We start from the raw sequence: 72,089 nt of genomic DNA, 5'->3' as shown, positions 1-72,089 counted from the left end.
TGTGGGTGCTGCGAAGAGCACTTTTGGCTAACATCAAAGAGTGAAACAATACTTAGGTTCATAGGTTGGTACTAGGCTATCAGCCCTAGGGCCTATGCAAGCCTAGCCATAACAATTCCTTGGATATTTCTTCCCACAATATTTAATTCTCTGGGCCCCTATCTAGCAGGGTGACTGACATGATCCCCAGGGTGAATTTCCTATCTCCCATCTAATCGTCAAGGTTCCTTTTGAAGAGGGCCAATGAGGCACTCTGCTTGACATGTATGGGCAGTCTATTCCAGAGTATGGGGAGTCTCTCTGGGTCAGGAACCTATCCCTCCAGCATGTTTTCTTCATTGTGATGACAAGGTTTAGATTCCTGGAGTGTGTGGCTCTGAGGGATTGGGATTTCTTTAAGTGGAGCATGTCCAACAGCTCAGGGTTTGACATGGCCTTGTATGTTAAGCAGAGATCACCTCTGAGTAGACAATATGCCACAGAGTATAGCTGGAGTTTTTTTAGACGGTCAGCATATGGCATCTGCTTTAGGCCTGTGATTCTTTTAGTGAGGTATTTCTGTGGCCTTTCCAACTTTTGCAGATGTCTTGTGAGGTACATACCAAACGGGGCATTATACTCTATAATGGGTCTAATGAGAGATGAGTACAGTGAGACAATGACCTCCTTTTTTCTGGATGAAAAGCCCTTAGTGATGAGGTGTGCCACATAGAAGGATTTCCTGACTGTTGTGGCAATGTGGTTATCGAAAGTGAGACCACTGTCCACCTGTGTCCCTAAGTCTCTCATCACACTTTTGATGTTTAACATCCTGCCACCTATGTGGTAATACATGGGTACATGTTTTTTTCCAAAGGGGATAACTATACATTTCTTGGCATTAAGCTTGAGCCCATGGCTCTGGCACCAGGCATCTGTTTCCGTAAGGCCTTTTTGTAGAATATCCACATCATTTGGGGATTCAATAATGGCTCACAGTTTGCAGTCATCTGCAAACTTTGTTAGCCAGAGTCCCTTAGTGTTGGCCTGTATTTCAGAGAAGTAGATGCCAAACAAGAGTGGTCCCAAGACTGAACCCTGAGGTACTCCACTTGTCACTTGTCTGGAGCTAGATTTGGAGTAGGCTACGTTTACAGTCTGGGTTCTGTCAGTAAGCCAGTTGGCAACCCATCAAGTGACATAGGGATTTATGCCCAGCTTAGTAAGTTTACCCATGATTCCAGAGTGGGGGATGGTGTTGAAGGCCTTGGCGAGGTCCAGATAGGCTGTGTGGACCACCTTACCCTCGTCCACAGCTCTGGAGACTGATTCAAAGAAGTCAATCAGATTCAGGAGACAAGATCGGCCCTTCACAAACCCAAACTGGGTGGGGTCCAGTGTTTGAAGGTTGCCAATGTCTTTGTTTATAAGTTCCATGATAATGCGTTCCATGCTCTTGCAGATCAGGCTTGTCAGACTGATGGGACGGTAGTTCCCGGGATCCAAGGCGGATCCTCCCTTGTGGAGCGGGATAACTGTAGCTGTGCGCCACTCAGTGGGCACGAAGCCTGAGGTGAGGCTATGATTAAACATGACACTTAGGTGAGGTGCCAGTTCATTTGTAGTTCATGTAGTACACAGCCTGGGATTTCATGAACTTTCATTGTACTTTGACTTAGTAATGGGGTCCATTCCTGTCATGTTATTAGAAACCCAAAAGACTTGGAGAAATTAAAAACAACATAGCTACAACATGCATCATCTCTGGCCCTTCACCATATCTGTCAACTGTCCAGATTTTCAAAGAAAGTCCAGATTTTTGCATTGTATGTTTAGACATTTACTCATAAAAATGTTGGTTTTCTGGCAAATCACTGAGCATTGCAGTCACTTAGTAATGACACACATTTGAGTTTCAGACTTCATTTCTTTCAGAAAAAATGCATGCTACTCACATTATGTTATTCAAGCAACTTTATAAGTTTATAAGAGCAATATTTAAAATATGTCCCTATTTTAGGGACTTTATCCCACCATTATTTAAGACGTTGTCCAGATTTCTTGTGTAAGAAGTTGAGAGGTATGCCCTTCACTTTTTTTAGTTTCACAGAATGTGATAGAATATGTAATCTAGGATTAATATCTGTTAAACTATGTGAATTATGCCATTTGTGTGAATGCTTGTGTATTACAATTTAAAAAATCCATTGAATTAATAACAAAACAACACCAAAGAAGATGAAACCCTAAATTTACAGGAAATAAAATAATTGAACATCTGTGATAGTACATCATGGGATTCCAACAAAGATGAACACTCTCTAATTATCTCACACCATTCCTGGTCATCACAGTGCAGTTAAAACAGTGTTAACTTTCAAAGAGAGACTAACAATGCATAATGCATATGGCACTGAAAGATAAACATTCACTGTCCTGATGTATTAAAGATCAAACAACTTTAAAAACATCAATGTAAATCTAGATGGGCAAGTACTTCCAAGTGTACACTGAATTAGAGGGTCTATATTATAACATCGAAGTTTTAAAATTTTGAATGTTATAATATTGAACCCTTTAGAGCGAAAGCTGACAATAGCGAAGCCTCGGAACATCAAAATTTTACCTAGGGTAAGATTTCTGTGGTCCGTTCCATGGCTTCACTATTTACAGCACTGTAGTGCAATGGTTACGGACTGGGTTTAGGGAAGTGAGCGAACGGAGGTTATGGATTGGGTTTAGGTAAGTGAGCAAATAGACTGGGGTAAGGTGAGTGTGTGGTAGATACGGACTTTAGGGTTAGGGCGCGGGTGAGGTGAGTGTGCAGTAGTGACAGACTTTAGGTTTAGGGGAGGGTTAAGTGAGTTAGGGTTAGAGCGCGGGTGAGTTGAGTGTGTGATAGTGACAAACTGTAGGGTTAGGGGCGGGTTAAGTGAATTACGGTAAGGGCGCGGGTGAGGTGAGTGTGTGAGAGTTACAGACCTTAGGGTTAGGCTTTGGGTTAAGGTAAGTGGATAGATAGTAGTGTATGTATAGTTTAGTGTAGGGTTAGATGTAGGATTTTAAGTGTATGTTTGTGGATTGCAGTTGTTTTGGTGTGCTTGTTTTGTGTGTGTATATGTTTCTTGGAACAGCAAATTTTTTCCCTGGGAAAAAGTCGCTGTTCTGAGTGTTCGATGTTATGATTGTTCGACTGAAGTGGGACGATATTATAACATTCGAAATTTTGAGTGTTCGATGTTATAATATAGACCCGAATTAGAGGCTGACTATCTGTACATATGGACTAGCAAATATGTGTTCTTGTTTGAGTGTGGCCAATGCCTGAAGTTATGCTTTTTTCCTGTCCATTTTTCTTGTCAGTCACTGCGGTCAGCAAAACCTACTACAATACATGTATGATAGCCCTAACTATACCTGGTGATTACATTATTTCTTAAACCTTAATAACCATATTAATAACTTGCATAATTGTGCAACCAGTCTACACATTCTTGTGACCTTAAGTGATTAATTATGTATCTCTTTATTCCTATTTATTTATTAATCAAACCATATGTTTACCTTTTCGGGAAACACTGGCTAGAACAAGAGCTATTTCCAATGACATTATAGCTAAAAAAGCTGTAGCAAGAAAGGAAATAAAACAGTATCCTAGTAACACTGCATCTATGCCATGTAATTAATTATTCCCTCACTGCTGACTTTGAATTGCTTTGTTACTGCCTTGATGTTTTCTTCAAACTGGCATGTTGCTCATTGTACCATTTCTGTTGTAAAACTTTAATTTATTACTGCATATACTGTTTATCCAATCCAGGGCCTTGTTATAATTACTCATCGAACATCATAGCTTTCTTCTTGTAAAACAATCATAATGTAAAATACAGATCAGTGTATATTCTGCACTCCAGAACTAAAAACCCAACAGTCATTTGCTGCAATGGGGAGATAAAATCAGTTAGTGAATTACCATTTTATTAACTCAGTCATCTAGGCTGTTGTTACGAAAGCACAGCAGTGTTGTTTTTCATGTAATGGGAGAACAGATGTGCTACAGTAATATTTTAAAACATACTTTAGAGATAATTAGTTATACGATGCAGTGATATATTGTTCCCACAGACTCTCACAAAACATAGTGCATTTGAGATAGAAAAAGTTGGAAAACAAACCAAGCGCTCTCCTTCTCCCATTTTAACTGTGCCAGTGAAGAAATTATATCATCAATGCAGTTCATTTCATTTCATTTCATTTACCATGTTTGCAGATTAAGTAAGATACATTGAAACTAATGTAAGAGACATGGGAGTGCAAAAACCTCTGAATGGAGCTGAACAGAAGCACTCTTTTGCATATATGTTGTTTGCACCTAGACTAGGACCACTGATTATTACAAGACAAGATCTTCTCAGATGTTGTCTGATACCCTTCCTGTCTAGATGGTCTTCGCTGGTGGAAAAATTCACTCCTAGTACCCTTCAATCTGACTAGAAGGGCTCCACTTTAGGGGAGCACAAATAGACCTGGTATAATACAGATAAAGCAGGCACTTCCTGCCCAAGGTACTGACGGCAAACAAGGACCACTTATGATGCTAAGTCACTCAATTCCAGTTTTTGCCATTCAATTTACCTGCCAACCTTATGTAAAAAATGCATCTGAGGCACAGTTACTGTTTTCAAACTAAACTGTTTTGTTTATTCCTTTAACTAATTCACAACAGTACAGCCCTCTTGGACATTCTGGACCATTATGAGCTTGAATGGTTTTACCATACTTTCATCTCCCTTGGTTGGTCACATTAAACTGTAGTAGCTCTGATCATGACAGCATTTTTGGCTCGATTCTAACCCAATGCCCTATGCAACATTATGCTGGTCAGAGTTAGGGCAGAATCGATAAGTGATTACCTGCTAATATTTATACTATGGACTCATTTTCTCAAGGCATATGAAAACATAGCTCCCTTCTTCCATTATCCATACTACAGGGCTACTGCCCATTTTAATTCTGTCTTCATTGGTGAATAAAACACCATAGCTTGCATACAGAAAAGAGGTATTAGGACAGTCACTGTGTTCTGGATTACTCGTGATACAAAAATGCTAATTGCCAATACAGATAATTTCTGGGCAGAAATTTATCAAAAAATGAGGATGGCTTCTGAAAATGTAATATCCAGGGAGGTGTGTCACAGAGTCAAAACAATTACTATGTTAAGAAAAAAAAAATATTATGTTAAATAAATATGTATGCTATGTCAAACCATAACACCTACACCTCAGAGACTCCCAAACATTTTGCATTAGTGGTGACCAGTTACATTATACTGGTCATAATTCAATAACTTCCCTTATCTCAGTGATGATAAGGTTGCTGACTTGTTTGAACAGCATTTTCATGACTTTATACAGACATCTCTCTACACTATAGTTGCTGCAGCCACCTATAAGAAGAAATCAGGAGAAGCGAATATTAAGAAGTTGGCTTATCTTAACAATACTAAGCCCGATTCCAAAAGACTTGCTCTCACACTGAGAGCAGGTCATTTAGAATCTGGCCCCCCAATGTAATCCTGTTTATAGATAGGCCTAACATCAAAGTAAGTCTTCATTAGCAGTGGGCATGCCATTGTGATATTATTTAAACCATGATATAGTGTAAATACATGTTTTCCTGTATGATATTCCACTGTTGTAGTATTTATGTCTCCTGTACTAGTGTAGTATTTACATCTCATTTGAAAAAAAAAACTGAAAAAAAAGTCTCCTCTTATGTAGGACAGTGATGCCCTTAAAATGCCATGTAAATAATTTTTAGGATGATTCTTTTAGAAGGCAACTATGAAATGCAGCAAATATAGTATAATTAAGCAATAACCGATGACGTCGGTGTGGTATATTGAAGATTTACCCATGGTCAGCATGTTCGGTAGTGCTGGGACAGACAAAATAAAAGGATAATCGGGTAAGTTTCTTTAGTTTTGCAGAACATACCTGATTATCCTCCTATTTCTGTCTGTGCCATCTCCCTCGTTCATTTGAGGTCTTCCGTTTTCTCTTTTTGTTAAAAAAAGAAAGAAAAGTAAAAAAAATATGAGATATACTAATGGAAAAACGTCAGGGTGACCAGACCTTTTTCCATTGGTATATTCTCTGATTTACAATTGGCATGCTGGTTGGGCTGACCAATCAGTGTGCTCGTTTTTGAATATTAATGGCCAGTCATTGTATAATAGTTGTTATTCAGTCAGTAAATGAAAAATGTAACAACTGTAAGAAAACACCTAATACAGTTTAAATATAAAATCAGCATGATGAGAACCTACTATCGCAGACCCAGTGCAGGTGGATCCCAAACATCACATGCCACATTGGAGTTCTTAAAGAAAATATCAGATGTAATTTAACATATAGCATTACAATGAGAGCAAGTTTTTTGGATCAGGGCAGACTTACACTGACAGCAGCTCTTTTGGAATCTGGCCCGGTCTGTGAACTTTGACTAAGTTGGCTGTTACTTTTATCAGATCTTCAGATCTACTCTTCTAGATAGGCCTGATCTATTGCTATTTATCTATACTCACTGCTTGGGTCAAACCATCTTTTTTGAATCTATTCTTTTTTTGAATAACTTTACAAACTACAATGTAATTATAGCAGGGAAATGGACTACTGTTATTAAGCAATATGAAGACAGAACATCTCAAGCTAAATTTTATAACATTAATCCATCCAAGATAATCCTTGCTATTACTTAAACTTTTAATCTACAAGATACTTCTAGCCTTGTCCATCCTTATAGATCTCAATTCTCTTTTGATTCCCCACCCCCCCACATAAATCTTGATCCATATCAGTTTTCTTAATATGTTTTTTACAGCACTTGTAAATGGCACTACCTCTCCAAAATTGATTGACTGAGTGATTTATACTTGTCATACAGTAATGCCCAGCTGATAAGTGCCATTTTCAGTAAATACTCGGAGAGATATTTCTAGAATGGGCATAAGTAAGAGCATATTTCAACAAAGTAACATAAATGCAATAAGGTGAACTATAACAATTCAGCAAAAATGCTACAAATGTACATGCATGACAGAAACCATTGCATTTACAGTGAAAAAGAAAACAAGTAATAATAATATAATAATTAAAGTACAGTAAACATTGTTCATTTGTGTAAAATAAGATATTAAATCTATTGTGAGAGTGAATTATGCAGTGAAAAATATGTGTTTGTTATATCAAGCTTCAAGGAACACAGTTTAGTCTTATTGGGCATGTATTTAGAATGTGAGCTGAAACAACGCAGAGTATCAAAGTGAGGGTTAGGTTTATAAATAAGTATTAGAATGTGAGCATAGACAATCAGGTGTAGTCAATAAACCCTACACGGTAGCATAGAATTTTAAATTCAGTAAGTACTATTTAGAGGCGTGCACCACTGCACAAACAAGATAAACATTGTAGCATGCTAATTACAGCATAAGCAGCTGAATTGTATGCCAGTCAACCAATCCACCATGGTGGAGCTATGCAACAAGCTATAAAGCATTCATCTAGACTGAGTGCTGGTTCTCTCTATGAATTCCAAAACCTACTGGAATATAGCCACGGGAAGGAGTCTACAACAGAAAGAATGTTAGGAGTTGCTGCTACTTTAATTCATTTGTAGCTGAAGTCTATGCTGCTGCTGCTAATAGACCTAGGCCAAGAAGGAGAAGAATTTTCAGGCCCTGTTTAACTTTTCACAACCTACATGATGTGGAAATTGTAAAGTGCTACAAGGTGGATAAGAGCATACTACAGGATCTCTAGAACCTCTATCCTTCTTCAACTCAGAGCCTGGGCCAACAGAGGGGAACCCATCCCAGTGGAGACAAACGTGTGTGTAGCACATAAAATCTTATCTACAAATACCTTTCAGAGACCAACAGGGGACATGCTGGAGGTGTCACATGCATCAGCATCCAGGATCCTCCATCAATTCCTGAATGCTATGCTTTAACATGACAGTGACCACATCTATTTTCCCTGTACACCCTAAGGAAAGGGCCAGAAATATGCAGGAGTTCTACCGTGTAGCACACTAACCTAAAGTACTGGGTGCCATAGATTGCACAAATATAGAAATTAAGCCCCCACCCAGGGATTAGGGTAGGCTCTACATAAACAGAAATGGCTACCAGTTTAAACAGAAATGGCTACCAGTTTATTAACTGCCAAGTTGTAAGCAATGCCAAGGGAATCGACTTGAATGTGTGTGCTGGCAACCCTTGCGGTTTCCACACCTCACATATCTGGCACACCTCCCAACTGTACCAGATGTTCAGTAGGAGATATCCTACAGGATCATTTACTGAAAGATGCAGGTTATGCATTGGAACTGTGGCTGACGACACCCATCAGAAATGCACACACAACCACTGAAGAAAGCCATAATGAGACACATGCTCAAACCAGAAATATCATAGAGCATGTGTTTGGGCTGCTGAATTCATGGTTCTAGTGCCTAGATACATCTGGGGGAGGCCTGCAGTACAATCCACATACACGTACTGAAATATTCACAGTATGTGCCATGCTACACAACATCATCCTGTGAAAACAACTTCAGCAGGATCAGCAAGGGGAAGGAACACACATTCCACCACCAATGCCAAGGTTACCACAGCCACAGGCAGATGAGGAGTCAGAGGGGGAACCACCAGCTGCTGTGGGTGTAGGCAGATGTTGGTGTGCTCAATATGCCCTTGCAATGGCTAAGAGACAATGCATAGCACTGTCATGGTACTTACTGAATTTAAAACTCTATGCTACCATGTAGGGTTTATTGAATTTGTCTGATTATCTATGCTCACAGCAGCCCCTAACATTATTTCCTATGCACATACATATAGTTGTAATATTGATGCCAGGCAGCTCTCACAACCTTTACCTCCCCATGTATTGGCTGTGTACTGCTTGCATCAGACAGAGGAAGCCATGAACTAAAACTGTGGCAACTGCTGCATTTACAAGGTAGGTTTAGAACCTGGAGTGTATTGTGTAATAATATGAATGAGTGGCATATCCTTGCATGTTCTTACTTGGTAGTGTATGCAAGTAAAAGGTGGGAGATTTGTACAGAAATGACCTTAACATGTGACAGCAAAGACATATTTCACTTATATGTGTAGGCAGGATACAAAAAAGGACAGCTACAATAGCAAGATATACTTGTTTGTGTCATAACAGAAATGCAGCTTTGCTACCCCAATCCCAAAAGAACAGGCAAATGACACATTTGGCTAACAAAGCATCTTTGAAATGCTAAAAATGCTATCAAATAATCTGTCCCTGAAACATGTCTACAGATTTAATACAGAATGTTCCATGTGAAGGTACTGCCAATTATGTATACCTGTGAAATGCCCTGAAAACATGCCCATGCCATCAGTACATGTATAAATAATGCATACAAATAAAAGTGTAAAAGCCTTTGCTAATCAATATATATATATATATATATATATATATATATATATATATATATATATCTGTGGGTCTACTTTCTTTGGTCGAATTTCACTTAGTTGAAAATGATTTCAGGCAGCCCACTTCACTGAAAGCCATTTGACTGAAAGCACATTTGGTCAAAAATGAAATATAGCCCCTGCCCCACTGCAGTTTTTACCGAACATATATATATCAATATATTTTTAATGGGTACACCTTTATATAACAGTAAATACACTACAATTATGTGGGGGGCTGTGCCTCCCACCCCCTTACTCAAAATTCTCACTCCAGGGTCACACTGCAGTGGGGCAGGGGCTATATTTCATTTTTGACCAAATGAAATTCAACCAAATGAGCTTTCAGTCAAATGAGCTTTCAGTGAAGTGGGCTGCCTGAAATCATTTTCGACCAAATGTAATTCGACCAAACACAGTAGATCCATATATATATATATATATATATATATATATATATATATATATATATATATATATAAAACTATTAAACAGATTATTCATAATTCCATGTGAGCATATGCAGTTTGTAGTTGACATAATGCAGACATACCTTCTCAAAATCAGTAATCCTCTGTACAGATATATCCCAAAGTAATAGCTTCTGTTCTGTGTTCACACATAAACAAATCCTCTCACCTTCAGTTTCCCTAGCTACACAGTTGCCTTCTTTGTTGTAGATTTAGGGCTGTTAGCATGGTGAAGATGCAAATAAGGTGTGACTTCATTAAAATTGCTAAATCCCAAACCCTTGGCTCCATGTGGCTATGTCTAAATTAGAACCCTGAATGCTACCACACAAGCTAACTGCCCTAGGCCTTTGTGCCGCACAACCTACTTTTGTAGCAGATGTAAACATAGTGGAGGCACTTCCTCAGTGTTTGTGTTTAATGGATCCCAACTGTGAATGATTACTGGTTGGGAGAAGGTAAACACAACAGCAATGCAGATTGCCCTACAGCCACTGGTTGTGTCAGGTTAGACTTACAAAGTGTTAGCTGTACTATTGTCAAGGTTGGAAATGTAAGTAAGCAGCACACAGTTCACAGGTTATGTTCATTAGCAACCATGCTCCCATTCATTTCCTGGCAACTGAATATGACATTATTACCATTCAATATCCTCACACATTTTAAGGCCAATTATATATAATGGCTTACAGACTGAATGTCTCAGATTTCTGGTCAGATAAGAGAAGAATGACCAACAAACACAGAGAGGTAACACAGAGCTGTATATTTGCAAGCAATAATCATAATTGGTTGTGTGATCACTCAGTGCACTACATCCAAAAATAATAAGTGTACAAATAATAATTGTATGGTGCCATATTACTGTACATGATGTTGTAGTTGGTTGTATGCAGAATGATTTAATTTCCTTGCTGCAAAGTTGTTTGTGTAGCAAAGAGGGATAAGTCACCCTTACTGGGTTCTGAAGGCTCAGTGGAGTGAGGAATCAAATCCAGACCTCTGTAGAAATACCTCATGTGTACTAACATTTTGTAGCATGCCTGTCATACATTGCTTTTCCTCATGTCAGCTACTTTTCCCTTGTTTTTCTTTTTTTATCTTTAATTATTTTTGGGGGGCAGTGTTTGTGGGGTGCGGTGCTTAGTGCAATCACAGGAATGAATGGTGTGTTTAGCTGTGCTTTTCTCATTTGCATGAAGAATGGCAGTGCACAGACTGGACAACTGGACCACCCTGGAAGCAGACAGGAATCCAGACAACCAAAAATAGAAACTGGATACAGTTCTATTGGGCACTGCACAAACCCACTAAGTGGCATTGTGTGATGGTTAACAGAGAGACCTTAAGAATGATTATTAAATTACAGAATATCATGTAGCTAGTCCTGTGGTAGCAGATGTAAGTGTAGGGCTGGAGTACAGATGGTTCTGGGTTCTAGTAGAGGGTGTGCAAATGTTTTTTTCACTGTGACATTACAGTTGATAGCAATGAACTGAAATATGAACAGATGTTATTTCAGCTTTCTTGTGGCATCAGGTGTAAGTGTAGGACTACCATACACATGCGTTCTAATACAGGATATTCCATACATTTTACTGTTGTTCCACTTTCCATTATATTCACTCTCACTTATAACACTTTAGATAGTGAAACTGATATTAATTATATGTATGAGGAATGATACACTGTCATCATGTTATCAGATTAACCTTCCAGTTGCAATTATTTAATTCCTCACTGCTTGACACTGCTGCTCTTCATTTACCATTGGGTAAATGTATTGCTCAGATGTGTGCACTCCAGTAAACATGAAAAGTGGGATTGGTGGGAAAGCATCAGTCTCCATTACTCTAGGTCTACTTGTAGACATGGCTGGTGTTAGTGGGGAAGGTGCCATGTTTAGGGCACAGAGATGGGGTGTCCATGAGTCCAGGATACTTATTGGACTCCTAGTAAAGCACCACAGCTTCAGGCTTCTGCAGGGGAGACTATTCTGGCTCCCAGTACAAGTGTGAGATGTGGAAAAGCTTATCCCAGGGTGTATCCAGTACCACTGGTATCCTGTGCACTGGGCAGCAATGTAGGCATCATTTAATTACCTACAGAGGAGGAAGAGGGATACTCTTGTCTGTTGATTGGAGGAATTTAGGACTGTAGACATCACACAGCTCAATTAAGCAAGACTGGTATGCATAATGCTCTTCTGTTCTTTTCTGTTCTTTCACCAGCTGTTGGAGAACAGGAATTCAATGTACAGGCCTATGAAACTCCATTGGAGAGACTGTGGGAAGCAAGTGGTATGTGTGCAACAGAGCAGAAGTGTTATTCTAGCATCATTGCATAAAAATACATAACAAAACTTCTGTACAAACTCAAATGCTCTTCCACTGGTGCTGACCAACTTCCCAATAAATACCTTAAACTGGCTGCAGGTGCTATTGCATACCCTATATCCATCCTTATAAACTGATCTGTTACTGAGAAGTATATGATTTTTCTAGCTATAGGCCTATAGCCATGCTCTCCCCTCTAGCAAAAATATTGGTAAAATGCATTCACTCACAACTTCTCACTTACCTCCTGAAAAACAACTTTTTATCCCCCACCCAACATGGCTTCTGTCCTAAACATAGCACAACAACTGCCCTAATTAGCTTCATAAATACAGTAAACTAACATAGGAACAATGGATTACTTACCTCCTCTATATTTCTTGATCTATCAAAGGCCTTCAATACGGTATCCCACAAAAAATCTTAACCTCTCTCATTTTACCCTTACCTGGTTTATTATTTAAATAACCAACCATCAACAAGCAGTTAAATGTCAAAAGCAATTATAGTTTTCACTCCCTATCTGTCGGTGTACCCCAAGGTTCCATTCTTGGTCCTCTCCTTTTCACCATATTTACAAATAGACTGAGCTCAGCCATCCAACATGCTACACTGGTTCAATATGCGGATGACTCTTCCCTCATATGCTCTGCTCCATCACTACCTGCTCTACTCAACACCACCCAACAAGTCTTTCTGGACATAGAAAAATACCTTAATAACTCACAACTAATTACCAATGCTTCAAAAACAAAACTTATGCTTTTATCTAGTAGTAAATAATTCATAGACACCACTACTTTCACCATTTACTCATCTAATAATACCCTTATTGAACCCATTGATTATACAAAGCTATTAAGAGTCACCATTGACAAAGACCTCAAATTTGATAAACACCTATCCCTAACTATCAAGAAAGTGCACTTTAAATTAGGCTCCCTGTACAGAGTAAAGTCATTCCTAACCAACTCCATCAGACAGGCAATCTGCAGAACTCATCTTCTATCCACTCTCTTGTATGCCTTACTGATTTTCACTAACTTAAGAAAATGCAACTTAAACAAAGTAGAATCCTGCTACTAGCCAGATTTGCTTCAAACCAACCTGCAAAAACCCATCACTGTAAGGTACTATACCAACTCAGCTGGTTAGAACTCCCAAACCTTCTAAACTTTAACCAGCTAGTTCTAACTCATTCTACCATTTACTACCTGGACAACTGCCTATCTTTAAGCACTTTAAGCAACCTAGTTCAATTTTACTCCAGTAGTAGAACACTGAGGTCTTCCAATTTGCTATATTCATATAAACTTCCCAAAACTTGGAATGATATATTTCAAAATATACTTAAAACAAATAATACTCTCAAGTTCAACTACTTAAAGAACACCTTAATAACACTTGGCTTTGCTCGTGCACTAAACCTGATTAGCAGTTCTAAACATAACCATTACCTTGTTTTCTCCCCTTTAGTTAATGTATCCTCTTCTTGGATCTCTCCCCTAACTTTCTCTATCCCCTAACCTCCTACTTCTATCTTTCAGTTACCTGGTGACTTTCTTTTCACCTACCAGTTGACTGCATGGTTCACAATATAAAATGAGTAATACTTGTGTATATTTATGTAATAATGGATCAAAATGTTTTTCTGTTTGGTCAAAAAGCTTATTAATGCTCACTGTGCTAATTTTGGGTTTTTTTTGTGATTTTTTACCATTATAATGTCATATTAATTTCTTTTTTATATATTTTGTTCTGCATACACTATGTTTATGTAAAGACTGTTTTGCTATGTTTACGTGCTATTTTGTGCAGCTTTTCTCCCAGAGCCTCCTCTGAAAATGGGCCTTCATAGACCCTGTTGGACTCTCCTGGTAAACAAATGAAAATAAATAAATATATAAAAGTTAAAGATAGCTTTGTTGGTATTTTATAGAGTTGTATCAAATTGAGCATGCATATCCCAAGTGTAAAAGCAAGTATGCATGCATTAGTCTGTAGCACAAACCAGTTGTAAGAGTCCAATATTACACTTTAGTCAGAGGTTGTGGGTTCAAATACCACAATTCACAACTTTACAATACTGTTATTTCTTCAATAATATTTATATTAAATTAAAATGTCTATACCAGTGGCACAAATGCCCTGCTGTAAAATGTAATCTGTATAATTGGAACACGCATATGTGCAATATATGCACATTTTAAGGATTACTTGCAGCAATCTGTAGTTTAGTGTGTATCTGTTAGGACGTATACTTAAATGTAAATCTTAAGATAATAAAGTAGTGTAATGGTATTAATGCATTGTGTATCACATATGATGGTACTAATATTATCCCTTTTTTCTCTCACCCCAACCTTTATCTGTCTTTTTTATTTTAGTTTTATTTTATTTTTAAAATTTATTTTTATTTTTATTTTATTTTTTAAACTATTTTTTATTTTATTTTTATTTTATTTTATGTTAAATTTATTTTATTTTTTATGTGCCGCCAAATGTATTCATGTCATCCATGTGCAACATCACTAAATGCTCCACATCACAGTGAGGTAGGCCAGTCCCATTAGATCAGCTTGCCCCTGCTTCAATGGCTCCAGCACCAATGCCCAGAACATCTGGGAGCCAACATGGCAGCACTGCCTCTGTTGGCCCTACATTACCTGCACCCTCAGGTAGACCTGCTCAAGAGTCTTGTCCAGTGGTACCCTCTGGAGCAGTGGCAGAGGTGGTGATTTCATCACCTGCAGCAAGTTGCCAGGAATGGTGAATAAAGTGGTGCACCACACCATTGCTGCACATCTACACCAGATGGAGATGCTGCTTTCTCACATACTTCAGAGGAGGAGGAGACATCAAACACTCCAGCATGTTGTGGAGTAAGGTGACAGTGATGACAGTCCAGTGGGTAAGGACTCAATTCTCACTGTTACCAAGCTTGACAGCCATGGGCCCATGTTGTCCCCACCCTCACCCCAATCATGGTGTCCCCCAACCTTTTGTATCCATCACCATCCCTGTCTTTTGTCTTGGTTGTCTTGTCTGTCTGCAATTGCTTCCTCATCTACTGAACTTAGCTGACCCAGACATAGCTACATCCCTTCCCCAACATTCCTCTCTCTCTCAAATAAAAAATAAATGGGTACTTGTCCCACAGAAAAAAATTGTTACATACATAGCTCTCCATTCTGCACATGTGTTGTCTTGACGTACTTGATTTGGTCCAATTGGTTATAGAACATGACTGCATTGTAATCACTCTTCTGTGTGAAGGTGACAGTCCAAATTCAGTTAATTTTCAGTTTACACTGTTAAAGAAATGGATAGCTATGGTTCTTTCCTACCTCCCTCCTACACATTCTTGTACTGCTTTTCCTTTGTTATTCCCCCTGCTTGCTTCCCATTTCACTACTTTTCTATCTACCCGATTTTAACCCTTTAATCTGATCAAAAATAAAATCACACACAACATGCATAAGTAGAAGAAAAAGAAATGGATCCCTTTACTCTTTGGGCTGCATGTTTGTGCAGAGGTGCACATCATGCACCAATGCACAGCAATGGTGAGTGGTGACAAACTGCTGATGTTACCTTATGCAATGCTGTTTAATCATGCTGCACTATGCCAACAAAGAGCTACACACCTACTATAAAGAATTCATGTCATTGCATCATCAGTGTTTATTAAAAAGTATTTAAAAGTATTAGAAACACACAAATTCAAGCCCAGTATCATCTGGGCTCAAAAAGACATGTATGAATGCATTAACACATGCCACAGAGTCAGTTAAGCAGCAGGTTGATTTCATAGAGTCAATACTAACTGTCAGATTTTAGCAATGCGGCTCTTATTTGCGCACTGCTTAGCTGCTTGCAAACATAAATAGTATTGGGAATGTGCATGTCGCATGTGCATACACTTTCCAACCATCGCGCAAACCCGATGTTCACCACACCATGGAAAAATATTATTATGTATTACTGCTATTTACTGTCCATTTCCTGTCTATGGTATGAAATTACACATGAAAACAGACTGAAGGCCCTATCTAAGAATATGTCACATATTTACATTTTTACATCTGTTGCCGCCCCCAAGCACTGTAACCCTGGTGTCTCATTACTTTTTCCACACATATATTACCTACACTACAGAAGGTGATATCTAGTGTTGTGTGATATGCAATGTGCAGCAATCTATTAACATGCAGAACTACAACTATTGACCCATAAGGCTAAAAAGTCTTATCTGTAAGGCTAGGAAAGGAATTAGCATGGACCTTATGCAGAGGCACATAGGTGACATTCAGCACACTTGACCCAATCCATTTTGTTTTTGTCAAGGGTAGATCTTGCTTACTGAATTTACTGGACTTTTTTGGTACTGACCCCAAAGATTTGGATGAGGGATAACAGGACCTGCTTAAAACAACCACTGTAGCAAGCCAGAAGAAACAACAAGCAGGATCCACCAAAAACACGATTTATTGAAAATTCTCTGACGTCTCGGCCTCAGCCTTCAAGGAGTACAAATCATACAAAGCCCTAAGCACATATATACTGCAATAATTCATCAATTAGTACAATTAAACAATTAACTGTTATAAAATAATTAGATTCAATTTAACAACATTTTCCACTTAAAATCCTCATTTAGTCCACATGGAAATAAAGTTTTAAATTTTAAAATATATACAGCTTCCTTGTGTAGCAGCAGTTGTTTAATATTCAAATTACTATATTTATAATCATATATCTGTTCTAAAACAGTTGCTTGTAGTCCCTTGCTATCACTATTGTGAAAATTTAAAAAATGCATAGCTACAGGACTTTCTTCTTTTTTGTTATTAATGTCCCTAATATGTTCCAAGAGCCTTACTTTGAAGGCTCTCTTGGTTTCCCCTATATAAAACTTGTTACAAGGACATCGAAGTGCATAAATTACTCTTTCAGAGTTACAATAAAAAATGTTGTTAGTCTTAAAAGAAAAATTATTAATATTTTCAAAACAAGGAACAACGTATCGACATGCTTTACATTTACCACATTGGTGAGTCCCCATGTTTTCCATATTATATACTATAGTGTCTACTGGAAACCCGAATCTACTTTTTACTAAAATATCTTTCATGCTTCTCCCCTTGCGATAAGAAAATTTTAGTTCCATATTCAACCAAGGTTTAACATTACTCAAAGAACATAAATACTTCCAAAATTGTAGAATTCTTTTAATAAATTCTGTAGTAAAACAACCATATGTAGTAACAAAATAAATTATCTCTTTTTCTTTTTGAATCATATTAATAGTGGATGTATAATCATAATTCCCCAAGATGTCAAAATGAGGGGTTCTTTTTTTATTATTTCCACAAAATCTATTTTAACTATCTTCTAATATTGTATTATTATAACCTCTCTTAGAAAATGATTCTAACAATAAATTTAATTCTTCATAAAATGATTCCTTATTATTACATAATCGAGAAATTCGAAGAATTTCTCCATAAGGCAACGATCTGATAGTATGTGGGGGATGTCCACTAGAACCATGGACATACTGCGTACCCCCAACAAACTTTCTATTGACAGAAGTCACCAGGTTATAACCATTAGAAATATCAAGTACTGTGTCCAGGAAAGGCATACAAGTACCTATCCTAAGAGCATCAAATTCTAAAGAAAACCTATTTGTGTTTAAATCTGCAATAAATTGTTGTACCTGTGACTTACCCCCCTCAACTAAGAAAATTAAATCATCCACGTATCTGAAATATTTAATGACATATTTATGGAAAAACTCATGTCTCTATATAATTTCCAGTTCAAATAAGCCCATGGCCAAATTTGCATACATGGGGGCGAAGGCAGCCCCCATGGCTGTACCCTGTTTTTTTTTGATGATACACCATGTTGTTAAACTCAAAAAAATTATTAGTTAAGGAAAAATACATCAACTCCACTATAAACTCTGTTACTGGAGAATCTCCCAGGAAGAATCTAATAGCTTCTATGCCAAAATGATGGCTGATGTTGGTATATGGACTTTTAATGTCAATAGTTACCCAATACATATTTTCATTCCATTTAATATCCCTGATTTTATTTAGCAAATCAAAAACATCAATAAGGAAAGAGGGTAATTGTTTGACATAAGGTAAAAGAAAATTATGTAAAAAGATGCCCAAATTATGTAAAAAATAATTCCGCCCAGAAACAATGGGTCTTCCTGGAGGTCTTCGCAGATTTTTATGTATCTTGGGCAAGCAATAGAAATAGGCCATAGTACATCCATCTGTCTGGAATTTATTCTTAATATCTTTAATACAAAAATAGCCTAACCTTAGGCCTTTGTGTATAAGTTCCTTGTATGCTAAAATAGCTGCATTATAACACTCAATATCCACTCTTTCATACGTTTTTGTGTCATTAAGATGTTCCATACACATATTCAGATAATCTATGGAGTTCAAAACCACTAATTTATTGCCTTTGTCTGCTGGCTTAAAGATGATTTCTTTCTTATTACTTAATGCCATCAAAATCTGCCATTCCCTAAACTGTATATTATACTTTATGTTCTTTTTATTGCACAAGAAAGCATTATATGTGACTTCAGTAGAATGATTAATCATTTTAATAAAATTAGAAACTTCACTATGCAGTACATTCGGAATAAAATGACTTATGGAAGGAACATGCTCAGTATCTAATTTAGAATAAGCATTCACAACATTTTCAGATGTACAAGAATAGTAACTATCAGATGAAGCAGATGTACTATCATCAGAAGCATCTTGTTCTCCATTACTTGCTTGACTAAAGAAGTATTTTAAATACAGTTTTCTACCAAATTTATAGACATCTGTTTGTAAGTCATGAAGTCTGGATACTACTGTGGGTATGAATTTAAGTCCCAGGTTCAAAACAGAAAGTTCGGAATCATCAAATAAATATCTAGATAAATTAATAACATAATCACATGTATCTTTTTGAAAAGGGTCACCATTTACCTCATTTATGACCCCCTTGTCCCTGTTGTTCATGTGCTGAATTATAGAAATGTTCACGCTGGCGTTTCTGTCCTTGCACGCCCTTATAGAAGGAATGTTGTTCTGGACGAAAAACCTGATGAAAATTCTCCGACTGTTGTGCCGCTGGTAGTGTAGGATATTCAAACTCCCCATGTTCATCTTCTAGTGATGTATAACCACCTTCCGACGCTGACGCTGATGAACTAGGATGATGGGTAGTACTAGCTTCCTGTTGAAACCTAACGCGTTTACGAGCTCTATTGCGATTGGTTCTAGATAGGAAAGCCTTGTTCAATTCATAATCCCATAAATCTCTTATTAATTTACCCTTCTTTCTTTCAATTAAAGCCAGTTCATATTCTTTGAGTTTATCATTGGTTTATAGAAGAAATTCATCCAAAGTTGAGGATGGAACGCTATTAGATATATCGCAACACAATTTCTTAATATCAGCACATAGTTCTTTCTGTTTTAATTGATCTCTCTCGACTAAAATATGTAGCCATTCAGTAACACATTGATGCGCTGCAGCTACCCAACGTTTGTGAAACACAATGTCAGTGTCTACAGATAAATTGAAAGGAATAGTAGGGTCTTTAAAGACTCTTAGTCCTCCCGGTGTAGTTTCAGTGTCTATATATTTTTGCAGATCACATATATTAAAGAATGTTGCTGTTTCCTTCCACATTTTTTCCTCTAAATTTTCAAATAGTAATTTACTTTCAGCATTAACTGATAAAGGTGTCTTTCTGCCCACGTTAGAAAATGGGTTTGGAAAACGCTTCTTTCTGTCATCTTCCCATTTTTCCCACATAGGCACATTTTTATCAGTGGCATTTCTATTTAATGGTTGGCGCTCACCACGTTCTGAAGAATTACTCAAGAAATTGTCCAAGGACAGCTGACTGCCATCCATAGTGTCACGAAAAACACGAGGAAGATGTAAATGTGGATCAGTCGATAACAGGACCTGCTGCCTATGCTGAGTTATCTAAGGCCTTTGACACTATACCCCCATTCATATATCATGGTGAAAATCTCCCATCTGGGAATTAAGCCATACATTACTAGATGGGTAGCCAACTGGCTCACCAACAGAACACACACTGTTGAAGTTGGGGGATTTTACTTCCACCACTAGCATATTTACCACTCAAATACCACAAGGATCTGTGCTGGGGGCTCAACTGTTTGAAAACTATTTATCTGAAGCCCAAGCAATGGTAGATGGCCTATGCTTTACCAAGTTTGCAGATGACTGCTAAATGGACGCACTCATATAGATTCCCCAAATTATGTTAACATATAACAGAAGGGGTTGACACAGACAAATGCTTGGTGCCAAACTCATGGACTGAATCTTAAAGCAAACAATGCTTCATTGTCCCCTTTGGCAATGAAGTACTGCTGATAATTATGATATACATAGCACCCCCTCTAAGCTCAAACACAGTGTTGTGAGACTTTGGAACACATGTTGAGAACAATCTATGCTTTCATCACTATGTGTCCATAGTGGTGAGATACACATTCTGCCATTATGCACCTTATACATATGGACATCACCTCCAAGACCAAGGAGGTCATAACTTTGCTGTATTCTACCCTTATCAGACCACTAATTGAATACAATGCTCCCTTCTGTCTATACCACACCAGACACCTGCAGCAATTGGAGAAAACACAGAGGGTTGTGACTGGAAAACTCCAGGGCCTCCAAATATGACATACATGCAAAGTCTGATGGACCTGTCACTGTATTCAGTATCATGCAGGCTGCTGAGAGGTGACCTATATCTGGCCTACAGAGCAGTCTCAGACCCTGCCCTACTGGAAATGCTGGACATCTGCAAATAAAAATGGGATAAGAATAACTTGCTCCATGGTTCTCAACCTAGCCTGTGACATAAACAGAAAATGCTGGGGAGACAGATATATCCCGTAGCAATTCACACTCTTCTGTAATAGGCTCCCACTGCATGTGAAGCAGTGTTCCTCAATGACCTTGTTCTAGTGCAACCTTGACAACTGGTTGAGTGATTGTAAATTCACCTCTGGGGTGGCACCTATGTCCCCCAAGGACAGGGTCATTTGGTGCTGCTCACAAAATCACTCTACTTGCAATGACTATCTAACTATGTTCAATAAGGGTGCTTGTGTTTTTAAACAGCTAGGCTTTTAAACACCCTCGGGTCATTAGACTAATAGCCTCCTATGGACGTATGAAGCTATGAACGTATGCAGGCCTCCCAACATCTTGTCTCCCACATGGCCTGCTGATGTCATCTACTATAAGTTGACCAGCATGCTTGTAAAAGTCAGACTTGTGCTGTTGTGCTTGTGTAAAGTACTGTGTTTTGTAGTCTGTATACTTAGATAGGAGTTTAATTCTCACTGTAGTCAACTGTGATTGTGTCTAGACAGAAGAGCAGAAGTGTGTAACCTAGAGTTTCTGCTCCAATGCCATGGATTGACAGCATTTTGCTAATTGCACATGCCTACACATCCATTTCATGCAGGCTTCCCAACATCTGCTCTCCCATATGGCCTGCTGATGTTATCTATTATAAGTTGACCTGCACTCTTGTAAAAGTCAGACTTTGGCTGTGGCACTTGCATAAAGTACTGTGTTCTATAGTATGTGTACCTTATGCAGTGGTTCTATTCTCACTGCAGTCAAGTGTGTTTGTGTGTGTGTGTGTGTGTGTGTGTGTGTGTGTGTGTGTGTGTGTGTGTGTGTGTGTGTGTGTGTGTGTGTGCATATACGCACTCTTACTTTATATTACAGAGAGCATTTTACATCTATTCTCCTCAACATACACCCCTGAGTTCATCAGCTATAAAATGTCTGAGACACTCCAAGTCAGTCGTGTGCCATGGTGCTTGATTCAAGTACTGTCTTCTGTAGTCTGTATACTTGGATAGGTAGGGGTTCTATTCTCACTGCACTCAACTGGATGTGCGTGTGTATACGCTCTTACTTGACATTAAAGAACGCATTTTACTCAGACATGTGGGGCACTGTTATTACCAGATTCTCCTCAACAGACACTGCTCATGTTGTCAAACTGTATCAGCTTTGTTAGACATGTACCATTCAAACCAGGGCAGGGTCAGAGACTTGGCTGGAGGCCAGGCAGAAGTCACCTCCTCCTATATGATACAGATTACAGTGACATGGCTTTCAATCAATCCACATACATCATGGCATGGTTTGTAGGCCCCGTGTTTTCTTGATGAGAAAGCCCTGTGGTCTGTTCAGCTGTTGCATGTGTCTGGTGAGGTACATGCAAAAAATATCATTACACTCTATTAGTGTTCTGACGAAGTTTGAGTACAGTGCTGTCACAAAATTCTAAGATCTGAATATGGTGGCATGACTTATGATGCACACAACCTAGGTTTTCAATGCCATTATAAACACTTGGTGTTCGGAGTTCAGATTGCTATCTACATGTGTTTCAAGTGACTGATTTCAGCATAGCAGGACTGTTGTCAATGCTGTAATTAACATGGAGTTCCACTTTTCAAAAGGCAACATGAAGACACATTCTGTATTTATTTATAGACCATGTGGATTTCTCACCAATCAGTTGTCTGTGTTAGCTCTTCCTTTGGTATATTATCATCATTGGTGGACTCAATGATTGCACTCAACATACAGGAATCAGCAAGCATGGTAAGCCACAGGTCATAAACTTTAGCCTAAACTGTCAAGAAATACAGTCCAGACGGTAAAGGGCCAAGCAGAGAACCATGGGGTTTGCCAATAGTGACAGCTCTACTGGTACAGGTTGCTTCACCAACTTTCACAGTATGTGTTCTGTAGGTGAGATAACTGGTTACCCATTTAGTGATGTAAGGGTTACTCACCAGCTGGGAGAGTTTCTCAATGATATCTGCATGGGGAATTGTGTCCAAACCATAGGCCAGATCACTATAGGCAGCATGTACTGTATTGCCTTCATGTAGGCCTATCACATGGAATCAATGGGCTATGACAACATCACAGATTGTCTATGGAGTAACTCAGCAGATACACCTTCCTGATATGGTTCAATACACACTTCAAAACACCCTCCACACAGGCTATGTCCCCATAGAAGGTTATATATCAACATGCATCCATCTGAGTTGATGGACAGCATCTGATGCATGCATGTATAGAGACATCCTGACTCTGCTTATCTGTGTAGATCAACATGTCATCATGGACCTCTTCCAAATGGATACTAGTAATATTCCAGCTGTGTGTAACAGACCTGTGTCAGTTGTTAATGCTACATCATGTCTGTTACATCTGATAGATATCCTCAAAGAGGTCATTGAGGACTTGCATGATGACAACAGTATCATCTTCTGGAACTTGACTAGGTCAAGGCATTTGACACAAATTCACACTGAGGTATTCAATCAACACTGTCATATGTGGCCATAAACAGCTATATCACCAAGTGGGTAGACCAGTGATTAACATAACGTGACATCTCAAAAAGTTGTAATGTGTGAAGTGACCTAGATCTCAGGTCCAGTGATCAGGTCTGTACATCTGGGCTGTATGTTAGGCCCTTTCCTGTCCATTATTTAAGTGATGGACATCACAGATGACATACACATCTCATGTCCAAACAGCTGCCTGAAGGGCTACAGAATGTGGGCAATCATTGACTCCAACTGTGAAATTAGTATAATACAGACAGTATCAACACATACCAAAAATTGCTGTCACAGCCATGACAACACCTGCAATGACAAGATAACATGGAGGAATTTGTTAACTTAAGAAAACTAACACACAATCAGAATACTCCCTTGCAAATATGGCAAGTGCACGGCCCCAAAGCACCTCAGTCCAATGGAAAATCAAAAGGCCAGCACACAGTAGTCTGGAATCTCAATATGAATTTTAATATAACATGTCAAATAAGGCAAAAACAGACTGGTTTCAGCTTGAAAAATACAAAGCTTTCCTCAGTGTAAATATAAAACAAATGAATCCATGTCCTTTTAAAACATATTCTCAACTAAAGTATAAGATGCCTGCTGATTGGTTGGCTATAATTGTTCATTAAGACCTTAAGATATTTACACTGAGGAAGGCTTTGTATTTTTCAAGCCAAAACCAGTCTGTTTTGCCTTATTTGACATGTTATATTAAAATTCATATTGAGATTCCACACTACTGTGTGCCGGCCTTTTGATTTTCCATTAAACTAACACACAACCCAAGTATAATCTGGACATCACACCCTATAATCAGACCAATAGGTATGTGACCTGTGCCCTGGGGTAGATGTTAAGTGAAAGGTCCACCAGTATGTGGTCACAGTGCTGACTACTCCCTTGTATGTAACACAGACTGAATATATGAAGGACATGCACATCATCGGCCATAATACCTTCATAGTTCCCAGTCTTCATGACAACAATAACTGAATACAATGTACCCTTCTTTATGTACCTCTTTACACATCTTCGAGTGATGTGTAACTGAAGTGTACCACTTTTGTCACAGTGAGCTGTCACACAGCTTATTGGCCATACCTAGGTATTCTTTTGGGTCTATATTAGAACACCGAACATTCAAAATTTTGAGTGTTCTAATATCAAACCCTATGAATCAAAAATTTAAAACATCGAACATTCAGAACAGCGAATTTTTTCCTAGGGAAAAAATTTGCTGTTCCAAAACACATACACACAACACAAGCACACCAAACAAACAGCAATCCACACACATACACCTAAACTCTTACACCTAACCCTACACTAAACTATACATACACCACTAACTATCCACTTACCTTAACCCAAACCCTAACCCTAAGGTCTGTTACTATTGCACAGTCACCTCACCCGCGCCCTAACCCTAACTCACCTACCCCGCCCTAACCCTCACGTCCACACAATTGCACACTTACCTGAACCTGTCCTGTAACTTTCCACCACAGTGCTGAAAATACCAAAGCAAGAGAAACGAACAACCGAATTCTTTCCCTAGGAAAAAATTTGTTTTTCTGTTTCTTCGAAATTTTCAGCGTTCGCTGAAAACGGTTTGATATTAGAATACTCAAAATTTTGGACGTTCGGTGTACTAATATAGACCCATTCTTTTGTGACACATACATGACTATTTGATGACGCAGAACACCAATCAAGTTGTTAAAGTAGATGCATGTGTGCTACCTGTTCTGCTGATGCACACATTACATTCATAGATGTCTGACAACATTAATGGCATACATATAATTTTTGATAGTGTAGATTGTGTTGTGTATATATATATATATATATATATATATATATATATATATATATATAAAATATATATATATATATATATATATATATATATATATATATTTATATATTTATATATCCCATGCACAACAGTCAGCTAGCCTGCATTGTTCACAATGTCACATACAAGTATAGCAGTGTACCTCCTAACACCTCCAGCAGATGTTACAGTGCCAAGACAGTGTGTGTGGTTACCTTCATAGAGTGTGGCTGTATCATAATAGTTGTTTGTGTGTTTGTGCAGAATCATCTCTTATCACTTTAAATCACATATGTTAAGTCAGAGGCACAGCATTACTGGTGATATTACACTGATATTGTCCTTGATTGTGGTTGGTTCTTTTCATATTTTCCATAAATCTTTGCCTGCGTCCTACTTGCTGGAGACCTCTGCTGAGATTACATTTACTGACATGCTCCCTATTGTTATGCTTGTATGACAGTCACATAAAACACATTTCCACTGTACAGTCCTAACTGTACCATATACATATGAGATTTGCTTTGCTGCTACAACCATCTTCCATTGCCATGCCCTCATCTGCTGTACATTAGGTTGTTTCACTAGTCCTCTTTCCCTTTGTTCACTCCTACAATTCATCTGTGTGTCCCTATTCAATACACACACTTCCCCTGAATGTTCATTTTACATGGCAGTCCATGTACTCTAACAGATAATTTGCACAGTTGCAGTGCAGAATGCCAGGAATGGGATATCACAATACTTTGCACTGTAGATACACTGTCCTGTACTGTGTTTGGACCATATACTTCGCATTCATACCTCTCAAGTATCCAGATATTCCCAGGATGTCCAGATGTGTTCCTTATCAAATTTGTGGCTTTCTGACAAATCACTGTAATGATCTCAGGACTGATGTGACTCAATATTACATACATGTCAGTTCATACCTCTCAACTGTCCTGATTTTTGCAGAATGTCCAGATTTTGTCTCATATTTTTGATCTTTTCCTCATAACATTTTGGGGTACTTTTCTGTTATACCCCTACCACATCTTCGTGCCACTGGTGCTGCTGCCTTTTTCATTTCTTGAGTTTTCCTGTTGGCACGTCATTTAAATATTCGTAAGGTTTATTTTACAGTAACATTTTGCCTGTCATATACACCTGATTTTAACTGAAGATTTTCCCCCAAATGGAGACTTTTCCAGAAAGGGTAAATTATACTTAATGCCTATAGTTTAGGAATTATAGACTGTCAGAAAATGTATAAGGCATGTGCCCGCTGAAAAGACGTAAATAGTGACCAAAATACTTTCACACTTCTCTAGTGTATTTCATTTTAAGGACCGCTTCTCATTTGTAAGTCTTATAAAGTTAACGGTCTTGGCAGTCCCACACTGAAACGGTCCATCATATACAGTTTCATGAATTGTTTTAATCCATATACATACAATATTAATACAATTCAGTATTCACAAAGTAGAAAGTAAAATATTTTAACCCTCCTGTCAGCTTTTTACCTATTAGTTACTTGTTTGTATGTATTCCACATAAGGAAAGGGAATTAGTGCTCCATATTTTGGAGCCAGAAGGTTGTGGCCTATAGCCGTTGTTGCAAAAAGATATTCACCAAACAAAATTGGCCGCCCTAGCAGTTAAAACTGCTGGTTCTGTCATATTGTTTGGTGGACTTTCATTACTTTAACAATAACCATTTCTTAGTCCTGCATAAAACACTACATAATAAAAAAAGACAGCAGCACCAGCAGCACGTAGGGGTGCAACGGAAAAGTACCCATTTTGGTTTTCTGGCAAATCAAAGGGGTGTCATTGCAGACTAAAGACAGAAAATAATGACATACATTTGAATTTTAAACTTCATGCTCTTCAGAAAATTCATGCTATTGTAAAACCTATTATTCTCTCAACTTTCTACATTTTAATACAATATTAAAATCCGTCCCTATGTTTTGGCCCTTTGTCTCCCCATTATTTATGGCTTTGTCCAGATCTCTTACTCTAAGAGGTTGAGAGGTATGTTTGAGCTTCATTCTACTACATTTATATGTGACATCTGGGTCACATATGTCCCTATTTCTGGTTAATTGTCCCCGCGTTATGATGCCATTTGTGCAGATGTGTTGAACTAACAGATTGAGGGCTAGTTGTGAATCCCTGGTGATCACTGTGGCATTCCGAGCAAAACAGCAGACTTTAGGTGCTCTGCTTTAAACAGAATATCTGTGTTTACTTACACAGTTTTCTGGCCAGCAACATTGTTGCCAGCCATAAAACCTTGCTTAGACGTGGTGTGTGGCATGAATATGCATTGCATGATGGAGCGCACTGCTGCTCACCTTACACGCATGTAAACTTCATGTAGACTTCGCGAGGAGCCTGTTTGGGGTTTATTGAATCCTGGGGAATGTATATTAACAGAGTGAGGTGAAATAATACATGAGATTATTAGCAAATGAATGATATAATGGAATGAGTGACAGATAGTATCTTGTCACAGTTGCATTTCCAATTGTTTCAAAGATGGGCGTTACTTAAGATTTGAATTTATGATTATCTTTTATTTTCTAGCTTTGTTAGGAGCTTGTTTCAAAATTTTCCAATATGTATCAAAACACTGAACCTCTAGAGTCTTTTCAGAGGAGTCAAAAGTAAAACTTCATATTAACTTTAACTTACTAACCAGTTTTCCTCAGACTCCCTGCATACTAAATAGGGCAGATATTCTCAGATATTCTTGAATTCATCACTCAGAAGCTTGACAGCTTCCTTGGGGGAATTTACCTCCTCTCAAATAAATTATGACATATAATGGCTTCACAGAAGTCTGGAAAACTCATTTCACAGGATTCCTATTTAAAAATATCAATAAGATAAAAAAAACTCAGATTTAGTCAATAAAGCGAAATTCATAGAAGCTGATCTGATGAAACATGGCCCATTTAGTGAAAAAAAATCTCAGACCTTCAGTCTGAGCTATAAACTGATAATATCTCTCACTTAACTTACACTGAGGTCAATTCCACCACTAAATTCACTGATCAGCCACAAAGCCCTTTAAAATATTTAACCTCCATTATCCTCATACAGAAACTTTCTAGTAAAATATTCTCTTTAAAAAGCTATTGATAAATATACCGTATAACTCTGGCTCCATACTGAAGATATTAAATATACTGTACAACTCTAATTCCACACTGAATATACTTCTCTTCATGTTTTTAACTTAATTTCTTGCAAATCTATATAATATCCAGCTTCAAAATCTACTCACTTAACAATACAGAGATAGAAATTGTATCCTGTACAAAACTGTTTGGTGTGACAGTAGATGATAACCTCAGATTTGAACCCCACATTCAAATAAAAAAATGAATAAAAATAAACTCACCAGAAACTTGGCATGCTTTATAGACATAAAAACATTCTTACTAACTCTGCTAAAACCACCATAACAACCACTTACCTCCTTCCTTCACCATGACATGGTGCCCCTATTCTTACCAACATGCAGATATCAGATGAAGCTAAACCTGAAATATGCTACAACAAAGCTGCTAAAGCTGCTGCCAGTTAACAATACTATACACATCTCTTAAAAGTTTGAACTGGCTTGAACTATCCCAATACCTGGACTTCGTATAACTAGCTACTGACCAACATCATTTATAAACCCCATACCTGTCCCACACTAATCTCTATTCTTCCTTCCTATAACACAAATAGACCCTTTGTTCTAATGAAAAATAACTTCTCACCAACTGTAAACCCATAGAAAGCAATTGTAAATAGCCTATACTGCTACTCTGTTGTCAACAAATATAATTCTATTCCGCAGGCTATTAGAACTGCAACTTGCCATCCCTCCTTCAGGTTTCATCTGAAAGATGACTTATCATACTCATGGCCCTGCTCATACTATACCCCCAGATGAACATCATTCTTGTCCACTTTTTGTCCACCTCATCTGTACAGTTTCTCTACCATCTCCACTTCTTCATCTTCATCTGGCTATCCTACCCTCTATGTTGCTTTACATAACCTCTTCCTATCATCTCCTCCCCGTTTATTCTAATTTATCCTAATCTCTCCTCCTTTATAGTTACAATTAAAAAAAACACATGACTTTTATTTATTATTACTGTAAATTGCCAAAATGACACTCTCCATAATTGTATAAAATGTTTCACTTTGCTTCTTCTTATTGTTCGTTTTGCAACATATTTTTGTTATATTACTATGCCTTACAATATTTTTGATTATTTTTGAAATGTATAATTTTCAACTGTTTTTTATGTAATGTCTTTGAAACAAGAATTCTCTGTTAAAGGGAGCTTTTCTCCCCAAGCCTCGACTGAAAATGGACTCCTGTGACCCAGTCAGACTCTCATGATAAACAGATGTCAATAAATAAATAAACAAACAAATAAATACAGAAATATCTTCTCAAGCAAATGTCATATTTTTGTCTTCTGAATATTCCTCAACTTCCCCTTGAATGTCATTCTAAACGTAATGCCTCTTTTAATGCAATTGAAATTTTTGAGACAATTAAGTTATATAGGGGCTCTAGCTACAACAGCTTCTTATCTGAGTCTTATAAAATCTTTTGTTATAAACTTGCTAAAATTCTTCTCTGCATTTTCTATTTTATTCAGATAGATGATATTACTGATAGTCACTTTAACCTCTTCAAAACAGTTTTTCTTCATAAGCCTGATAATACCCACTCATTCCCAATAATAACTTCCCAACAGTGTTGAATAATATCAAATGCTAATAGAATCATAACAATTTTGCCTCTATTAATATCTCCCTTACAATTTGATTTTCTTTAGAACTGAGAACTACTAATCAGACTATATCCTTGCATAAGTTACTTCTTGTTAAATTCGGATTTGTGATCAAACCAGAGTGCTGTAGCGCTGCATGTATGGTCTAATACCTGATATCTGTAGTGCTTTGTGCAGGCAGAGTTTAAACTGTAGCAATTGCCAAGGCATTTCAAAGTATTAAGGCCCTTTAGAATGATTTAAAGGAAAATCAACAAATTGAACAAAAATAAAGCAGTAGCACTCTAGACAGTTAACTGAAGTGCAAAGCAATAAAATATGTTATCTGCCAAGCATGGATCATGATTAACTGAGGAACCCCTCAGAGTATGGCAAGGGCACCAAGCAGATGGGAGCACTGGGAAAATGAACAAGAGACAGTTTGTAGTAAGGGGGTTTACTCGAGTGCTGGTTTGCTGGGTGAGCATGTATCATGGGTATATGGAAAACAGTGGGTTGTGCAATACTTAAATAGGTAACACAACAGACAGCTGTAATGAAAGAGGGGAGGGAAGGACTTTAGAAGTCAGATTAATTTAAGAGCTGGAAGGCAGAGACACGTCCTTTTAAAACCACAAAAAGAAAAAGGAAGGAATGTTGGGGAAATTGTCATACTGGAGTTTAAGTCCTGTGGTTAGAATTTCAAAAACCTTTAGCATAATGTCTCAGTGGAGTGTGGGGCAGAGTCACAGAACAGGGGAAAACAGTAGCAAAGTAAACAGAAAGGTGCTGTAATGCAACTTTAAGCATGTATATGAAGCTATAAGAAGTACTGAAGCATAAATCATGGAGCAGAATTCACAATACTGCCACTACTGTAATCCCACCACAGATTAAGTTACCAGGTTACTGGAATGCTAACACAGACTAAGGCACCAGGATATGTAGAAATTTACCAGTAATGCTGTAATAACTGACTAAACAAGCCTCACTACTGATAGTAGATCACAGTCCTGCCACAGCTGTAAAAGAAACTGCCAGAGTTTGGCCCCAGACTGGGTTCAAAGTGCAAAAAACATGCCAGATTGTTTGTAGATAATATTGCAAAGCCTGCATATGCTGTATGTGCATATTTTCCAGTGTAGCAGACAGTGACATGGCCAGAAATCAATCATCTCCATTAGCCTGAGTGGCTTTGCTCTTTCATGATTCAACAGAGTTAGTAGAAGTGTATATTTATTAATGACAGCATGCTATAGTTTATATCATGAACATGCATATATTGCACAGTGCTTTGGATCTTTCTGCACTTATGAGAAGTTGGGGTCATAAAAGTGTTTTTCAGTGGATGTGACATTTCCTTTCTTCTGCAAAGATATCAGTTATAAGAAGTCCTGTCTAGGTTTCAGTTTTTCAGCCAGCTATTGACTTAACTTGGATCTCCACTTTACAGGGGAAATCATGGTGTCTTTGAGGGATTTCACTGCAGTTTTAGAACTACATATACCATGGAGACTGATTGTTTATCTTGTTAATGATACTCCAAGCTAGAAACAGGAAGCAGAGTATTTAGGGTACATGATTTAAATACAACTGTGAAATAAGCAACTTGCATACATTCATCTTAAAAACTAACAAGCAATATCTTTGGAAGTTCCATTCAGAATGAACACAGTTATTTGAAGAACTACATAACGGTGTTCAAACATTAGTACATACAGAATTATTTAATGGACACTTCAATTTCATTTGTGGCATCTCATTTTCTTGTAGGTTTGAAATGTTGCATATTGAGCTTTTGGAACAGAGCATTACAACTTATCATTTTAAATGTTTTTAGTTATCTTCTCTTAAAAAACTTTAAATGCTTACTCAGTAGGATAACTGCTGCTAGTAATGATAGATAAATCACCATTACATGTATTTTCTTACAGACATTGCAACATGATAAAATCCATGTAACAAAGACCAGCAGGACTGCCACAGCAACGAATTCCACTTTATTAAAATGTTAACCTAGAAACAGAGGATAAGCTCTTTCACGTGTACAACCACGCTTCATCAGATCCTATTAGGATCTGATGAAGTGTGGTTATACACGCGACAGTGCTTATCTTCTGTTTTTATGTTAACATTTTAATAAAGTGGAGTTTGTTGCTGTGGCAGTCCTGCTGGTCTTTGTTACTTTGATTTTCATTCCTCTGGCTTGGACTTTGGGTCACTTTGGTAACTTTTCTTTCAGCATGATAAAATGGGTAAGTAATAGTAAGAGGAACAATAGCACTGTTACTTAAAAGTCATAAACCAGATTCACACAAAAAGTGTGATGAGGCAATGACATTAGTGCAGATGGAAAACTGAATCACTACATTGATCAAAATACAAATGAACAGAAATATAGTTACCTTTTCAGGGTTCTGCATTCACTTACAGCCAAAATGTCAGGTCCATACCCCACATTGTGGCTCAGGGTTAGTATATCTCAATTGTGGGGGTATGGGATACAAACATCATATTGGTGGTACAAGGACATGCAACTTCTTGAATAAGTTTGATTTTATGTATTTACTAGTTCTCCAGGGATGACTTTCTCCCTGTATTCTTTTCGTGAGGAACCTCTGTGGACGTTATAATTGTTGGATATGCCTGGTTAGGTACATACTAAAGGGGGCATTTTACTCAATGATAGATCTGATGAATGGTGAATATAGTGGAACAATGACTTCCTTGAACCTAGATGCCATACCTTTGTTTATAAGTTGTGCAACATGGAATTATTTCCTCACTGCTGTAGACACATGATGGTCAAAGGCTAGATTACTCTCTATGTGTATGTCCCCAAGTCCTTGACTACTGGGTCAGCTGTAAGGGTGTGTTGTCAATATGATAGTTACCATGGGTGGATGACTTCCTGAAAGATACTATTATGCATTTCTTGGCATTTAGTTTTAGTCCATGGCTTGCACACCAGTTGTTTCTCTGTGACAGTCCTTCCTGGAGAACATTTGTGTCAGTGTGGGATTCAATGACGGCTTTTAATTTACAATCATCAGCAAATTTAGTCAGCCAGAGACCACTGACATTGACCTTGACTACAGAGAAGTAAATGCCTAAAAGGGACGGTCCAAGGACTGATCCCTGAGGGACTCCACTTATGACTGGCTTCTTTGGTAGAGGTGGACTCCCCAGTTTTAACTTCCTGGGTCCTGTCTATGAGTGAGTTGGCTATCCACCAAGTAACATATTGAGTTTGTCAAATGCCTTGGCCAGGTTAAGGTAGGCAGTGTGAACCACTTTGCCCTCATCCATTGCTTTGGGGACCTTCTCAAAGAAGTCCACCAGGTTAAGTAGGCATGACCTGCCCTTGATGAAACCAAACTGGGTTGGGTCCAGTGTCTGGAGGTTTACTATATCATTATTGATCATTTCCATGATAATTCTTTCCGTGGCTTTGCATATAAGACTATAGGTCTGTAGTTTCCAGGGTCTGTAGATGGCCCACCTTTGTGCAGAAGGATGACTGTTGCTGTTCTACATTCATGAGGCATGAAGCCTGTTTGGAAACTATAGTTAAATAGTAATTCCAGAGGGCCTGATAGGCCATGTTTCATGCTATTTAGAACACATCATGGGATATTGTCTGGGCCCACTGATGCAGTGTTCTTGGCCTTAGAGAGAGCATTAAGGACCTGTCCATAGTGATAGCAGGGAGAGTTATATTTGATGGTACTTCCTGAGGGAAGGTTGAGGGGGGAGAGAGGGGTAAAGTTGGAGCTGAATTTGTCAGCCAGTAGGTTTCCTATATCTTCTGGCTCAATATGAATGCTCCATTTACATTGAGCTCTGCACATAATTGTGCATTGTCTTTGAAGTTGCAAACATAGGTAAAGAATGCCTTGTGGTTGTCCCTGGCCTGGGAGGACACTTTTACCTCAAATTTGGCTTTGGTAGAAATTATTTGTCCTCTGAGTTGTTTGTTTAGTTTGATGAGAGTGCTTTTATCCTACTGGGTGCTGCACCTCCTAATTTTTGCCATGATTTTCTTCCTTCTGTTGTACAGCCTATTGATTTTGCGATTTCACCAGGGTGGCTTGATTTTGAGTTAGTTCTGCACTTCTTTCTGGTGGGTAGAGCTGCCTCTATGCAGCTATTAACATGCTTGTATAGGGTACAGTTCTGCAGAGGCAGCAATGTTCTCAGGGTTTATGGGTGCTTCACCCATACTTCAGATTTTGCCAGGTTATCATTTAATATCAGAAAGTTAGCCTTAGAGTAGTTCCTGAATATTCTGGGGTTAGCTGGGGTTCCAGGTTTTATTTTTACTTCAAAGGAGATCATTTTGTGGTCTGACATTACCAGCTATGATATTAGGGTTTCTATTATATCATCGAAGACGCAAAATCTCGAATGCATCTTCACTGAACTGAAAACAATGAATATTGAAAAGAGCAAAAGGGCGTATAAATGATTTCTTTCCCTGTGAAAGAATCGCTTGGCACAATAAAAAAAAACAAAAAAAACTACAAACAAAACAAAGTGGGGGGGTGTTGCCCCCCCACACAACCCCAATGTGGGGGGCTGTGCCCCCCACACACCTCCTAATGAAATATACCAACTCTGAGATTGCACTACAGTGGAGAAAACAGCAAAGTAACGGAGGCGGCCAGGTGACTTCTTTCCCAGGGAAAGAAATCACTTATATGCCCTTTCACTCTTTTACATATTCTTTTTTTCAGTTCGATAAAGATGCATTCAAGATTTTGCATCTTCGATGATATAATAGGGAACCAGATATTACACAAGGGAGTGTGCTAAACTCTCCAAATTAGTGAGGACCAGATCCAGTATGGTTGCATGCCTGGATGGTGTATTGACAATCTAGTCCAAGGAGTTTGTGTTTACAAAATCCAGGAATCCTATGCCTGTCTATTTGGTGTTGTATAGGATTCCCAGTTAATAGCGGGGTGATTAAAGTTGCCCCTGAATATGGTATTGGGTTGGATGGTGAGTGTTTCCAATAAGTTTAAATACATGGTATGTGTTTCCTAGGTCATAGAGGAAGATGTATAGCTTGCAAGGAAGTGGTATTAGATTTTGCTTATTCTGATTTGAACATGGAGTAGCTCAAGACCTTCCTGGCTGTTAACGTAAGCATAGAATCCCCTGTCACTAATACCTCAATTTCATTTGATGTTACAAGTTCTAATTTTCTGGCATTGTCATGGTCATCATTATTATCAGCTATATACTACCTAAATTTATTATACTTCCACTATCCAGTCCATCCACGACTCTTCTTTTCAATTTGTTTCTTATCATCTTTTCAGATAATTCAGTGTGTGATCAGTAAGTCCTCAGTCTCTGTTACTGATCTTACACTTACTACTGAGATACATTCTCCTCCCCATGTTAGTATTTGTACAGATGTCTGCACTTGACATCCTGCAGTCATTTTTCATTTATTTCACGGTATCACTTTTAATGTTACCATATTTACTCTTTTTGTTATTTACTGAATATTAACTTTGGAATAACGTTTTGCAGATGTAATACTGTACATTTGATCATTACTTAGGGTGCTGCAGATGTAATACTGTACATTTGATCATTACGTAGGGTGCTAGATTTCAAACAATTTGTATCAACAGCATTAACGGGTTCATAGGTTCATACTAGATTAATTGCCCTTTGGGGCCATTTTAAGCCTAGCCAGTTACCGCATGTGAAAGTCAAACCCTGCACCTTGTGTCTGTAAGGTAAATACCTTAACCGTTATGCCAGCCTTTCACCTTCCAACCCATATCTTTTTTCAGTGAGTACAGGTTGTTATTATGACCAATACTGTTTACATCATTGTTCACTAACACGAGCTAGTTAGGGCTAACTCGATCCCTGTTTAGATTTATCATTACAGTATTAAGGATAATTTCTAAATCACTCAGAATAGGCATGTCATCTGGCTTTACTGGTTTAATGTCAGTGTTAACAGAGATCTCACTGTGTACATTTTCCTTCTTTTGCCCTTTTTCACTTTTATTATTCATTTTCTCTTTATTTTCTTTTTCTTAGCCTTAGTATGTTTACTAATACATTGACATGACATCTGTCAATTGTGTCTCTTTTTTCTCCCACACCCAATTAGTGTTGTGATATTGCATTTTTAAATACTTTGTTGTCTCCACTTATTAATAGTTCTAGATGATGTATTATAACTACATGAACATTCCTGGGGAAAGTTTGTTACTTTACTTTCAAGTACACCTAGTAAGCCATGTATTTTAGTGCAGCTTGGACAACATAAATCTCAGTTCCTTTGCTTGAAACATAAATACCATATGCGGCATTTTCAAACAAGAACATATTTTTGAAAGCATTCAAGTACATACGAATTGAAAGAAATTGAAAGAATCCATTTAGGGTAGTATAGCTTTCCAGAAATACAATAGGTCTATCAGACATAAACTCACAAATTTTAACAACAAATAAAATAAACTAACAATAGGAATACCAATACAGTATTTGATATTGTTTAAAATTTGCTGCAGTAGTTATAGTGCTATAAACAGTTATTCTGGTAGCAATACACTATCTTGCTAATTCCAAGTTAAATTCATTATCAAATACTTATCATAAATCTAAAATTTGTAAGCATACACCAGAGTAAAACAATGGTCTGAGACATAACTTTTCAATAAACATACAAAGTTGAGAAATTTTACAAAGTGAGATGAAATTTATTTGAAAACTATAGTTATTGCTCCAGATGGATTCTTATTTATTAATTATTTATTCGGAATTTGTTAATCCTGATCCATCTGGACCTATTTCAGTAATTTATTTTTTTATTATTTATTTATTTAACATTTGTTTATTGGGAGAGTCTGACTGGAAACAAATCCTTTTTCAGTGGAGGCCTGGGAGAAAAGCTCCAGATAAAGGACAGAGATTACATAACATTATATATATATATATATATATATATATATATATGACAAAAAACAGTCCTTGTGTATAACATTACATATAACAATAAAGAGTCCTTATATATAACACTAAATATATGAGAGCTTTAAATTACATGAAGACAGCTAACAGACTTTACATATATATATATATATATATATATATATATATATATATACACACACACACACACACACACACACACACACACACACATGCAAGTTAAAGAAACATGTTGAAAATCTCATCACATATTGCAATGCTAGCACACTATTAGACTCATAGTGATGTTGGAGAGTATTCAGTGAGTAAGAATCTATTCAGGAAAATATACTTTATCAATATATGAGAGACAGTCTTAGCCTGGTATTGGTGATTCCAAACAAAAACTAACAGTTATACAAGCCTTGTATCCAAAATCATGATCATTCATCATGCTTTGTCTATATAAAATCATGTCAGTCAAATTGGAGCAAGATGTGCAGATCAAACTGGATGTGAACCTAGAAAAGAAGTATATGTTCCACCGTGTTTGCTGCTAGAGAGATCTGACAGACCTGTGGTGGTTGTGGTTGAAAAACTATGCTTTGTCCTGTTGCAGGGGCAGAAGGGCATGGAATACAATAGAACCCTGACCTACACCTGCGGTGATAGATGACCAACATGGTTAAGATTTGACTTTTTCTACCTCACCTATGTGTTCTACTTGTGAAATTTGTCAGCCTACTCAACTAAAAGACTACATTAAATAGTGAATAAACATTTTTTCTCTGGAAGAGTAAGAAAGTGGTCAGGTTTCACTGAAAATCTGGTAGTCTACTACAACTTTAGTTATTAAAAAATATTAAGGATTACTTACTATTTTTTGTTGTTGCCATCTGTCACTTTCCCTAGAGCAGTGTCTGGTTAAGTGACATGCTCAGAGTCACAGATCACACAAATTGTGCTCAGAGTTACAGAGCACGCAAATTAAGGCTGAGGGATTCAAATACCAGCCTGCAAAAGCAGCCTCTTAACAGCTCTTATCCATTTAATTAACAAATGCATAACAAAGTATTTGCCATGTTAATTCAGATAGTTGCTCATTTCTAAATATTTGATTCCATTTCTATCTTGATATGAGAGAGACCCAACATACATTTCATTTGAGATCCTAAAACTAGCGGATGAATGGCATCTGCAGGGCATTGTGGGTGATCTAGGTCCTGGATAGGCATACCTCTCAACTTATTTGCTCAGGAATGTGGGACAAAACCAAAATAATGGGGGACAAAAGCACAAATTTGAGGACATTTTTTTAAATATTACTCTAATTCATTTAAATGTTAGTAGCACAACAGGTTTTGTACCCACATGCATTTTCTGAATAACACAAAGGATAAAACTCTAATGTCTGGCATTATTGGTGTGCCTGATGCTCTGATTTATCAGAAAATTAAAACAATTTATGAGGGACAGCTTAAAATATTGCATAAAAAGCAGGCGTGTTCTACAAAATCAGGGCCAGCCTAGAGGTAAATAGACAGGAATACAGTGTTCCCCAGTTATAAGCTTACATATTCAAGTCTCCCATCAACAATGGCTCTTCTCTTATTTATTGTAGATGTTTTAGAAACAAGAATGTGACTAATATCTAAATCTGAAGACATTTTGACCATCATGTGAAAATTATACCCATATAACTATAGTAATGTCTGCAAAAAGCTCTCTCTGTCTCTCTCGCTGTCTCTCTCTTTCACAGAGCTAAACAGTTTGACCCCTACTATTATTGGCATGCAGTAATATAATGCAACAATAGATAACAGCACAGACTTAATGAATAACTACGCTATTAGTTCACTTTTTCATTTAACATGGACATAAATCTACTGCCTGTGTTCACGGAAACAGCACAATAGTTTGTGTTTGACTATCAGACAAATAAACTAAATGTTATATTATAGCTATAGCACCTTCTATTTTTGCATATGTACCTGAGAATGTAATAGCTACAAAATGATACAAAACTTAATGTTGACTTGTTTACTGTACTTTGATTAACCTAATGTCATCTAGACAACTAATATATTGTTTTCAAGATTTTCCCTAACTTTCTATGGTCATCAGCATCTGCCATTTACAAAATACACATTATTACACACAGTTAAGATTTATACTCCATTTATTACAGTGTATCTTCTTGTGACAGTAACAGCAAATGCTGTCAAACTTGTGTGCATTTATATTTTGAATGTAGGAGAAAATGCACTTTAAATGAATGTTTTTGAAAACTCCAGCTGTCATATCTAACGTGCTAATGGAAGGCGACAGATTGGGAGTAACCGAGTGCTGGATTTGTATGATGTGCTTCCTGGTGATGGTTTGAAGCACAGATGTGATGGGCGACAAATAAGTGAGGGACATTAATCCTTCCAGTAATATTAAGGAACACAATGGGCCAGCAAGTTTGCAGTCATAGCAATTTTCCCTTGTTTGGAAAGTATTCTTTCCAGCGCATCAATTCTTTTATATTTAATATGCACCTATAACGTGGCATGCATTTGCCGGTTGCTGTAAGATTGTTATGAGTGTTGCAATGTGTCCTGCTCTGACAGTTTCGTAATAAGTATGTTTATAGTTTTGTTTCATTGTGCTGCTATTGATTCTCTTTGTATTTACATGATGTTTCATACAATGCAATATTGCAGTATTGCTGTATATCTTGCTGTTTGGAGCTTTTCTCCCCCGTCTTCTAAAAACAACCTTCTATCCAGTCAGAGAGTCCCAGTCAACAATATATAAATAAAATAATAAATAACTGTGGTTAAGCCTTCATTTAGGGGACAGAACATAACTACTGTAGAGTAGGCTTCCATATACCAATTTAATATCATGATGTAAAGAACTCATGCAGCTATTGTGGCTGTTAGACATCAGCAATCAAAGCGTCAGGTACAAATACCTTTCTACCGGGCACTTGTCTTAAGCTTCTCTACATTTTCTCTGTTTCTAAATGATGTACCAAGCTCCTTATTTTTTTCTCGTGTACTCGATGACATTATATTTCCCATTTCAGTAATACCTACATGAAAATTACCCTCTGGAAGGCAATTAAGCTGTGCTTAAATGGAAATATTCTCATTTATTCTACCTACAACTATCTGTACTGTCTTGCAGCATAGCTAACTCGAGTTCTTTATGGATTTTGATTGCAAGACCATAAATCTTTCAATTAAATAAACTGAAAATCAGCTTCCTAAGTCTCCCCATGCCTAAAAAGTGAAATAGCTTCAACCTGCTGGAAAAACTTCAATGGTGTCTTTTACTAGTACTGTAAGCATCTGATTTTTAAGCAGTAAAGCACTAGAGATTTCAACCTGCTTCACGATGAATAAGGGATGCAGTGGGGTCTGCAATAAATCCTACAAATGGGGTGAGATCAGTCTATGCTGGCTTCCTACCCAGAAGTTTCTCTAACTTTACAGACTGGTTTTTTTTCAGCTAAAAGAAACATAACTTGCTTATTCCTCTCTCTCTATATACCTTCAAAGTGACCAGTGTCAGATAAATTGTATATGATTTGTTTACTATCAATTTAAGAATGGCAGTATAAAGAGTGTGAGTTACATGAAGATGGGGGTGAGGTCAGACTTCTAAAAATTGGAAAACTAAAAGCAGCCTCTATGTGTGTGCCCTAACTTGACTATCTTGACAAAGTATATTCCTTGTACATATGTGGTGTGGCACGTTGGCAGAAGTGGAAATTCTGACAGGATGTCAGAAAAAAAGGCATTTAGCTACTGACAGCTGTGTTTTTCATTATACTGTGACTGCTGGGCTTGCTGCATCATACCACTGCAGTTTCCTTTCTGCTTGGGACTAGTATTAAATGCACCACAGTAATAGGCCAACTGTAAGACTGAGCAAGGATAAGAAAGCATTTGACGCATAACTGTGCTAAAAGATGTTATTTTTATCATTTGCATTTTCAAAGTGTTTTCTCAAACAAAAATTAGTTTTCAAGCAGGCTCATCTTGAATCTTGTTCTTGTTACTTTTTCTCTCATTTTCATACTCAATTGAAACAACTCCACTGAACACCAATGTATTTTCACTTAATTTCTTTAATTTTTGGTTCAAGATCACAGAGATTCATGGATTCAACGTTTTGACCTATTATTTTGAGTGGACTTGGATACAAGCCACATGAAATGGGTTATAGTCCTTCATGTCATGGCCAAACTAACAATCGATGTATTTAACAACTATGCATTTAGAAAAGAAAGAGAAAAAATATAGTTTTAAAAAATAAATTCCAGTAGCCTGTCTCAATGGCATATTGGGACAAGTCCTGATAAGCCCCAGACAACCTGTATTTGACTACCATCATGAGAAGCTAATAGGTGGAGGGAGGGAGGGAGGGGATAGGAGTGAGTGGCATTTGTTTACTTACCCATTATTTATTTTATTTATTTATTTGCAGTTTGCTTGCCAGGATGGTCCATTGGGCCAAAAGAGCCCATTTTCAATGGAGTCCTGGGGAGAAAAGCTCAATAGACGCAAAGTATACAAAAAAATAAATAAATAACAAGGTGTTATAGTAAACAGAAATGTATGTAGCATACATGAAAAACAAAGCATTTGATAATACAATCTAGAAGATAAAGAAATTATATAACAATTAGAAAAGTTTACAAATATACAGTTCCTATCATTGCTACATTAAGTAGGTATATACTAGTCAATTACAACTGTCAGTAGCTATTTACAAGTAAATATATTCCCACGTGGAAAATATGAATGGTGTGAGGGGGGATATATAGGTTAAGTGAAGATAAGGGAGGGATGTGTTAGGGAAGAAGCGACAGAGAGGAAAGTGGGGAGGTAGATAGTTGAGTTAGGAAAAAGGAGAAAGGGTAGGTAGTAAGGTAACTACGTGGGTAGGTGGAAGTCCGAGTACCTTCACAGGAGTGTAGTGGTGGACCTGGCACCATGTCAGTCAAGGTGACATTGCACTGAGGATAAGCATGGAGCTACAAAATGTTGCTTGCATGTGCCTTCCCCCAGTGCAGCAGTGATTGTGGTGCAACAACCTGCCATGTGAGAGGTTACAGTAGTTAGGGAACACCCCACATGAATGAAGGCCCACTTTCTATTCATGAGTCTGTGTTACTGGGGAGTAAATGGACCTAGAGGAAGTCACCTGGATCACAGAAGAAATTGGCCATCAATATCTCACTGTAATCAGGGAATGAATGAGTCATCTATCACCCCTGAGGAATGAATAGGTCAGTAAGGAGTCAGGAGTGGGGCTAGAGAATGATCAGTGGTAGGAGACAAAAACAATACTTTTCAAGCATATTGCAAGCCAAAGAATGATTAAAAGATAATTTTTCTTAACTGGAATCAAGAGGTTTAGAACACAATAGATACTTATGTAACCGAATTTAAATACAAAGCATAATATCGGGAATTTGATGTCTTGGCTGATTAAATTAGAAGAGTCAGAATTGTCTCTAGAAACATTAATAAACACCCAAGAGGCAAACTATTGAAAGAAGCCAATTTACTGCTGGAAAAAGTCATTTATGTATATCAAGTAAGTAAATTGTTTACTGTACAATTTAAAAGTATAACAGAGAAGACAAAAGTGTGCAGATGAAGGTCTGGGTATAAAAATGATGTGTAAACAAAACATAAAGTAAATAAAATAATAACAATAAAAAAAAATTGCAGGCAAGATAACCAAAATGGTGTGTGGTAACAAATGAGAAAGCAGAAAAAGCACCTAGTGTAAATATTACAGGTCTGAAAAGGTATGCATTAAGGCATTAAATCAAGTCTGGAGGCTGTGTGGGGGTAATGACTTTCTTGTTAACTGAGTGAGTTTGGACAAAACCCTTTTCCTCACATCCTGCGCCATACAGTTGAGACAAAACAAGTATATACACAGAAAATTTCAGCCAAGCATAAAAGACAAGAACATAGGAACAGAGCTGCAACAAGTTCATCTAGTTCCTGGTACTGTTCCTTTATCTGGTGTCCCTCAACTCTAAGTTGGCGAGAAAAAAAAAAAAAAAAAAGGTATTCTCCTTGAAACTGTAGCAAATTACTTGCTAAAAATGTAGAAAGCAGTTTGCTACAATTACTATACCACCCACAACTCACACATCAGTCCTGATCACAACTGCAGTATCAGCATTCTTTTCTGAATGACAATGCCCCATGTCAGCAACTGCCAATTGAACCATCTAATGCCTTGTACCTGGGCAGCTACCCCATTCTACTCATCCTAGTTCCACTTCTGCAAAAGAGCATGTTGATAGAAAGATAAATAAAAAAAACAGATATAGATAAATACATCTGAGTGTGTACAAATGAGACAACATTATCAATAATAAATAATGTTTTGGTCAGCTATGAAAATGTACATTAAGTAAAGCTAAACAATGAAAACAATTAAAGACGGTAAAAAATAGAAACAAGCACAGAAACAATATTAAGATTTTAGGGTCAAAATAGCAGTCTGAAGAAGAAATTGTTGTTGGTACTATTAAAAAAACATTTAGTGAGCACAGCTCATACTGCACACAATCTCAGTGATGCGCAGAATGAGTGTATGCATATATTGTAAACTATGAATGAAAGCAAAAGGGAATTTTGGTCTGAAAAGCTATGGTTTAAATGCAGAGTAGTTGCTTTTAAAATAAAAACTGGGGTAAAGTGCAACATCATGACAGAATATACACTTAAACCATCAGTGAAGCTAAAGTAGGGTGAAATAGGCAACTGCCCCCAGATGCAAGGTGCTTGGGGGTGTGATTGGCAGATGTCAGTCAGGTGTTAGTACAAAGCTGGCATTTGCTTATATCAACTTTCAGAAACCAGTTTCTGAAAACTGGTATAACACATGCCCGGTATCACATTTTCATTCAGGGCTGAAGCACTAAGTATTGTTTCCTTCAGTGCTCTGTATATGTTATTTAGAATATCACAGGCCATTTGTTAAATTTGTATAAAGCAGCTTTCTACAATTGGTTTAGAAAACAGAATATTTTTCCTTGTGAGCATGAAGGATGTTTTTCTTTCTTTCTTTCTTTCTTTCTTTCTTTCTTTCTTTCTTTCTTTCTTTCTTTCTTTCTTTCTTTCTTTCATTTTTTTTTCTGTCCAGATTGGTGATTTGCACCTGGCACCAGAAAGCCTAGCTATGACTCTCACTTAAACTGCTACATTTAAATAATAAGTTGCACAAGTATGCCTGTAAGTTATTGTCATATTCTGGACACAAATTCAGGCCTTTGGGTCAAGTGTGGTTGGACTTAGTGTATAAAAATGAATATTTCAGGTAGTAACACAACAAGCTCAATTAAAGCAGATATTCTGCATAGATATACTTGTGTTACACTTGACATTGTGAAGACCATTAATGCAATTCAAATGAAAAATGGCAATTTCTACTACAAAATGTGGTAGTATACAGGGAACTTGCACAGTTAATTTATACTGAAGCCATGCAGACAGGTTGTAAGACCTTTCAGTAAAACATGTGACAGGGACTGTAGTAATGTTTTAGAACCAACCACCTTAAATGTCTGAGTAATCCTTAAGACAGTGTTATACAAAAAACTAATGCCTAATCTAAACTAAAAAGTTCAGTGAATAGTGCACAAAATCATGATTTTACTGCCAAAAAACTAATGTTACATATAAATTCAATAAAATGTGTCTGTGATTAGCACTTCTTTACAAATACAGAGGCATACATCACAGAGTATAGAGTAGGCTGAGCAGGATACATATGATATTTGAAAGAAATATGCTGATCTTTTAGAAGTTTTAGGTTGTCTGCAGGTTATGTGTCATTTAAAGACATCACATAAGGTAGTTCCAGTAATTCATGATACTAGAAAATTGCCTGTTGTGCTTAAGACTATTACAAACAAGAGCTAAAGTGTATGGAATCAGTTGGCGTAATAATCAAACAGAGCCAACAGAGAAGGTCAACAGTATGGTAACAATCATGAAGCAGGACAATGTCAGATATTGACTTGAGCCACAAGCTCTTAACAAATGGATAATAAAAGAGCATTATTCACTTCTGACTTTTGAAGGGTTAGTTGTAATAAAGCCTAATGTCAGATTTTTCTCCATGCTTGATACAAAGAGAAAGCACTGGCAAATCTGGAATTGGAATAACTGAGCTCCAAGCTTTGCACTTCCAATATGCCTTTACGCCTTTACAAATTCTTAAGACTACCTCAAGGGCACCCTCAGCTCCTGGAGTGTTCCAAAGCATAGTAACATCTATAGTCAAGGGTACAGGGTGGATAGAGCCACACTACAGGAATTCTGCAACCTCTGTCATCATCAACTCAGAGCCAAGGCAAACTGAGGCAAACCCATACCAGTGGAAACATAAGTATGTGTAGCACTTAGAATTTTAGGTACAGGAACCTTTCAGAGGCCAGCAGGGGGTATATTGGGGGTGTCACAGGTATTAGCATCCATGATCCTCTGTCAGTTCCTGAATGCTGTGCTCCAACATGCCAGTGACCACATATATTTTCTCGTACACCTAAAGATAGGGATACAAATATGCAAGAGTTCCTCCCTGTAGCACACTACCATGAAGTACTGGGTGTCATAGATTGTACTCATATAGAAATTAAGGCACCACCACCCAGGGAACAGGGAAGGCTCTACATAAATAGAAAGGACTTCATTCTATTAACTGCCAAGTCATGTTAATGCCAAGAGAATCCTCTTGAATGTGTGTGGTGACAACTCAGGCAGTTATCACGACTCACATATCTGCCATACCTCCCAACTATATCAGATGTTCAATAGGGGGATATCCCACATGGTCATTTACTTGGGGACATAGGTTATGCACTGGAACCGTGGCTGATAATGCTGCACAGAAATGTGCACACTCCTACTGAAGAATGGCATAATGAGGCACATGCTCAAACCAGAAATATCATACAGTGTGTCTTTGGGCTGCTGAAGTTGCGGTTCTGGTGCCTAGGTACATCTGGGGAAGCCCTGCAGTACAATCCATGTACTTGTACTGAAATATTCACTGTCTATGCCATTCTACACAACATCATCCTGAAAAAAGAGCTTCAGCAGGATCAACAAGGGGAAGGGGCACACATCACACCACCAATGGCAAGGTCACCACAGCCACAAACAGGTGAGGAATTTGAGGGGGTACCAGCATCTGCCTTGGGTGTAGGCAGACATATGCATGCTCAGTATGCTCTTGCTTTAGCTAAGAGGCAACTCGTAGCACACTCGCTCACCACCTAAGGGGATAAAACCTTCATCCTACGCATACATATAGTAACATGGATGTCAGGCAACACTCACAACCTTTACCTACCCATATAATGGCTGTGTACTGTTAGCATCAGACAGAGTCAGCCCTGAACTAAACATGCCATGCTAAAGTAAAACATAGTAACACAACGTGAATGTAGTATAAGAAAAATGTCATTGCATTATCACTATTTATTGAAATAGTAACAGATGGTAAACGTAGTATAACAATAATTTAATTGTATTATCACTACTTATTTGAAAGTATTACGTACACCTGAATTTGAACCCAGTATCTTCTTGACTCAAAATGAAATGTGTCAATTCATTTACACCTGCTGCCACAGAGTTAGCTAAGTAGCAGGTGTGTTTCATACACTCAATACTGTCAGACTTTTAGCAATGATCCTCACATTTGCATACTGCTTAACTAAGTCCAAACAGAGAAAGGAGTAGAATTGTCTATCCCACACGTGTAAACACTTTGCCAGCCATTGTGCAAACCTGCTGCTCATCATTACGCTATGCAAACTAAATAATAGCATGTATTAGTTCTGTTTACTGTCCATTTAGTCTTCATGGCATGAAATTACATGTGGCAATATGACAAAATGAAAGCCCTGTCTAACAATATGGCAGATATTTGCAATGCAGTCACATGTTACTTCCCTTTACATGCTACAACCCTGGTCTTTCAGTACTTGTTCACAAATATATCAACTACACTACATAAATTAATAAGAAATGTTGTGTGATATACCATGCACATCTTTAGAATGACAATACACATTCAGATTTTCAAACATGTGTAGTAATGTGGACACCTGTTTGCATATAGTTTGTAAAGTTGTCTCTTAAAATATACCCGCACATTAGAACACAACCACCAAATACTACTCATTGCACACTCATCAATCTGGTAACATGCAAAACTTGAGCTATCTTGACAGTTGCACATGCCCACACATCCATTTCATGCAGGCCTCCCAACAGCTTCTTTCCAACATCCAGTGCTGATGTCATCCAGCATAAGTTGTCCTGCAGCTTTATAAGAGTCAGACTTGTGCCACAGTGCTTGCTTAAAGTACTGTCTTCTATAGTCTGTGCACTTAGATAAGTAGGTGTTCTGTTCTCACATCAGTCAACTGGGGTGTGTGCATGTTTGTCTTTATCTAGCCAGAAGACCATACATGTATATCTGACAATTACCACTACAATTCCATGCATTGACAGTATTTTGAAACTTGCACAAGCCTACATATCAATTTCATGCAGGCCTCCCAACATCTATCCAACATCCAGTGTTGATGTCGTGCACCATAAGTTGTGCTGCAGCCTTGTAAGAGTTAGACTTGTGCTGTGACCCTTGCTTGAAGTACAGTGTTCTCCAGTCTGTGTACTTAGATAGGTAGGGGTTCTGTTTTCACTGCAGTCAACTGGTGTGTGCGTGTGTGTGTGTATGTGTGTGTGTGTGTGTGTGTGTGTGTGTGTGTGTGTGTGTGTGTGTGTGTGTGTGTGTGTATCTGTATATCCAGAAAAGAGCATACATGTGTATCTGACAGTTACCACTCCAGTTCTATGCAATGACAGCATTTTGACACTTGTACAAAGCCTACACATCCATTTCATGCAGGCCTCCCAACATCTCTCCAACATCCAGTTCTGATGTCATCCACCACAAGTTGTCCTGCAGCCTTTTAAGAGTCAGACTTGTGCTGTGGATCTTACTTAAAGTACTGTATTCTCTAGTCTGTGTACTTACATAGGTAAGGGTTCTGTTCTTACTGCAGTCAACTAGGGAGTATGTATGTGTTTGTGCCTTGCTTGACATCACAGAGTACATTTTACTCCAGCATGTGGACAGTGTTATTAGCATTTTCTCCCTCACCAGACCCTACTGATGTTATCCACTATAAAGTATTGTCTGACACTCTCCAAGTCAGATTTGAGCTGTGGCACTTGCCTTAAATACAGAGTTTTCTAGTTGGTGTATTTAGATAAGTAGGGATTTTGTTATCACTGCAGTGAACTGGGGTGTGTGTTTGTATCTTTGCTTGAAATTACAGAGTGCATTTTTCACCAGCATGTGGGACTCTGCTATTAGCATTTTCTCCTCACTAGGCTGTGCTTATATAATCCACTATAAAGTGCTGTCTGACACTCTCCAAGTCAGACTTGAGCAGTGGTGCATGCCTTAAATACACAGTTCTCTAGTTGGTGTACTTAGGTAGGTAGAGTTTCTGTTCTTACTTCAGTCAACTGTGGTGTGTGTATGTTTGTGCCCTTGCTTGACATTACAGAGTGCATTTTACACTGGCATGTGGGACACTGCTATTTGTATTTTCTCCTCACCAGACTCTGCTGATGTCATCCTCTATAACTGATTTGTGGGTGTGCAGTATTCTCACCAGGGCAGGGTCAGAGACTGGCCTGCAGGTCAGGTGCAATTCACCTCATTCTATACATATGATACAGATTACAGTGAGAGGGCTTTCAGTCTATCCACATACATTACGGCATGGTTTGCAGGCTGTGTATTTTCTTGGTAAGAAACCTCTGTGGTATCTCCAGCTGCTGCAGGTGTCTGGTGAGGTACATTCAAAAGGGAGCATTATACTCTATTAGAGTTCTGATGAGGTTTGAGCACAGTGCTGCTATATAATCCTCAGATCTGAATATGATGGCCTGACTTATGAGGTGCACAATGTAGCTTTTTCATATCACTGTGGACACTTGGTGGTAGAAGTTCAGATTGCTTTCTACTTGTGTTCCTAGGTTTTGCAGCACTGAGTTTCAGCACAGGGGAAGTGTTGTCAATACTGTAATTACCAGGGAATTTCACTTTGCAGAAGGCCAAAATAAACAGACATTTTTGCATTTATTTGTAGACTATTTGGCTTTGGCACCAATCATTTGTATGTGTTAGCCACTCCTGTAGCATGTTATCATGTTTACTATCACAATGTTGAAGTGGATTCGATGAAGTCCGGAGGCCAAATGGTGACAATGTCGAACCCGATATTGTCGAAGTACAAATCTTGCCCCCTATCTCGACCCATGTTAATTCTTGTTCCGAGGCTGAGTTCAAGATGTACTTTGATAATGTTGGAATTTGACATTGTTACTTTTGCGGACATGGGTTGATGATGCCATCATCTGACTGTCTGCTTCACCATTGTGATAGTAAATCTGTTATCATCATTGGTGGACTCAGTGATTTATTTATTTATATTTATTTCTTTGTCATTTGTTAACCGGGTTAGTCCAACTGAGCCAGTGGCCAATTTTCAGTGGAGACCCAAGAAGAAAAGCTCCAGACAGTTATTACAAAGTTGCAAAAAAGAAAAACATCTGACAGTAAGGTTTTATGCAAACATTACAATAATGTGCTTCATATGAGAACATTAGAAATTTACAAAAGGCCTGAGAATGAAGTTTACAGAAACATTACAATAATGTGCATAACATGCAGTACAAAAGTTAGAATTTTTTTTAATCAACTAAAAGAGAAAGAGATACAAATAAGATAGGACACTTGCAATAGGTGGGTGTTAAAAGTGTGAGAGGTAGTAAGGTGATAAGGTGGGATTTGCACCAAATACGCAAGAATCAGCAAACTTGGTAAGTCAAAGGCTGTATACTTTAGCCTGGACTGTTGAGAAATACATTACAAACAGTAAAGGACCAAGCACAGATCCCTGGGCTACGCCAATGGTGACAACTCCGCTGGTAGAGGTTGATTCACCTTTCCTACTATGTGTTCTGTTGGTGAGCCAGTTGGTTAACCATTTAGTGATGTTTCTAATACCATGACAGGAATGGACTCCATTCCCCAGTCAAAGTATGATTAAAGGTCATGAAATTAGTATTATTTCAGTCTTTGATGTTAGCAAGAAGTGCTCTTTACAGCACCCGCAATTTGCCCAGTAATGACTCTTTCTGCAGCTTGTATGGAGTTACGTGTATCGGTAACACGTCTAAGTATGACTGTAAATTATTTTTATAAGACCTGTTGCTCCTACTACTACTAGAACTATCTGGGTATGTTTCTTCCACATTGATCTCATTTCTGCCTGCAAATCCTGGTTCTTTATGACTTTGTGTCTCTCTGTATGTAAGACACTGTAGTCACTGGGTGTAGCGATTTCAATAATCAATGCTACTTCTGTCTTCTTTTCATGGACTTCTATATCTGGTTTTCTTGCATCTATTTTTTGAACTGTTGGTAATAGATGACCCCATGTGATATAAACTTCATAATTTTCTATGATGCTTTGTAGTTCATGTTTCCAGTGCTTTTCAGCTTATTCAGTATTATAATGTTTGCACAATCCTCAATGCAACAGTCTTGCCATGTTATTATGTCTTTCAGTATACAGTCTTTCTGCCATTAGTATATTGCATATATACAAAACCTACATTTGTCTGTTTCTCTCACATGTTCAATGGACTTTGCAAACCAAAGTGTACATAGTCCACTGTCCTGAGCCGCCAATGTTAACCTTTCATCTTTTAGTTTAAATTCACCTCTCCTTAACCATTACTGTGTTTGATCCTGATCAACATTAGGTTGTTCCAAGACTTTCCTATAATTGCAACCAAATTTATGCATTTTTAACATTTCATGCCTTCCCATCTGATCTTTCACCTTATATTCTTTCTTCTCTTTTTTGACACTTTCAGTTGCTACCTGATTTTTATCTACTTCTGGTTTGATTTCCTTTCCCGCTTGATGCCGATATGCCTCTGCTAAACTAAGCAGGGAAGTCATCTTAGACTTGTCCTCCTCATGTTTCAAAACTTTCACAACATTTGGGTCTTGTGAGGTCAGCAGATATGTATACAGTCCCACTATTGCAAATCTATATCTGTAATCAATTTTAGCAGAGACCCATACCTCCTTCAGAATGGGGAATATATAGTCTTGGTATGCACTGATTTTTATAAATCATTTGATGAGCATGAATCACCCTTCTTGTTTTCCTGTCCAAACTATCCAACATCTTTTGAAGCCAGTCATTCACTCTAAAACTGTAAGTTACGACAGGAAAATCAAACTGCTTTATAGTTTGGACTTTGTTCCTAGATGTCAATGCTGTTTTTGGAATTAATTTAAGCCTTCTAAAATAGTCCTTACTGAGTTTTATCCACATCTGTTTATATTTTAATGTTTTTCATTCATCAATTCCCAAATATTTACACACTCCATCTTGCGCAAGTTCTTTTATATCACATAAAAGTAACAGCCTGCATTTCATTGCTGGAACCTGTGTTCTGAGAGACTGCTTTTCAATCTATCTGGAAATATACAGAGCTGAGTATATTTTTTTGGTTTTAGAGTTTGTACTTTTAATTGTTGCTTATAGTTTTTCAGATCTCTGCTAAAACTGTTTTCCCCACCTCCCCCTATTTTCTGCTGTGTCTTCAGTTGATATAACTGTTTTTTACAGCTTGTGTGTTATCTAAATCAAGGATCACTGGCATAAAATTAGACCTGTTAGTAACAGCCTGCACTTCATTGCTGGAACCTGTGTTCTGAGAGACTGCTTTTCAATCTATCTGGAAATATACAGAGCTGAGTATATATTTTTTGGTTTTAGAGCTTGTACTGTTAATTGTTGCTTATAGTTTTTCATATCTCTGCTGAGAGTGTTTTCACCACCTCCCCCTATTTTCTGCTGTGTCTTCAGTTGGTATAACTGTTTTTTACAGCTTGTCTGTTACCTAACTCAAGGATCACTTGCATAAAATTAGACCTGTTAGTAACAGCCTGCATTTCATTTCTGGAACTGTGTTCTGAGAGACTGCTTTTCAATCTATCTGGAAATATACAGAGCTGAGTATATTTTTTGATTTTAGAGTTTGTACTGTTAATTGTAGCTTATAGTTTTTCATATCTCTGCTGAAAGTGTTTGCCCCACCTCCCCCTATTTTCTGCGGTGTCTTCAGTTGGTATAACTCTTTTTTACAGCTTGTGTGTTATCTAACTCAATGATCACTTGCATAAAATTAGACCTGTTAGTAACAGCCTGCATTTCATTGCTGGAACCTGTGTTCTGAGAGACTGCTTTTCAATCTATCTGGAAATATACAGAGCTGAGTATTTTTTTTTTGGTTTTAGAGTTTGTACTGTTAATTGTTGCTTATAGTTTTGCAGATCTCTGCTGAAAGTGTTTTCCCTGCCTCCCCATATTTTCTGCTGTGTCTTCAGTTGGTATAACTGTTTTTTACAGCTTGTGTGTTATCTAACTCAAGGATCACTTGCATAAAATTAGACCTGTTAGTAACAGCCTGCATTTCATTGCTGGAACCTGTGTTCTGAGAGACTGCTTTTCAATCTATCTGGAAATATACAGAGCTGAGTATATTTTTTTGGTTTTAGAGTTTGTACTGTTAATTGTTGCTTATAGTTTTTCAGATCTCTGCTGAAAGTGTTTTCCCACCTCCCTATTTTCTGCTGTGTCTGCAGTTGGTATAACTCATTTCTACAGCTTGTGTGTTATCTAACTCAAGGATCACTTGCATAAAATTAGACCTGTTAGTAACAGCCTGCATTTCATTGCTGGAACCTGTGTTCTGAGAGACTGCTTTTCAATCTATCTGGAAATATACAGAGCTGAGTATATATTTTTTGGTTTTAGAGTTTGTACAGTTTATTGTTGATTGTAGTTTTTTTCTGCTGAAAGTGTTTTCCGCACCTTCTCCTATTTTCTGCTGTGTATTCAGTTGGTATAACTGTTTTTACAGCTTGTTTGTTATCTAACTCAAGGGTCACTTGCATAAAATTAAACCTGTTAGTAACAGCCTGCATTTCATTGCTGGAACCTGTGTTCTGAGAGACTGCTTTTCAATCTATCTGGAAATATACAGAGCTGAGTATATTTTTTGGTTTTAGAGTTTGTACTGTTAATTGTTGCTTATAGTTTTTCAGATCTCTGCTGAAAGTGTTTTCCCCACCTCCCCCTATTTTCTGCTGTGTCTTCAGTTGGTATGACTGGTTTCTACACCTTGTGTGTTATCTAACTCAAGGATCACTTGCATAAAATTAGACCTGTTAGTAACAGCCTGCATTTCATTGCTGGAACCTGTGTTCTGAGAGACTGCTTTTCAATCTATCTGGAAATATACAGAGCTGAGTATATTTTTTGGTTTTAGAGTTTGTACTGTTAATTGTTGCTTATAGTTTTTCAGATCTCTGCTGAAAGTGTTTTCCCACACCCCCTATTTTCTGCTGTGTCTTCAGTTGGTATGACTGGTTTCTACACCTTGTGTGTTATCTAACTCAAGGATCACTTGCATAAAATTAGACCTGTTAGTAACAGCCTGCATTTCATTGCTGGAACCTGTGTTCTGAGAGACTGCTTTTCAATCTATCTGGAAATATACAGAGCTGAGTATATTTTTTTGGTTTTAGAGTTTGTACTGTTAATTGTTGCTTATAGTTTTTCAGATCTTTGCTGAAAGTGTTTCCCCACCTTCCCCTATTTTCTGCTGTGTCTTCGGTTGGTATGACTGGTTTCTACACATTGTGTGTTATCTAACTCAAGGATCACTTGCATAAAATTAGACCTGTTAGTAACAGCCTGCATTTCATTGCTGGCACATGTGTTCTGAGAGACTGCTTTTCAATCTATCTGGAAATATACAGAGCTGAGTATATATATATATATATTTTTTTGGTTTTAGAGTTTGTACTGTTAATTGTTGCTTATAGTTTTTCAGATCTCTGCTGAAAGTGTTTTCCCCACCTCCCCCTATTTTCTGCTGTGTCTTCAGTTGGTATGACTGGTTTCTACACCTTGTGTGTAATCTAACTCAAGGATTACTTGCATAAAATTAGACCTGTTAGTAACAGCCTGCATTTCATTGCTGGAACTTGTGTTCTGAGAGACTGATTTTCAATCTATCTGGAAATATACAGAGCTGAGTATATTTTTTTGGTTTTAGAGTTTGTACTGTTAATTGTTGCTTATAGTTTTTCAGATCTCTGCTGAAAGTGTTTTCCCCACCTCCCCCTATTTTCTGCTGTGTCTTCAGTTGGTATAACTGTTTTTTACAGCTTGTGTTATCTAACTCAAGGATCACTTGCCTAAAAATAAACCTGTTAATAACAGCCTGCATTTCCTTGCAGGAACCTGTGTTCTGAGAGACTGCTTTTCAATTTATCTGGAAATATATAGAGCTGAGTTTATTTTTTTGGTTTTAGAGCTTGTACTGTTAATTGTTGCTTATAGGTTTTCAGATCTCTGCTGAAAGTGTTTTCCCCACCTCCCCCTATTTTCTGCTGTGTCTTCAGTTGGTATGACTGGTTTCTACACCTTGTGTGTAATTTAACTCAAGGATCACTTGCATAAAATTAGACCTGTTAGTAACAGCCTGCATTTTATTGCTGGAACTTGTGTTCTGAGAGACTGCTTTTCAATCTATCTGGAAATATACAGAGCTGAGTGTATTTTTTTTGGTTTTAGAGTTTGTACTGTTAATTGTTGCTTATAGTTTTTCAGATCTCTGCTAAAAGTGTTTTCCTCACCTCCCCCTATTTTCTGCTGTGTCTTCAGTTGGTATGACTGGTTTCTACACCTTGTGTGTAATCTAACTCAAGGATCACTTGCATAAAATTAGACCTGTTAGTAACAGCCTGCATTTCATTGCTGGAACTTGTGTTCTGAGAGACTGCTTTTCAATCTATCTGGAAATATACAGAGCTGAGTATATTTTTTGGTTTTAGTGTTTGTACTGTTAATTGTTGCTTATAGGTTTTCAGATCTCTGCTGAAAGTGTTTTGTCCCACCCTTCCTATTTCTGACTTGTATTTCAAATTTAGTGGCTTTTGCAGTTAACCGTGCCACTGTAGATTTGATCTGGGACACTCCCCCAGTCCCATCTCTTTACCACATTCTACCTAATAAACTCCTTTTGCGCTTGCTTTTAGTCCTTTTTAATTTAATTGCATTTTTTAAACTGTGTTTGGTCTACTATTGCTACATACTCAAGTGTGCTAGCTTGCACTGCATGTGAACTGTTTTTACTGCTGTTCTAGCTACTTTTCTGTAAAAAAAAAAAAAAAAAAAAATACAGTAAGCCTGTTTCCTACCTTTCCTGTAACTAGTGTTCCAGATACAGATTTGCTGTATCCAGGATTGTATGTAAGTTTCTGAGCCCCCCAAGCCTTTCTGTGTTGGAGGGAATCCTTCTAGCTTATCAGTGGGAGTGGTAAGCACTAGGTAACCTGTCTACCACATAAAGAGTGGTTCTGGCCCAAAAATTGTAGTTATTGGCCATTTGGGCAATCCTTTTCATCTCTCTCAACTTTCTGATTTGATAGCCTGCATTTGCAATTGTTTCTGTCCTGTAACTCGTCTAGTGCAGATACAGATTCTTAGTTTTAGCACTTAAATTTGCTTATTCGTGCTCAGCACTTGTTCAGAACCTGTAAGCACTAAATAAGCTACGAATTACTATAGCACTCAACCATCCTCATTACCTAGAGGAAAACAGTTTTTGTACTTACTTTTCTCACTTGCTTAGAGAAAAACAGCTCTTGTACTCACTTTCCTCACTTATCTAGAGGAAAATGTTTTTTTTATTCAGGCATGTCCAAGGGTCAGCTCCCAGTGTTCTCTCCTGTCTATCTGATGAATCTGGGCATCTTGAGGCAATGTAGAAATTGCCTCATGTATACAGACATCCCTCTCCTCCTACCACCCAACACTACAACCTGTGAGAGATGCACTTATCTAGCCAAACTGGAGGTAAAGCTCTCTCCAACCAAGACTGAACATGACAGTCAAGAGGAGAAGGTAAACATTTTCACTACACTCATCACATAGTCTCACTAAATCTACACCACCAAAATCCACACATAGTAACACAAAAACATTCGCGAAGGCTCTCAATAATAACCTGTTTATGCAACAGAGACCTCCAAAGCAGAAAAGCAAGCAACCTCCATCCCCCAACACAACCCAAATGACACACAGCCCACAGAATCAGTGTGCCACTCCACCACAGCCAATAAGGAAAATCAACATACCCAACACACTAGTCATAGGTGACTCTATAGTCAGGCACACTGATGTCCCACTCACCAGGCTAAACAAGGAGAAGGTTACTGTCAGCTGCCTGTTGGGTGCCAGGATCCACCACATAACCCATGCACTCAGGTCACTCCACAACAAGTACAAATATGACTCTGTCATTGTTCATGTTGGTGTGAATGACCTGAGACGTACCTCCCTGGACTACATGAAAAGAGACATGGAAGAGCTCTCCGATCTTGTAGCCCAGGCAGGTATGACCCTAGCCCTGAGCAGCATTCTGCCATCACCCAGAATGATACCGCAGTACAAGGACAAAATGATTGACTTCAACAATTGGCTAAGCTTCTGGTGTCATTCTAAGGGGATCCAGTATCTGTCTGCTTGGGATGACATGGTCGACAGACCACGATGCTTTGCCACAGATAGCCTGTACCTGTTTCCCCTGGGATCCTGGCTACTGGCTAAGGCTCTTGCCACCCCTATAGTGCCCTTTTTAGGCAAGGCTCAAATGAAAAATTCACCACCATAACAGGAACAGGTAAGCAAAAACTGAGGGTAATGCTACTCAATGCTAGAAGTCTAAATTTCAAAATGCAATCACTCGAGGCACTCCTTAAAATGGAGAACATCGATACCTGTGCAGTGACTGAGACCTGGTTCAAGGCTCCAGACAACACCCCTGCACTTCCAGGATATAACTCATACCACACTTTTCGGCCATGTAACCTGGACCAAAACACCAAAGGCGGAAGTGTGTCCATATTCATTAAGGATATCCACACCTCCAGGCTAGTTGCTCAGCATAATGCATCCGAGGCTATCCAAGTGCAACTAACTCTGGGCAAAACTGCAATCCAAATTGTAGCTTGCTACAGATCCCCCACCATGCCCCAGGATTCCCACTCCTCTTTTCTTGATGTACTGGAAAATATTAGGGTTCAACCAAACACCCTAATAATGGGCAACTTCAACAACCCCACCATTAACTGGGAAAACTACTCATGTACCAACTCCTTAGCTCAATGCTTTCTGGAATTCATAAACTCCAATGCCCTGGATCAACTTATCCACACCCCCACCAGGGGCAACAATATCCTAGACCTAGTCATTACCAACATGAGTGACTGGTATTCCACACATGAAGTCAACTCCTCGTTGGTTTGATCTGACCATAAGCTAATCACCCTTGATATCCACATCCCACCCCCACACCCCATTAAGGGAACCACGGTAAAAAATTTCTCCAAAGCCAACTTCATGCTTCTTAAGACAGAAGTGGTGAACTTCATGACACCCATGCAGATGGGCAATACAGTTACAACTGCTGAATCCTACACAAATGCACTCTATAAGCACTTACACAAGTGCATGGATTGTGCTATCCCAAACAGAACCAAGATGCTATCCTCCAAAAAAAGGAAGCCAATATGGTGGTCCCCTGCCATAAACAAACTGTACAACAGAAGGAAGAAACTGTTGCAAAAGAGAGTAAACTCCCATGAGTGGAGGAGCTCCCTGGTCAGCCTCAGTAAGAAGCTGAGATCCCTTATAAGATCCTCCAAAGCTAGCTACGAAAGCAAAATCACCACTAATTTTAAGGACAACCACAAAGCATTCTATAGCTATGTCAAGAATCTCGATGGCAACACCCAGATCTGCTCTGAGTTACAGCACAACGGCATGATAATTACAGAACCAACTGATATTGCCAACATCCTGACAGATAGGTTCAGTGCTAACTTTATCCCCCCTCACCCCCTAAAGGGCCCATATCTATACAGGAAGAATGCAGAGTCCCTGTAATCAGAACTGTGCAGGTAAAAGCTGCACTCTCTGAAGCCAAAAACACAGCATCCATGGGACTGGACAACATCCCAGGCTGAATTTTACACAAACTTGAGAACGAACTGGCTCCCCACTTAAGCACCATGTTCAATAATAGCCTTGCATCAGGCTTTGTGCACACTGAATGGTGCACAGCAACAGTTATCCCACTCCACAAAGGGGGAGCCACCACTGATCCTGGGAACTATCACCCTATTAGCCTGACGAGCCTGGTCTGCAAGGCCATGGAACATATCATCATGGAATTCATAAACAAAGACATTGGTAACCTCCAAACTCTGGATCCCATCCAGTTCGGGTTTGTGAAGGGTAGATTATGCCTCCTGAGCCTGATAGACTTCTTTGAGGCAGTCATCAAAGCCATAGATGAGGGTAAGGTGGTTCACGCAGCCTATCTTGACCTCGCCAAGGCTTTCGACACCATCCCCCATTCTGGAATTATAGCTAAACTCACTAAACTAGGTATAAATCCCTACATCACAAGATGGGTTGCCAACTGGCACACTGACAGAACCCACACTGTAAAAGTTGCAGACTCCAAATCTGACCTCAAATCAGTGACAAGTGGAGTACCACAGGGTTCAGTCCTGGGACCTCTCCTGTTTGGTATCTACTTCTCTGAAGTACAGGCTAACACAGAAGGCCTCTGGCTACTGAAGTTCACAGATGACTGCAAACTAGGAGCCATAGTCAAGTCCCCAAATGATGTAGATATCCTACAGAAGGGCCTCTCTGAAACAGATGCCTGGTGTCAGAGCCATAGCCTCAAGCTCAATGCCAAAAAGTGCAGTGTCATCCCCTTTGGTAAAAACTCTGTACCCATGAACTACCACATAGGCAGCAATCTACTTAACACCGAATGTGTAACAAGAGACCTTGGGACCCAGGTGGACAGTAGTCTCTCCTTTGATAGTCAAATCGCCACAGTAGTCAGGAAGTCCTTCTACGTGGCACACCTCATCATAAAACGGTTCTCATCCAGAAAAAAAGAGGTCATTGTTCCCCTCTACTCGACACTCATTATAGAGTACAACTCCCCTTTTGGAATGTACCTCACAAGATATCTGCAGCAGCTGGAAAGGCCACAGAAGTACCTCACAAAGAGGATTACTGGCCTCAAACAAATGCCCTACACTGACCATCTTAAAAAACTCCAGCTTTACTCCATAGCATATTGCCTACTCCAAGGTGATCGCTGCCTAACATATAAAGCTATGTCAAACCCAGAGCTGTTGGACATGCTACACCTAAAGAAATCCCAATCCCTCTGAGCTACATGCTCTAGGGACCTAAACCTTGTCACCACAATAAACAGGAGATGCTGGAGGGATAGATTCCTGTCCCAGAGACTTCCCATACTCTAGAACAGGCTACCCATCTATGTCAAGCAAAGTTCTTCATTAGCACTCTTCAAGAAAAATCTTGATGAGTGGATGGGAAATAGGAAATACACCCTGGGGATCACTTCTGTGTCTCTGCTCGACAGTGGCACAGGAAAATAACTTTCTTGGGTGGCGTAAGATAGGGAGCCTTGTTGGCTAGGTTTACGTAGGCCCTTGGGCCGATAGCCTAGCACCTACCTATGAACCTATGAACATTCCTGCCCCAAACGGATGTTTTCTTGGTGCTGCAGCTTTCCTGCTTTAAAGGTTGCTTTTGCACATTTATCTAGAGCAAGTGACATTCTTGTATCATCTGAAAAAGTTTTAACCACTTGCAGTTGTGCTTTCACATCCTCATCTGGTGAACTATGCAGTTTTAAATCATCTACCAAAAGAAGATGAGTGGTCTTTACACTTCGTTGTTTTCTGGGAGCGAAACTGTAGCCATTACCTAATCTGTTAAGTAGACAGTTTAATGGGTTAAGGTCAAGACAAAAGAGCAGTGGCGAAAGAGAGTCACCCTGGAATATCCCCATTTGAATTTTTATCCCTGAAATATATTAATTTGTCCTTTATCGTGGCTTAACTACAGAGTGGTTTTCCACTGTTTCATGGTTGCTGTAATGTAATCAACCAGTGTACAGTGTATCTTATACATTTTTAAGCACTCTTTTATCCACGAATGTGGGATACTGTCAAATGCTTTTTTGTAGTCTATCTATGCCATACTTAGATTCTTCCCCTTTTTACAGAAAATGGAATAAGCCCCCCTGCACCCCCCTGCTCATTAAATATAGCACTTCCCTTGACTGTTTATTTTAAATGTTTATTTTAAATGGCAGTCCATGTACCCTTACAGATCATTTATACAACTTTTGTACAGAGTGCCTGGAATGGGATATCACAATACTCTGAACTGCATACACTGTCCTGTACTGTGTTTGGACCATATACACTACTGTATGTTAAACCCTGGTAATCATTGTGGCATTCTGTATAATCCCGCTAACTTAGTTTGCTCTGAGGTAAACAGGATTGTTGTCCATTTGTTTCACATGGGTTTTCTGGCCAGCAACACTGTTGCCAGCCATGAAATCTTGCTTGTTTATGTTTAAATGCAGTGCATGGTATGAATATGTAATTAGCGGTGCTGCTCACTACGGAAACATGTAAACTCCATGTAGGCTTCAGGCGAGGCCTACACAGAGTTTATTAAGTCCCAGGGCTTATCCATTTTGCCAACCTCCACATCTCATAATTATATTTATGACAAGACTGTTACAGTAAAATCTGACCACATACCCCTTTGAAAGTATTTCAAAAAAGTCCGTGTACAAAGCTCCAACACATCAAGTATGCTATTATTACTACAGAAGTATAACTTGCACATACAGCAACAAATCGCAGAAGCTTATCCACTTTACAGATATTTGAAGCAGGACAAAGCTGAATGAGTGAAAATAGGATCTGATAGAAACTGATTTGGAAGTATTATGGATTGTGTTACAGTTACCAGTGAAAATGGAATAAGGTTGCATTACAGCTAGTATTCCTTTAAGATGTCATTATAACAAAATGGCCTGATGGAATGAAGCCATTACATTTTCTTATTAGTTTATATTTTCGAAATGGAGATGAGCTGTCATGTGTTCAGGAACTGATTTCTAAAACTGATAATGTGGTCATAACAGTATGTTAGCAAAAGTTACATAAATTTCACCTGACCATAAAAGAATATGAGGAAATAGCCCATGATGTCATATACTTGGCAAATATGATTGTGTGCACAAAGTGATATAAAACTATGAAATTTATGTAATTTTGAAAAGTGCCCCAGAAGGAGGATCTTGTGCCACATGAAGTTCTTTCATTTCCATGGGAGAAACTGGAAATGTCTTATTTCAATTCAAAAATATATGCTTTTTACTACATGTTGAGTATTACTCAAAGCATGCTAAAGCAGTGCAATTGAAAGATGCTAATAATAACTCAATAGTCACCATATTTTCTTGAATCAGACTATGTACCATATCAAGGAAGAACTTCAGGACTTTGCAAAGCAATTGGAATTAATCTCAGTCGTGTCAAGTGCAAGATATCCACAGTCAAGTGGGTAAGTAGAAAGAATGATCTAAAAATAGAGCAGTCTCAAGAAAAGTGGATATTCCAGAAAAAGACTGCTTTGTCAATTCTTATATACAGAAAAATACCGAAACTCTCTGTTAGATTCTTTGAAATTATCACTAGCAGTTTACTTTGAGCAGAAAGCAGAAATTATAAATTCCTATATCATTTGTAGTACTAATTCCTGACATTATGCAATCAGCATTAGAACTGTTGTAAACCAAATGAAAGATGGAACAACAAAAGATTCTAAAACTGCCAGTATCTTTCCACTTTAATGAAAGGGAAAGAGTAAGCCAAGGTTCTGATAAATTTGTTCTGGCCACAACATACCAATGCATGCTACAGTACTTGAACACTTTAGTCCTCCAAGAACAATTTTGTTGTAGGGAGATGACATGCAAGTGTGCCAAAGAAACTGGAGGCATTTTCAGAAATCTCCATAAATTCAGTTTTATCACGATATACTGGATCTTTATCAGGGTTCAGTAAACAACTTTGTGAAATCTACAGAAGCCACTTCCCTACCAATGTCCAGCCTGGAATCTGCTAATCATGTATTGAATTCACAACATGGGAATTCACAACTGCTGATTTCAGTGGAATTATGCTAGTAAGTTACTGTAAAAAGTGTATAGTGACCACAAATACTCCAGGTATGAGCATCTCATCAAGAAACCAACACCAGTACTTTACACAGTGAAATAAATGTTTTATTTATTGATTTTATTTATTTAACATTTGGTAACTGGGAAAGTCCGACTGGGTCAAAACCCCATTTTCAGTGAAGGCTCGGGGAGAAAAGCTCCACAACAGAATACATCATATGGTATACTAAAGGGGTCTATATCATATGTTCGACGTTTGAAAACATCAAATATTAATTTATTGAAATTAAATGTTTGAAGTTTCAAATATCGAACATATGAAAAAAAAAAAGGAACTTACCTGACTGGTGTAAGCAGGGCCCCCACACCCCCCACTCTTTAAATATACCAACTCCGAGACCGCACTATAATGTGGTAAAGGAAAGATTTCCCTTTACTGCACTGTAGTGCGGTCTCGGAGATGCTATATTTAATGAGCGGGAGAGTGCAGGGGGGCTTGCCCTCCTGCCTACAACAGTTTGTTTTGGGTTTTGTTTTGTTTTACATCCAATATAAGATAACAAAACATGAACAAGGCAAAAAGATAATATACATTTACATTTTGCATAAGAAAGTTATAAAAACAAGGTCAGGACAAATTGCTGATATACAGGGAAGGCAGAGAATATGGAGTAAGTAAGCTTTTTATGTATATACACATGATGAACATCATATATTTATTATTGCTTTAAGATTTGTACCAATTTCCCATTGAGTTAAAAAAGAAAGAAAGGGACAGTAAGGGAGTATATAGCTAAAAATTATGAAAAGGGGGGATGTAGAGAAAATGCAATAAGAAGCATTTATAAAATATTCTACATTTTGTTATGTTTGTTTGCTTGACACATAGACAGTGGATGCAAATCCTTAGAGAAAAGTGCATTTCAGAAATAGTGTATATGTTTATTGTAATATACCTTTAAGAGCACTAGCATAAAGCTTGCACATCATGTGACCCTTGGGAGTACATTCAGTCTTCAAAAAAATGTTGAACTGCAAGCAGCCTTTGTCTTTTTTTGGCTATCTTGTCACTGCATATTCCTTATACCAATGTACAGATATGGCAGTTAACATCATCAGTGCAAAAAGGGTCTTACAGCTTTTAGCATATCTTGCAGTACTGTTGCATCTCCTACCTGGTTTAAGATACAATATTAAAGTCACTTGGACTATGTCCTCCATCTCCATCCAGGATCTATTTGCTTAGTAAGCTTGCTAAATAATCAAACATGGCTGTTCCATATTTATTAGACAATGCACAGAGATGATCAGGACTAGCCTTTTTAGAGTGGTCACTCTGGCCCAAATAATATGCTTTTCCAGGTTTCCCTCAACTAATTAGTAACGTCTATCTAAATATCTTTGAAAAAAGAATGGCAATGTTTCACTTGGTTGAAGTCACACAGGAAAACCTCCTGCCCCCCAAGTAGTGCAGAAACCTTTGGGCCTCTTAGTATCTTAAGCTTAGTTTGTTGTAGACCACTTACAGTTGCTGTAATCTCATGCAGCCTGAATAGAACCTTCATTCTTTCCACAAGCGCAGCCACCCAGCCTTCTGACATTTGAACTAAAGGTCACAATAACAGTATTTAAGAAATATAGAGGCAAACTTCTTACATCAGATCACTATTATAAAGCATCATACACTGACAAAATTACATCAGTCACAACACACCACTAACACTATGAGTTACGGTGACACTGTAAAGAAAAATACCAAAGCCTCCTAGAATACACTCTAAAAAATCTCAGCCTTCAGCACAGCAGGCAACACTTACTCTTTCTCCACTCATACATACTGCAACTCCACAAAGATCACCCACAAGTCACCAGCAAAGCAGGCCTAACCCTGTAAGGTCCAGTAAGTCTGTTGCCACATTGGAAAATGTCTTAAATAGATGACTATATAGTTGGGCATACAGGCTTCACACTCATCAGAATGGATAAGAAGAGGGTGACTGTAAGTCGCTTGCCCAGTGCCAAAATCTATGCTGTAACAAGGATCCTAAGATCCATTAAATCAGACAAGTATAACTATGATCTAGTGACTTAGAGAGTATAGGAGTGATTGACCTGGGGCACTCAACCCAGAGGAACATGCAGAGAAATATGACAGAACCTACTATGCATGTATTAGAGGCAGAAAAGGTACTGGTCATGAGTAGCATCTTGCCTTCACTAAGAATGATGCCTAGATACCAAGACCATCTTGCACATAGTAGTAAGGAACAGGAATCATGAATCTGCCCTTTCCAGCTGTCTATGTAACCAGTTTGGTTGAAATGGGCAAACTGAAATGTTGCAGCAATTGTCTCATGTTCACTGATAACCAACTACTACTAAAACAATCTGTCACAGTGTGTGAGAAATGTAATTATATACTGTTATTGGATGTTAAGCTCTCACATAAAACCACTACAACCACACAACACCACAGTAAACCCATCTCAAACACCTCAGATCAAACACTTAGACCTACAAATGCTAAAGCTCTTAGAAGTAACCTATCCAAATTACAGAGGCCTCTTAAATGTAACTCAAGAAACACACACCCTCAGCAACCTCACAAACTCACATCACAGTCAGTACAAACCATGAAACATAATTCTATGTATCACACAGATTCACTCCAAAATCCCATAAGGCAAACCACCACACTTACTAATATCCTCACCACAAGTGACTCTGTTGTGAGACCCACCGATGCACCACTCACTAGGATATGCAAAGAGAGAGTCATATACAGTTGTCTATCATGCCCCAGGATTTGTACATCACACACTCAAGTCACTGCACTACAAGTACACACATGACACAGTCATTGTATATGTCGGTGTAAATGACTGGACTGTATGAAGACAGACATCATGGAGCTCTTGGAGTATGTGTCTGAGGCAGGTATTAGGCTAGCTTTGAGCAGTGTTCTACCATCACCAAGAATGATGCCACAATATGAACAAAAGATAATTGACTTCAACAAATGACTTAGATTTTTGCATAATTCTAAGGGGGTGCAATATATATTAGCCTGGAAAGAGATGGAAGACAGTTCAAACCACTTTGCCGGGGATGGTCTGCACCTATCCTCCCAGGCCTTCCTTATATTGGCTAAAACCTTGTCCACTACCATTGTGCCTATTTAAGGCAATGTCAGTCTTCTAAAACTTCCAAAATAACTAAACAGAATCAGGACAACTTTAAGGTATTGCTGTAAAATGCTGGGAACATTAACAGAAATTCTTCACCCTACAAACACTATTTACCCTGGAGAACTTAGATACATGCATGGTCACAGAGACCTGGTTAAAAACCAGCAGTAGATGGATTCAATGTCTATCACTCATACAGTTCCACCACATTTGAATTTGTCACTTAAGGACAACATGTCTCTATATTCTTAAACAAATTCACCTCCAGACTTATCAGACAAGATAATGAACTGGAACTCCTCCACATCTAACCTACTACCTTTATCATATTATTGCCAACTACAGGACCCCTTATGTCTCCCTTGGCCCATACCTCTACCTAACCAGTATGGAGTCCCTAGGTATCAAGCCAAACACCATTCTCCTAGGATATATCAACTATCCTGTCATCTTCTTGGAGACTTATACATCCTCAGACATGTATGCCAACAGATTGCTGGACTTCATCTCCCTGGACCAGTTAGTCCACACTCCAACAACTGGCGATAAAATCCTGGACTTGGTCTTTATCAATATGGGACAGCTCTGCTCACTGCCTATTCTAGCTTTCTCCCTGGTCAGATCAGACTACAAGTCAGTTATACTCACCTTAAGACCAAAGCCAGAGGCATCCTTCAATACCTCAGTTTTCAGAGACTATGCAGAGGCTAATCCACTAAAACTGAGTGAAGACCTGACTAAATTCAAAAGCCCCTTCCACCTTGATGAACCCACTGCTTATGTAGAATAATTTACTACCAAGTTCTACACACATGTAAATAGTTGCATAGATACATCTGTCCCCTGAAGAAATTAAAACAATGCATCATTCAAAAATAGGTCCCTGTACTGGAACTCTAATATAAACAGGCTTTATAATAAAAGAAAAACTCATTGCATGCAAAAATAAATCTAGTTCTCAAGAAGCCAAAAACACGCCTGCTAAATTCAACAAGAAGTTTTGAATCCTTATCAAAATAGTCACCTAACTGAAAGATAACCACAAAGCCTTCTTTAACTATGTTAGAAATCTCAGAAACAATCCCCAGCACTGCACAGAGCTAATAGGACATAGCCAAGCTACTAGCAGACAAATGAAGCTCCAACTTCACCCCTTTTTCCCTTCCAATATTCTCAAATCAAACCTCAAGGCACTATCTAAGGCCAAGACCACTACAACTATGGAGTTGGATAACCTACCAGGCTGCCTAGTGGCTAGCCTGAAACTTGAATTGTCAGACCCTCTACAGAGGCTAGTCGGCACTGGTCTCAAAACAGCAACCAGTCCTTCTCTTGAAAAAAGGTGGGGTTACAACAGACCACAGTAATTACAGACCCATAAGCCTGACCAGTCTATGGAAAGGATCATTATGCAACTAAAAAAATAGGGATATAGGTGGCCCACAGACTCTTGACTCAACCATGTTCACATTTGTTAAGGACAGGTTCTGTTTACTTAACCTAGCTGACTTCTTCAAAAAAGTCACTGATGCAATGGATGAGGGCATATTAGTGCACACTGCCTATCTGGACCTTGCAAAGGTGTTCAGCACCATCACAGACTCAGGCATCTTTGATAGATTCTCACTAACTAAATCTTAACCTCTGTGTAACTTGCTGGATAGTAAATTGGCTCATAACTAGAACAAAGGAAGCAAGGGAGGGTGGGTGGCTTTACATCCTCCAAAACACCTGTCACTAGTGGAGTTCCCCAGGGTTCAGTCCTTGGGCCATTTTTCTTTGGCATTTCCCTCTTAGAGGTCAAAGCTAATGTTAAGGGATTGTAGGTGACCAAGTCTGCAGGTGACAGCAAACTTGATGCCACTATAAACTCCCCAGAGGATGCCATGATCCTACAAGGGGACCTGTTTCAAACAAATAATTGGTGCCAAAACCATGGACTGAAACTAAATCCCAAGAGATGTATAAATGTATCCTTCGGCAAACATGACTACTTCTGTAACTGTAAATAATATGATAGGCCAGCACAAAGTGGTGTGAAATCTGTGCTAATTTATTTATGGCACATAGGCAAAAAGGTACATGAAATAAAAGACCAGACCAGTTTCGGCTGAATAAAGCCTTCCTCGGTGTAAGTCATATAATACCAAAGTACCATTCACCATTAAATACATGCACATTGCAACAAGAATTCTCACTGGTAATTTATAATTGTTCATTAAGTCCAGGGGAAAACAAACCTCCCAGTTTAATAATCCATTTTTTTCTTTGTTATTCAGAATGGAATGCCTACCAATTTTATTACATTTATCAACTATAATCCTGTCTATGATGATATGTTGGTATACTTTATAAATTTGATCTCCACAACTGGGCCCGGTCTTTTATGTGTTTTAAAGGAAGATATAAAGGTTCCTTATCTAGGGGAACATAACACTGTGTTAATAATTAATTTATGTTTATACATAATTTGGCATATCAGTGTGGTACTGGGTTTTCGAGCAGGTTCTAATGGTTAATATAGACACACACATTTGGTTATGTGGAAGGGCTATTATTGATCCCCTGTAATTGCCTTTTCTCTTATATATGCATATGTTTATACTATTATCAGTTGTTGGTCAAGGGACTATAAAATTGTGTTTTTGGGGATCATAGCATTGCACAGATATTGTATTATTTGTGCTAATTCATGACAACATTGGTGGAAGGAGAGTCATCTTAAGATACGCAGGGGATGTTATTGTTCCCCATAATAGGTTATTTTTTGTACTTGAGACTGGACTTAGGGTAGTGTACAATATATATCTAGTCCGTGTCTATTTTCATCCAGTTGGTTACACCACTTTATAAATTTGTTTTTTTGCACATCAGACTGGACCTGGTATAGTGGAGAATACATTTACATACACACACACACACACACACACATATATATATATATATATATATATATATATATATATATATATATATATATATATATATATATATATATATATATGTATTTATGTGTGTGTGTGTGTGTGTGTATATATATATATATATATATATATATATATATATATATATATATATATTCGGTTTTATGGTTTTCCATGTGAAAATGGTCACATCACTCTGTATGTAATTGTGGAGGCTGTTTATATATGATTTGTGCACGAACCTCATTTAGGTATTCTATATAACTATTATTCATTTTTATGTGTTAGGGGGATTGTTTCCACACATATACATATATACTGTTTATATTTTTAAAGAATATTTTCCACCACTATCATTATTAGGCGATTAGGTGTTACATTTACATTAGATATGGATCTCAACAAGATTTTACAAGGTCTTTCAGCTGATAGAAATGATTTTGGTGTTTTTGGATAGGTCTATATCACATGAATGAGCAATCAAAATGTCGAGTACAACATGCTCGACATACTTTGATCGCTTGATCGTGTCATCAAAACCCAAAAACACTGAAAAAAACAAAATCGAAAGATTTTGTTTGTCCCACTCCAAACATACAACACACACACATACAACCAATTCATACAAACCCCTACACACTCACATCACTCAAACACTCAAACACCTACACAAACACAAATACTTTTAAAATGAACTGGGGGGCTTTTCCCCACACACACCCCGAAATGGGGGGCTCTGCCCCTCACACCCACCCTAACTAAATATACCAACTCCGAGATTGCTGTACATTGGGGAAAGGGCAATTTCCCGGTAATCGTGCAAGTGATTACCGGGAAATTGCCCTTTTCCCAATGTATAGTGATCTCGGAGTTGAAATATTAAATAAAGCAGCCTCTTACGAAGCCATTCCTGACAGTGTAGCATGTTTACGTCACACGCTACACTCACCAGGAAGGACGACCAAAACATTTTAGAACTCCAAATTTCAACATTTGGAGGTTCCGATTACATGAACGGTCGATCAAAGTATGTTGAGTATCTTGTACTCGATATTTTGATCACTCGTTCATGTAATATAGACCATTTTTGCACTGGGGCCCAAAACTGGTATAAATTAAGTAGTTAATTTAGAGGGGCTAGATAATACATGTATATCTATTTTTCAAAAATTAACAAAAAGCATGCGAACATTAAGGACCAATGTTTGGCACTCCAAGCTTTTTAAGGTCTACCAAGCAAAGGGTATTTCCCTGAAGGGCCTCAGAGTAAGGATTCAACCATTAGTTGCTAATATAGATGAGGAATTATCGGAACAATGGGGTCTTGCCCAACAACGGACATCTATGAGTTTTGCTGACATATTGACATCTTATTATGACAGGTCTGTTGACCAATGTATCTCAGAGGTGGTAGGTATTTGTGAAGAAACTAAAAAATATGAAGGACAGCCATGTTATGTATGATGTTTAAACCAGCTTAGCAAAGAATTATTGGTTTTTGAAAAACAACTAAAAGAAAAGAAAATGCATAAATTTAACAGAGATTTGGGGGATTATCAAAGAGGTAAACCCTTTGGAGTAACCAAGAGTGTAGAATTTGACAATCTAGACAGAAAGCCCTTCAAGAGGAAAAGACCTAGGTCTATCCTCAAAAAAAATCAAGAACCTCTCAGAGTGGAACATCAGGGGAGAATTCATCCTCTGCTACAGATTTGGATGTGCAGCACAACTTAGATTCTCCACTCTCCAAACATAGTCATCTGGACAACCTTTTAGGCATAAACCACGCAAGGGAGGTAGGAAACACAGGTCAGGTACACAATGTGGAGACATTACTCCAAATCATGATGCAGAAATAAATACTATTGCAAATGTGTTAAATATTTCATGTACACCTTTATCTCAAGTTGAATTACAATTGTTGAATAAAGGCCTTAACTTTGTACCGGGCTTTTTTGTCTCAGAGGATTTTTTTGCTCAAGATGTGACATCTTTTTGTTGCTTATTGAATATGAGATTGCATTTTGACTCTGTTTCTCCTGATGTTGATCAGAATGGGTTTAAATTTCATAAATCTACATTTATGCCCCCAATGCATCATAATGTTTTCATGTTTCAGAACACTGTTCTTAAGGATCTACATTTCCATTATAAAGAATTTGGGATTTCATCTCATAATCTCTCAAAGATTGAACAACAGGTGCTTCAGAACCTTCAGAATAATAAAAATGTGGTTATCTTACTAGCAGATAAGGCTGGAGCCGTGGTAGTCATGGATTGGGCGAAATATCATGAGGAAGTGGAAAGACAATTAAATGATGGGCGATATTATATGCATATGCCCCTGGAACCTAGTCATAGATTTAAACAACAAATCAACCAATTTCTCCATGATGCCAAGGAAAAAGGTATTATTACCAATTCGGCTTTACACCATCTCACTGTGCCTGACCCTCATCAACAATATCTATACCTATTACCCAAAATTCATAAGAATTTGGATAATCCACCTGGCAGGCCCATTGTTTCAGGTAAAGGTTCACTCATTGAACCACTTTCTCAGTTCCTGACCAAATATCTAAAGCCCTTATTAACATGTGTAAGATCACGAATACAGGATACCACGCAATATTTCCATTTAATTTCTGATATGCAATTAGAGCCTGGGTGGCTACTAGCACTCTTGACATGGCAGCATTATATACCAACATCCCCCACTGGGTGGGTTTACAGGCTTTACAATATAGATCTGAACTATATCCACTAGGTTTCAACACTTTCCTTGTCTGCTTAGCGGAACATGTTCTTACTAAAAATATTTTTTATTATCATGGCAGATTTTTTTTGCAGTTGCAAGGCATGGCCATGGGGGCCTCCTTTGCCCCTATTTATGCTGATTTATTTATGGCGTTTTTGGAAGAGCAGTTAATTTATGACTCTAGCCGAAATATATATCTGGAGGAAACAGATATATGGTGACGCTATTTAGATGATTGTTGAAAGGTGTGGAGGGCGGATAGCGATTATTTAACAGAATTTGTTGACTCTTTAAATGGCAACAAGTGGGATATACATTTTACAGTAAATTACCATGTACAACAGAAACTGTTTCTGAATGTTTTGGTGACCAGGAACATCGATCATACTTTGGATAGCCAGGTATACTGTAAATACCCTCAATATAATTCACTATTGCATGCAACTAGTTTCCATCCTCCCCACATTATAAGGAACATTCCAAAATCACAGTTTCTTTGTATGAGACATATCTGTTCCAATCCAGACAATTATGAACATTATAGACAAGATTAGGAGGGTAGAT

Source organism: Protopterus annectens, chromosome 2.part1 (assembly GCF_019279795.1).
Source record: "Protopterus annectens isolate FY-2018-M chromosome 2.part1, PAN1.0, whole genome shotgun sequence".
Lineage (NCBI taxonomy): Eukaryota > Metazoa > Chordata > Ceratodontiformes > Protopteridae > Protopterus > Protopterus annectens.
Note: the sequence above shows the minus strand (reverse complement) of the source record.